Raw genomic sequence first — 70,103 nt, forward strand, 5'->3', positions numbered from 1 at the left:
AGCACCAAAGGCGTCATCACCGTAGCCGGCGATTACAAGAAGTCCTCTGAGTGCGCGGCAGCCAGCAGCCGGCTGGCCGAGTCCCTTGTGATTGCCGAAGAAAAGAAGATGTTGGACCGAGTCGTGGCCATAGCCGGCAAGCAGTCGGCCGTGTCCCCCGACCCCAAGGGGCATGATGCTCAAGGATCTTTCCAGCTGGCCAAGGAGACGAAGAAGATACCTCTTGACCCAGAGCACCCAGAGAGGTTTGCCGTCATCGGGGCGAACCTGAACAGCAAATAGGAAGGCGAGCTCGCCGATTTCCTCTGTGAGAATCGGGACATCTTCGCATGGTCCCCCAAGGACATGTCGGGTGTTCCGAGGAAATTCGCCGAGCACAAACTACACGTCCGAGAAGACGCAAAGCCAGTCAAACAACCCCTTCGCCGACTGTCGGAGGAGAAATGCAGGATTGTAGGTGAGGAGATAGCCCGGCTTCTGGCAGCCGGCTTCATTATGGAACTTTTCTTTCCAGAGTGGCTCGCCAACCCGGTCCTCGTGCTAAAGAAGAACAACAAGTGGCGCATGTGTATAGACTACACAAGCCTCAACAAGGCCTGCCCCAAAGATCCCTTTGCCCTGCCAAGGATTGACCAAGTGATAGACTCCACAGCCGGATGCGAGCTGTTGAGCTTCTTGGATGCTTACTCAGGATATCACCAGATAAAGCTGGATCCGGACGACCGCCTGAAGACCGCCTTCATCACGCCATTTGGAGCCTTCTGCTACGTGACTATGACATTCGGCTTGAGAAATGCCGGTGCCACTTTTCAGCATTGCATGCAGAAGTGCCTCCTCAAGCAACTTGGCAGAAACGCTCACGTCTACGTGGACGACATCGTGGTGAAGACGGAGAAGCGCGGTACCTTGCTGGGAGACCTCAAGGAAATGTTTGAGAACCTACGCTGGTTCCAAATCAAGCTCAACCCCGAGAAATGCGTGTTCGGAGTGCCAGCCGGCCATCTCCTAGGCTTCCTGGTCTCTGAACGCGGCATCGAATGCAACCCGGTGAAGATCAAGGCCATCGAGAGAATGGCAATCCCCACCAAGCTTCGAGACATCCAAAAGTTCACCGGATGCTTGGCCTCCTTGAACCGCTTCATCAGCCGGCTCGGAGAGAAAGCTCTCCCCCTCTACCGCCTCATGAAGAAGAGCACTCACTTCGAGTGGAACGACCAGGCCGACCAAGCTTTTCGCGAGCTGAAGAAGATGCTGGCCACGCCGCCCGTCTTGGCGGCGCCGACTGAGAAAGAGCCCATGCTCCTTTACATTGCCGCAACCAGCCGGGTGGTCAGCACCGTCATCGTAGTCCAACGCCCAGAAGAAGGCCGAGCCCAGCCGGTCCAGAGGTCGGTGTATTATTTGAGCGAGGTGCTGTCCGCCTCAAAGTAGAACTACCCGCACTACCAGAAGATGTGTTACGGTGTATACTTCACCGCCAAGAAGCTGAAGCCCTACTTTCAAGAGCATCCCATTACGGTCGTATGCACCGCCCCGCTGGCCGAGATCATAGGCAGCCGGGACGCATCCGGCCGGGTGGCGAAATGGGCCATCGAGTTGGCCCCTTACACGATCTTCTACCAGCCCCGCACCGCCATCAAGTCCCAAGCACTGGCCGGATTCCTCGTCGACTGGGCCGAGACCCAGTACCTGCCGCCGGCTCCCGACTCCACCCATTGGCGCATGCACTTCGACGGGTCCAAAATGCGCACCGGCTTGGGGGCCGGCGTCGTCCTTACCTCCCCCAAAGGCGACAAGCTCAGATACACGCTACAGATCCACTTTGCCGCCTCCAACAACGTGGCCGAGTACGAGGCGCTCATACACGGGCTCCGGCTTGCCAAAGAACTCGGCATTCGCCGGATCCTATGTTATGGCGACTCGGACCTGGTGGTCCAGCAATCATCCGGCGACTGGGACGCCAAGGACGCAAACATGGCGAGCTACCGCTTCCTGGTCCAACAACTTAGCGGATACTTTGAAGGATGCGAGTTCCTCCATGTACCGCGAGCCGACAACGAGCCAGCCGATGCCCTGGCTCGAATAGGCTCTACTCGGCAAGCAATACCAACCGGTGTCGCTCTACAACGCCTCCTCAAGCCATCTATCAAGCCGTCTCTAGAGTCCGACTCCATCTTCGTGCCGCCTGACCCCGATGCGGCCGGGTCCGGCTCGAAGAACCAAGCAGGCGACCCCGAGACTCCCGTAGCCAGCCCGGGGACTTCGGCAACCGGCTCGGGGACTGCCACACCCGGCTCGGGGACTACGGTAGCCGGCCTGGGGACTGCACCAGCACAACAGCCGGCGGCCGACTCCAGCATTTCACCACCCAGCCCGCCCACCCTGGTGGCAGTAACCACATTGGCAGTAGGAGAAGTCGCGGCTCCGTCATGGGCTCAGTCCATCCTCAGCTTCCTAGTAAACCAAAATCTGCCGGCTGACGAAACAGAGGCAAGACAAGTCCAACGTCGAGCCGGAGCATACACAATCGTCAACAGAGAACTTGTCAAACGCAGTGTCACTGGAGTCCTCCAACGGTGCGTCGAGCAAGAGAAGGGCATTGCAATCCTCAGAGATATTCACCAAGGAGAATGCGGCCACCATGCGGCTTCAAGATCACTCGTCGCCAAAGCTTTCCGCCATGGTTTCTTCTGGCCGACTGCTTTGGATGACGCCAAAGAATTAGTTAAATATTGCAAGGGGTGCCAACTCTTCAGCTCCAAGCAACACATGCCGGCTTCGGCACTCAAGACCATTCCCCTCACCTGGCCCTTCGCCGTTTGGGGACTGGACATGGTGGGCCCATTCAAGATGGCGCGCGGCGGCATGACGCATTTGCTCGTCGCCGTGGACAAATTTCACCAAGTGGATTGAGGCAAGGCCGATCAAAAAGCTGAATGGGCCGACTGCTGTGACATTCATCGCAGACATAACAACTCGGTACGGCGTGCCACACAGCATCATCACCAACAATGGCACGAATTTTGCCAAAGGAGCCTTGGCACATTTCTGCGCAGCCCAAGGTATTCGGCTGGACTTAGCGTCCGTCTCCCACCCGCAGTCAAACGGCCAGGTCGAGCGAGCCAACGGCCTCATCCTCTCCGGCATCAAGCCCCGACTGGTCGTACCACTGGAGCGTTCAGCCGGCTGTTGGCTCGACGAGCTGCCGGCTGTCCTCTGAAGTCTGCGCACTACACCAAACAAGTCAACCGGCTTCACCCCTTTCTTCCTTGTGTATGGTGCCGAGGCGGTCATTCCAACTGACATCGGGTTCGACTCGCCTCGAGTAACCATGTACACGGAAGCGGAGGCCAAGGAAGCACGAGAAGACGGCGTCGACCTGCTGGAAGAAAGCCGGCTGTTAGCCCTCAGCCGGTCTACCATCTACCAGCAGGGTTTGCGCCGTTACCATAGCCGAAAGGTCAGGCCAAGATCTTTCCAAGAGGGCGATCTTGTGCTCCGGTTGATCCAGCGAACAGCCGGCCAGCACAAGCTCTCGGCCCCTTGGGAAGGCCCCTTCATCATCAGTAGAGCTCTAGGAAACGACTCCTACTATCTGATCGACGCACAGAAGCCGAAGGCACGAAAGAGAGACGACTCCGGCAAGGAGTCGGAACGACCATGGAACGCCAACCTCCTTCGAAGATTTTACAGTTGAAATGCAGTATGTATCACGCTAACTTTTGTATTAAATACGAGACAATAGGCCCCCCGAGGAGGGCTCGGGGACTGCCATCTTTTATCTATGAGTGAAAATTATCATGCTTATGACCTTGTCATTTCATTTACTTGTTCCGTCCGGCACCGGGTTCGACTAGTCGGCTCGGGGACTGGCCGACTGGAGTTATATTAGAAGTCCTACCCGCAGTCAGACAAGTAGTGTGCCGGCTCCCAAGCCTTCTCTTGCCAAAAGTCGCAGTTCGAAGAACCGGTTGTCCGGCTGGCAAGAGTTAAAGGCAGGAACGGGCGCAAACACGAAAAACGGCTAAGGGACTAACGGACTAATATAACAAAAGCCGGTTTTTCTCCCACCGCCGACTGGCTACCAGAGTAGCCGGCCGGCCGGTTTCCATTCACTTCACTTCAATCCAAGAAAGCTCGAGTACTTGCCTCCCCAAAGAGGGAAGGCGGCAAAGGAAAAGGCCTAAGGATAAAAAGCATACGCGAATGGAAACCAAACATGCACATAACAATATTTACATAAAAGACCTCCGAGAGGCCAGCATTCAACATAGTTTGGATACACCCCTAGTGGGTGGAACTGCGAAAACTTAATGAAGATTGTTCAAAAGACAACAAGCAGGAAAAATAAGGACGGCAGGTCAAGCTGGCGGAGCGACCGACGAGCCGGGCTGGTTGGCGGAGACGGTTGTGCCGGCTGAAGGAGCGGCCGGCTGGCGAACCTCGGCTTGGTCACCGCCTCTCGCAGAGGGCGCGCTTCCACGCGCCTCGTTGCTGGAGGCACGGTCGGCTTGAGGTCGGCCGGTTGTTCCACCAGCCGGATCGACGTCTTCGCCGCCTTCCTCTTCGTCATCCTCGCCCTCGTCGCTGGAGGCGATCTCCTCTGCCGAGTCCTCGCCCACTGCCGAGTCCAGCCCGAACCACTCCTCCGGCTGGGCAACACCGTCATCATCGATTTCGGGTGCAAAAACGCTGATGTCGGTGCACTCGGCGATCGTCGAAGCCCGCTGGGCGATAGCCGGCCTCACCTCCTCCAGCTCCGCGTCGGCCTCCATCCGCCAAGTGCGCAGCTGGTCCAGGCTCAGCCCTGGGTACCAAGCCCGAACGAACTCCAACGTCCACCCGGCTCCGAGGCGGGCCGCCGACGCCTTCCAAGCCTCAAAGCGACCGACTGTGACCTCTAGCCAGTCGGCAGTCCGGCTTGGGGTGCGGGGGATCGTCTCGCCGGGCCAGAGGGCGGCCAACACTTGCGCCCCGGCGCGTTGGAGCCGGCGAAGCATCCGATGAGCCGGCTGCAACCGCGCCTGGACAGCCAAGAGCTGCTCCTCAAGCGTCCGGTTCGCATCCGGCGCGATGTTGGCCCCCGCCTGACGGCGCGCCTCGCGATGGGCCTCGATGCTTTGGGCGGCGAAGGCGGAGTAGCCGGGGAAGTAGTCTGCACAAAAAAAATGAGCAGCAGCACAAGTTAAGCCAAAAACCCAGGCGGCAAGGGGCAGGAGAGGAGCGAGGAAGGCGGCTTACCGTCGATCAAGTCCTCGATGCGGCCGAAGCCTTCATCCAGTGCTCGCCGGGTCTCAGCCCAGCTCGCCGCCTCGATCTCAAACTCTGCCTTCAGGGCGGCCTCGCTATCCTGCACTTTCTGCAGGGCCGCCTTGTGGCTCTTCTCTTGGTCAGCCAGCTGCTTGGCCAGGCGGTCACGCTCCTGGACCAAGGCAGCGTACTCGGCATCCTTGGTATGAAGAGCGGCCCGCGCTTCGCCGAGCTCCTTCCTCAAGTCGGCGTTGGCCCCTGAAAGCACGAAAAGAAAGAAAAACCAATAAGGAAAAAGTCGTCAAGAAAGATCTGACCCGACTGCTCAGCAGTCGGCCCGAATCTCGGGGACTAAACCCAGTGGGTGCGCTGATGCGCCCCCACAGGAGACAGACAAGATCAAGTACTTACTTCGGCTGTCGGCCAGGTCGTCGGTCCTCCGGCTCAACTCCCGAGCCTGGGAGTTGAAGGCGGCAGCACGGGAGTTGTGATATTCCTGGAAGTTCAGACAAGAAGCAAAAATAAGGTAGCCGTCAAGAAAGATCTGACCCGACTACGAAGCAGTCGGCCCGAATTTCGGGGACTACACCCAGTGGGTGCGCTGACGCGCCCCCACGGAAGAAATCAAGAGATCGAAGCGGCCAAGAATGAAGGACTCACCCGGATAACGGCTCGCGTTGACAGGAACTCTTGGGTGAGCTGTTGCAGTAGGGCGGCCTGAGCTTGAAGCCGGCTCCGGACCCCTTGAGCCACCACATTCAGCTCCCCAGTCCCCCTGCTGGGAGTCCACTCGGACGTGGCAGTGCTGGCCGCCTCTAGATCTTCCGCCGACTGGCCTGCGCCCGCGACTCGGCGCGACTCCGGCGGAGCGGCGCCTCCCCCTGCGCGCCGGCCCGTCACCGGCTGCACCTCGAGGCCGGCTCTGTCCTCTGGCTCACCCCCGACCGGCTCCTCTGGCGCCGCTGACGATTGGCCGCCTTGGCCCGCTCCGGTTGGCGCTGCTGGCGGCGCTCTCCTCGAGAATGCCACGGGGTCCTCCCCCCTCTCGATCAGCGGCGGGTCGTGGACGATCTCCTCCGCCAAGGGCAATGGGGTGACGGGGGCCACGGCTCGGAGGGGAATGGCGAGCAGCGGAGGCTGGTTGCGCGAACCCTCCACCTCCGTCTCCGCGGTCGTCGCCTCCGCCTGGGCCTTGGCTGCCGCATCGGCCTGCTCCCTCACCGCCTGGGCCGCCGCTTTCTCCGCCGCCTCGCGCTCCTCCCGCGCTTCACGGGCGTTCCGCTCTGTGGCCTCCCTGAGGTCGGCGCGGGGGTCCACGCGGTGGGAGCTTGAAGAACCTCCAGTCGGCCCAACTACGGAGCCGCCCGGACCATGCTCAAGGGAAAGCGGTGCCCTGTCCAGCAAGCGGAAGAAGTTAAGAAGAATGCTCGAACAAGAAGAGAATGATGAAGAGCATGCGACAAGGCAATTGACGACTTACGCTGAGACCGCCTGAGGCTGCTTCACCGCCTTGCGGAAGCGGGCCGCTTTCGCAGCCGCCTCGTCTCGCTTGGTCGCCGCGGTGGAGGCTTTGGACTTCTTCGGCCGACTGTCGAAGAGGCCTGAAGCGGCCCGGCGCTTCTGTGCACCACCACCGGCAGCCGACGCGATGGACGAGCCCGCGCCCTGATGGTCGGCCGCCGGCTGGCGACGCGGGGCGACTTCGGCTTCAGCATCATCCGGCCAGTCCTCGAAGCTCGCGGTGAGCCTTGAGCCCCCGGGCTCGGCGTCGTCCCCCACGACGGCGTCTTCCATGGCGGCCGCCCCCAAGTCCGGATCGTCGACGTCGTCCGCCGTGCGGTCGGGGGCATACTGGCGTTCTATCCCTGCTGTCCCGGTCGTCGGTGGGAGAAGGGGGTTCTGTTAAGAAGAACCGACTGATTAGAAGCCGGCCATCATAAAGCCGGCAACCAACGAAAAGAAGAAAGAAAGGAAAGCTTACCACGGGCGGAGGGTTGGCGCGAGAATACGGCGCCTTGCCGTATCGCCAGTCCTCGGCGAGCTTGCAGTTGGAGATATAGTTTACCATATACGATACCTCCGCATGAGGCATCTCCCTGGTGCTCAGCCGGCTTGGGTCAAAGCGGCCACTCATCTGGCACATCATATGGGGCCGGCTTTGGAGAGGAGATAGCCGGCGCTCCACGAAGGCGGCCACCAAGTCGGCCCCGCTCAGGTTTTCTGACTGGATCATCACCCGAAGCCGGGAGACGGCGGCGTTCCCGGCCTGAGATAGTGACCGGGACCGGAAACTCCATGAAGGCTGCCTCCCAGCCGGCGCACCGGCTACATAAGCCGGCAGGTTGACTTGGTCTCCTTGCTCGGCGACGTTCTTCACGTAGAAGTATGACTTCTGCCAGATCTTCACCGACTGGATCAGGGGGATGGGCGGGAACGGGTTGTTCTCGCCCGCCCTCCTCATGGCGATGAAGGCCCTGCAGGGGGCGGGCACGCCTGCGACGACGGTGCCGAGTTTGCTCTGGAAGAACTCCCCCCAGAGCTCCAGCGTGGGGAGCAGTCCCAAGAAACCTTCGCAGAGGGAGACGAAGGCCGACAGTAGCATCACCGCATTGGGCGTGAGGTGATGCGGCTGAAGGTTGTAGAACTTGAGGAAGGAGCATAGAAATCCGCTCGCTGGAAGGCCGAAGCCGCGCAGGAAGTGCGAGCGGAAGACGACCCGCTCGCCCTCCTCCGGCGCCGGCGAGACCTCCGTATCTGGCGCCAGGCGGACCCGCACGAGGTTGGCGCCGGGCAGGCGCCGAGTCTGCCGGAGGAACTCAACGTGGTCCTCGTGAACGTTGGAGCCGTCCCACGAGCTCGACAGCGCCATGGGAGCAAGACGATGTGGAGGTGCGGCGGCTCTGAGACGGGAGGCTGCGGCGGCAACGAGAGGAAGAAACGGGGACGAGAAGGGGCGGAGCGAGAGAGAGCGTGCGAACCTCTGCCGCTCCCCCTCCTCCCCCTACTTATAGGCTCGCGTGCCGGAGCCGAGGAGGCGCGGCGTGGGGAAACGTGGGGATCGACCGTGCCCACTCCCCCACGTCCCGCGCTTATTGTGCCTTAACGGCGAAATAAAACCGCTGCGGGAAGGCGAGCGGTCCATGTGGGCCACGGAAGATCCGCGCTCAGACCAAGCCCTGCGAGTGGCGGGCCCAGGCCTGCGGCGGTGTCCCATCGCGCGCTTGCGCTGGCAGGATCTCGCTGCCACATGGCCGCGGGAGGGCCCGCAGTCAGCACGCAGATCGACCCCTTTCCCGCCTGCAAGACGCGGAGCTCTCTGAAGTCGGCATACACCCGCAAAGCCGGCTCTTCAGGATGGGAAGCTGACCAATCTTCTCGTCCCTTTGTCCGCCTCGGAGCTCGATCAGCTTCGGGGACTACTGTCGGAGGAAATAGCCATGGGTAGCCTAGCCGGCTTCCCTTGGCCCTTCTGAAAAAATTACGAGCCCGTCCGGCTCTCAAGGATCCAAGACATGGGGCCACCTTCCCCTTGCTGGCTGTCATCCAGACCGGCTTTCAGAAGGCGGCCTGACTTTAGCCCTCATGAAGAAAGCCACGGGAGGACCGACTTCGGGAAGCCGGCCGTGAGAAGGCCGACTCCAAGAAGCCGGCTCCCATAAAGCGGTCGAGACCGTACCCTCAAAGTTTGCACCCACCTAACGGCGTGCGACGGGACGTGGCTACAGTGAAGCCTGCCACCCCCGAATCCCGGAGCACGCCTAGCACAGCGCGCCGTACGGAGTAGGCGTGACCCGTCCGGCGTGGCACTGTTGCCATGTTGACCTTGGTGTCACCCACGACGGGCCGCCAGCGTGGCCCACGGACGGTGGGGCCCTTCGGGCAGAGAGACACCCGAAGGCGGCCATGCCTCCCCCCAGTCGGCCCAAGACAGAGCCGGCTCCCCACAGTCGGCTTGCCGCCTCCCTCGAAGGAGACGCCCCATTAAGGAGACAAGACGCGGTGAGGCTACAGCGATCGCCCGACAGGCAGCGGCACTGTAGCCGCGCCTACCACGACGAAGCCCACGTCACCAAGACAGAGCAACAGTAACCAGCCGCCGACCAGGCCCTGGACAGTGGGGCCTGCCTGTCGACCAAGGGGCCGGCAGCCGGCGGGACCCACCAGTTGGCGGGCCCCAGCAGTCATCGCAGGAGCCGGCGAGCGCAGTCGCAGACGGCTGGGCCCCGTGCCCAGTCGGATTACCATTGTACCCCCGGGGGGTAGGCCTATATAAACCCCCCGGGGCACCCATGCAAAGGGTTCGACCCCCTGCTAATCCTAGACACCACACAAGGAGAAGAAGCGGGCTAGCCGTGCCTTTCTTCCTCCTCCCACCAAACAGCTCTAGGAGCATTGTGTAGCTACTTGTCCATCTAGTGATCATGCGGAGACCCCGCAGAGCAGCAGTAGGGGTGTTATCTCCACGGAGAGCGCCGAAGCTGGGTAAGATCCGCCGGCGTGCATGTCTTCGCCTCATCCCGTTTCCAGGCACCGGCGATGTCTTACTGGCTCCCACAATGATAAGCCACCCGTTGGCATATGTCGCACCTACCACCCGACACACTCGCATCACCGTTGGTAACGGTTCCTCTCTACCCATTACACATGTCAGTCATATGTCGTTTCCTTCTACTTCTACTCCCTTTAACATGTCTAATGTTCTCGTGTCTCTCAACTTAGTCACTAATCTAGTTTCTATTTGTCATCTTGCTCGTGAGAATCGTATAACTGTTGAATTTGACGATATCGGCTTTTCTGTGAAGTACGCATGTACATGGATGGCACTCCACCGATGTGACAGCCCGAACGAGCTTTACCCGGTGCATCCCTCCGGCGCCACCACCACCCGTCGTCCCGCCGCCTTCGCCGCTAGTGTTGATCTTTGGCACGCCCGCCTCGGTCACCCCAACTCCACCGTTATGCATCAGATTCTTCAGAGTTTTTCTTTCTCATGTAATAAGGTTGACGACCACACTTGTGAGGCTTGCCTTCTTGGCAAGCACGTTCGTCTTCCCTTTAACGAGTCTACAAACATTTTCACCTTTCCGTTTTCAGTTATTGCATAGTGATGTTTGGACGTCCCCGGTTGCAAGCAACACGGGCTATCTATACTATTTGGTGATATTGGATGATTTTACTCATTATGTGTGGACATTTCCTCTTCGTCGCAAGTCCGACGCTCTTGCCACTCTTACAACTTTTTATTCATATGTCACCACATAGTTCGGTCGTCCCATTCTCGCCTTGCAAACTGACAACGGCAAGGAGTTTGACAGCGTCGCCGTCCGCAATCTTCTTGCATCGCACGGCACCATTTTTCGCCTCACTTTTCCCTACACGTCACAACAGAATGGTCGCGCCGAGCGCGTCATTCCCACCCTTAATGACTGTGTCCGCATGTTGCTCTTCCACTCCTACATGCCTCCTTGGTTCTGGCCGGACGCGCTCGCGACCGCCAGCCTTCTCATTAACATTCGCCCGTGTCGTTCGCGCTGGAACTATACTCCTCACCAGCTTCTCTTCGGTGCGGTTCCATCTTATGATGGTCTTCGCATTTTTCGGTGTCTCTATTATCCTAGCACCACGTCCACTGCTCCTCACAAACTCGCTCCCTGGTCGCTTCCATGCATCTTCCTTGGTTATCCTCCCAACACCAAAGGTTACCGGTGCTATGATCCAGTGTCCCACCATGTTTTCACTTCGCGGCATGTGTACTTTGATGAGATGGTGTTCCCGTTTCAGCACGTACCGTCACCCTCGGCGTCTCCCGCAGCGCGGTTCGCCCCTGCCTCCTGCTCTGGCGAACCGACCAGACGCGCACTGGGATCGGCCCTGCCTGCCCTCCCCGCGCCGGCGGCCCCCGTCACCGCGGCCCCCTCGGTGGCCCCTGTCGCTGTGGCCCCCTCGGTGGCCCCCATCGACGCGGCCCCTACTGCGGCCCCCTCGGCGGGTCCCGTCGTCGTAGCCTCCTCGCCCGCCCCCGTCGCTGCGCCTCCCTCGGCGGCCCCCTTGGCCGCCCCCGTCGCGGCCCCCTCAGCCGCCCCCGTCATCGCGGCTGCACCCCTCACCGGTGTGGTCACTCGGATTCGGACTGGGACACTTCGTCCTAGCACGCGCTCCACGTCTGACGAGTACGCGTGTGCTGCATCTACCTCGGCACCGCCTCCACTCCCCACCTCCGCTCGTGCAGCCCTTCGGTATCCGAACTGGCTTGCTGCGATGTGTGAGGAGTTTGACGTCCTGCAGCGCGACCGTACGTGGCAGCTTGTCCCGCGGCCTCCCCGTGCCAATGTGATCACTGGCAAGTGGGTCTTCCACCACAAGACTCACCCCGACGGCTCTCTCGAGTGCTACAAGGCGCGTTGGGTGGTGCGCGGCTTTCGCCAGCGTGCCGGTGTGGACTTCACCGACACCTTCGCCCCGGTTGTCAAACCGGGCACAATTCGCGTTGTCCTCCAGCTTGCTGTTTCTCGCGCCTGGCCAGTTCACCAGCTCGATGTGTCTAATGCTTTTTTGCATGGTCATCTCGACGAGTAGGTGTTTTGTCAGCAACCTACTGGTTTTGTCAACACCGACTATTCGGACCACGTGTGCTTGCTCTCTCGTTCTCTCTATGGGTTGAAGCAGGCGCCTCGGGCCTGGTACCAGCGGATCGCGGCCTTCCTTCAGCAATAGGGGTTCCGGTCCACACGGTCCGATGCCTCCCTGTTTGTTTATCACCAGGGTTCCGCCACCACGTACCTCCTCCTGTACATTGACGACATCATCCTGACTGCCTCCTCGCCAGCGCTCCTTCAGCAGATCACAGCTCGCCTCGGCACTGAGTTCACCCTCAAAGATTTGGGGGCTCTCCACTACTTCCTAGGCATCGAGGTTGTGCGCCGGGCTACTGGCTTCTTCTTGCATCAGCAGAAGTACGCCTAGGAGCTTCTGGAGCGAGCGGGCATGCTTAACTGCAAGCCTGCTCCTACGCCTATCAACACGAAGGCTAAGGTGTCCGCCGTCGAGGGATCTCCGGTGTCCGACGCTCCCTTCTACCGCTCCATCGTCAATGCGCTTCAATACCTCACACTGACGCACCCGGACATTCAGTACGATGTCCAGCAGGTGTGCCTTCACATGCATGCTCCTCGTGATACTCATTGGGCTCTGGTGAAACGTATCCTTCGGTACATACGTGGCACCACAGCTATGGGTCTCACCCTGACGGCATCACCTGACACCAGCTTTGTCGCCTACTCCGACGCCGACTAGGCTGGGTGTCCCGACACTCGACGCTCCACTTTCGGCTACTATGTCTACCTTGGGCCCTCTCTGATTTCGTGATCATCTAAACAACAACCCATGGTCTCACGGTCGAGTGCCGAGGCCGAGAATAGGGCCGTGGCCAACGCCGTTGCGGAGTGCTCTTGGCTACGACAACTACTTCAGGAGTTGCTATGCGAGGTTACCAAGGCGACGCTTGTTTACTGCGACAACGTCTCCGCGGTGTATCTCGCTGCCAACCTTGTCCATCACCGACGGACGAAGCATATTGAGCTCGACATTCACTTCGTCAGGGAGCACGTCGCACTTGGTCGTGTTCGAGTTCTCCATGTGCCCACCGATCAGCAGTTCACCGATGTCATGACGAAGGGACTACCCACCTCGACGTTTGAGGGCTTTCGGTCCAGTCTCTGCGTCACCGGCGACGCTTCGACTGTGGGGAGGGGGGGGTGTTGAACATGTGTACATGTACGTAGGTGTGGGTTTTGTATGCCGTACATGTAGTGTCTCTCTCCCTCTGTATTTACTTATATCTTGGGAGAAGACACGGTCACACCCCTTGTACCTATATATATGTGCCTAGTGCACGATCAATCATTTACCAATGCACCAAATCATTCTCTACATATAGTACTTATATAGGCTCGAGCATCAGTTGGCGATTTTATTAGGGGAACACAAACAGCAACAGCCACATCGATCACAGCTTGTAGAGAACAGAAACTAATCAACATGTCTACTCTGGCACGCGCACACACAGCTTAACCTCGCTGACGAATCCAGCTACTCCATGAACCGACGCCGCCCGCTTTGCCAGCTGCATGCTACCACCAGTTTATTTCACTCAGGCGACCAGCGCCATCTAGCACTTCTTGCCCAGACGCGGGTTGTGGGCAAAGCTGCACCAAATCAACAATGGAGATGCATGCATGGTCAGCGCTTACAAGCAGTGGTGGAAGAAATACATGTACTCCTATATAGCAACAAACAACTTGATTATCGGAAGTATACTGAAAGCGGATGCGCTGCATGCTTACTATTCCCTCCGTTCCTAAATATTTGTCTTTCTAGAAATTTCAAATGACTACTACATACGGATGTATGTAGACATATTTTAGAGTGTAGATTCACTCATTTTGCTCCGTATGTAGTTACTTGTTGAAATGCCTAAAAAAACAAGTATTTTGAAACGGAGGGAGTACATACCTACGACGAGGTATGTGCTTAAACGGTCCAGCGGTTGGAATCGGGCCGCAGAAGTTGTTGTTTGAGAAATCCCTGCAAGTGAAACGACGGTGGATGAAGCGAAGTGCGCGGAGAACAATTGGAATGCCAAGAATGCATGATACTGAGCTCCACTCACGCATTTGTCAGCTTGGACAGCCCAACCAGTTCCTTTGGGATCGGGCCGGTGAAGTGGTTGTCATAAACAGCCCTGTTGATCGGATGCCAAGAGAGTTAACAGTGTCATTGGTAAATTGTCACAGGCAGAAATAAACTGGGTTGAAGAGGCTCACAAATATTCTAGGCGGTCCAGTTGGCCAAGCTCCGGCGCCAGCGGTCCGGACAGGTTCAGGCGGGCAATGACTCTGTTAAAACAAATTAATATCATTACTACTCCAGTAAAAATTAGATGCGTCCAGAAATACAAAAAGGACAGTGTTCCATCCCTCAGAAAAAAAAAGGACAGTGTTCCAAGCAGTCACTCAACATGAGGAGGCCTTGACTGGGCCAGATTCATCGTCTTCAGGTCCACGAGTTTTGGACTAGGCCTAGCAGATTCGCCCAAATTCATCTTTTTTTTGTGTAAAAAAAACTACACACTTAACTATGTTCAGAATCTTCTATCTAAAAATAAATAAATTCAAATGACCGAGCAGTACCAAAAACCCACGAGTTTTACTCCATGGATTTGCTCCTCTTCAAAAAATAAATAAAAGAGGAAAAGGGCATCTGCTCCACTCCGAAGACCAAAAACCTTCTAAAAAAATGAGTAGCAAAAATTGTGCATCAAACCAAAAGATTAATTAAATAAAATCGCATAAACCAAACACGGCACATTAGATCAGCAAGATCAACAATCGTAGTCGACTTGCTGATCCAGTTCCACACCGGCAATGCCAATAGTTCGAACAAGGGTGGTGATGGATATACAAAGCACTTTCCTCCATTCCAAAATAATTGGATTTTAGAATCTTTCTAAGTCAAACTTTACAAAGACTAAGCCTATAGAAAAATCCGCAAAAATCTACTATATCAAATATATATATGAAAATATATTTCTTCATGAATCTAATGCAACAAATTTTGTTTTATAGGTGTTGATATACTTCTATATAGACTTGGTCAAACTTAATGAAGTTTGACTTAGGACAATCTCGAACACCAATTGTTTTGAAATACGTGGGGTACCGGAGGCACGCACAGGGACGGAATAAAAATTTCGCGTATGGGAATGGAGGTATCCAAGTCTACTCACATGTGGGTGACGCGTTTGTTGTCGTTGCAAGTGATGTAGAACCAGGTGCAAGGGTCCACCAATTGCGGGTCCCAGCTCTTCAATGCACCGTTGGGGTCATGTAAGCCGCTCTTCAGGGCCAAGAGCGCGTCAATGTCCTTCGCCGCCACCGGCGCCAGTAGAAGGGTCGATGCGACCGTCGCAAGGACGATGACCGATAGGGACAGTAGTGATCTGGTCGCCATGGGCGCCATAGGTGCAAGGCAAGGCTAGTTGGGTCGTGATGTGAGGGAAGTGGGCGATCACGGTGGTAGATTGTATGTGGTTTTTATGGAACGGATTCGTGTGAGGGATTTTAAATAGGTGGCGCATGGGGCGAGGATGGTGGTGTGCACTGGAACGGGGGGATACGTGCCACCGGTTACTAATGCTAAAAAATACGACGACCTTAAGATATGATGCATGCATCGAAAGAGTTATATCTATACGCTCATCTCATGTGCGCTCATTTTAATGCCAAAGATATAATCTTATGATACAATGCATGCATTAATATATAATCTTATGATACGATACGCTCATTGTAATGCCAAAGATATAATCTTACGATGCGATGCATGCATTGATAGAGTTAGACCTATACACTCATATAATGCTAAAGATATCATCTTATGGACATAAGATATGATGCGTTGGGACTAATAAAAGAAATATCGTCAAATATTTTTTCATTCACTCACAATCAGTTTTTATATAATAAACGTATTGCCTTTATTGATATTTTTATGCAACTCTATCTATGTCAAACATTGCGGTTCCATGTTGGTAAATGTGGGTTGAAGCTACGAGAGGGCACGTCCTGCACGCATGGGCATATGAACCCACTTTTCAGAAAAATGCATTTTAAGCACGTTTCAAAATGTCAAAAAAAATTGAAAAAATCATGCATACATCCTCGCAATATGTGTGCACGGCACAAAGTTTCATGAGGAAATCTTTTTTTTGCCTCTGCAAAAAAATCCATTGCTTTTAAGTAGCGTTCCATGACACATTTTTTTTTCTTTTTTGCACAGGCCAGAAAAAGTTATTTTTCCACGAAACTTTCTGCGTGCACATAAAATGTGAAGATGTACACGTGGGACTTTTTTCAAAACTTTTTGGTATTTAGAAATAAGTTCTCTAAAGTGGATTAATTTGCCTACGGTTCATCCATGCACTTCTCTTAAAGCTATAGGCGATATTACCATACACAGTAGGTAACCTTATCTCTTTGATATTTTCGAGCCTGCAATTCCCACAATGCCATGTTTCCCCCAAGGCGTTCATATAACTCTTTACATAGAAGACTTGTCCGGGTTGCCTGTTAGAATTTGTGGGTTAAATAAATGACATGTCGTTAGCCATAGCTGGTCAAGTTGTCTCTGATGTTCTGGAACAGGTAGTTCCAATATTGCCGGGCCCTTTGTGAGGTGTTTGTATAAATTTATACAGTGTATCATATATTGGCCAGATTTTATGATGGAAATTGTGGGCTAAAGTTATATGGCATGTCACTATGCATAGCTGGTCACCTTTTCTATTGACGGTATGGACCTATGACTGGTCTCCCTGAGTTGTTCATGCAATGACTCTATACATGGTGTCGATCAGGGACGGCCCTGGGCCATGGGGACGAGTGCGACGGTCTAGGGCCCAGCCCAAACAAGGGTCCATAGCCTGTGAATAGCAGTATATATATATATATATATTACTAAAAAATCTAGTACACCAAGGAAGCAGGCCCAGCCCATGAAGAGAGAGGAAGCAAAGTCCGGCACAAACGCAATCCAAAATCCCCTTTCCTTAGTTCTCTCCGAGAAAACGCAGCCGGCTCGTTCGTCTCCCAGCCGCCATCGTCTTCTTCAGTCTTCAGCAATTGATTGCCCCAAATTCCTATGAGCCCAAGACCCCAATTCCTAAGCTAATTAATGAATTTTTCAAGGGCCCCAGAATTTCCTCGGCTTCTCGCTTCCTATAAATACCCCAAGGGCCCCAGGTTAGCGGAGACGAGCCGATGACATACTATTCTTCTTGGCGTCCTGGAAACGGGGGTATCGAGACTTGCATGCGTGCGGCCCATGACATGGCTCAATTAACGGCCTGGTACGGCCCAACTTCAACAACAACAACCCAAGACCCTCGCGAGGGGTCAAGCATCGCGAGGCGGACGATACCAAAACCTCCCTGAGGCAGCCTCGCTAGGCTGGCTCCCGAAGAACGGAGATATCAATGCAAGGTGCACCTCGCGAGATTCATATGACGTGAACCATGACGACCAAGGCCAGACGGGCGTCAGCGGGTCCAGTGTACCAGTTTCCTCTTTTGTGCTAAGGAGGCAAGCGCAGGCGCGGAGTCCCGAGGAATCAAGCAAAGGTTTCCATTTCGGTGTAACAAGACCAAGACCACCAGGACGACAGGACGGAGGTCATCGCGTAGCCCACCGTGGTGTCACGACCAGGAGCTTTTGCAGGCGAAGACTACATTTGTCAGGATAACTTGTACTAGTTGCCCCCCTTCGAATTTGACCATTGTGGGTTCCCTTCCCGCCTTACATTTGAGAAGAGGACCAAGGCCACTATGAATAGGACCTAACCATCACCATAGAAGAGGACGGATTATTCAGATCATCCTCACACCCATCAGCTCATCAAGCACAAGAACACCACTCCTCCTGAGGCTGTTCCACCTTTGTACTAGTCCATCCTCAGCCCCTCGAGGCCAATCCACCACAAAGCAGGAGTAGGGTTTTACACCGCAAGGTGGCCCGAACCTAGGTAAACTTCCATGTCTCTTGTCCATTTAGTTCGTCGAGCTAGGCCATGGAATCGATGCGTGGGCAGAATGGGGAGGACGAGTTCTTCGCACGCACCCCAGTGTTCGAACCTCTCAATGGTCTGTGGAACCCCGAATCCGACATTTAGTGCGCCGTGTAGGGGTGTGTTGGAGCTTCTCTTCTTCCAGTCGGTCCGCCATCGCCCCATAGCTCCGATGGCCGACGATCCGAGGGCTCATGCCAAGCACTGGGCTTCTTGGCCCATCCGGGCAGCGCCGTCCGCCCAAGAAGACCTTCACTCCGCGCTCCAGGCGTCCCGTGCGCCGCCCAACACTGCCGGACAGGGCGGTGCAAGTCGGCGCCATCCGCCCTCGCACCAGGGCATACGCGCGCCACCACATGATCTTCGGGCTACGCCGCGGCGACAGCACGACACACTCGTCGGGAGCAGGCGAACATGCGGGTTGCGCTCATCGTGGCGCGAGAGCTGCTGCGCTGCAGGTTGGCGAAGGGCGGTCGCGACGCCCTGCTGGAGCGGGTCGCCGAGCTGCTTGACGCCGTATGCAGGGGAGCGGCACCCTTCTGCACCCTGCCCACACTGCAGGTTGTGGCAGGGGCGCGCGCCGGACCCCGGCGTGCCCGTGCGCCCCCCGGAGCGCCTGGGGGACCCGACAGCATCAACATGGCCCGCGACGCCGCTCGTCCTACCACAACAGCACCGCCTCCAGGCGAGGCAAGCTCTGGCGGTCCCCTGCGGGGCCGCGGCGGGATGTCACCCCATGGACAACAGTGCCAGGCGCCGTGCTCGGTGGCCCATGGCGCGGGGCACCCAGGCGATGGCCCTAGCACAGCAACCCCAGACGCCTACGTGCCTCACATGATGGACCTGGAGTACACGTCAGGGGAAGGCCTCGGCTCGTTCCCCGAGCCAGGCTGGACAGAAGGGACGCAAGAGGCTGAGGCTTTCCACGAGGCGCCAGGAAGCTTCGCCGACCCCTTCAACGACAATAACCATTGGGTACAGCCAGTATCTCAGGAGCATGCTTATGCTAACCATGGACCGCAGGTGAACCAGGCCATAGCAGCGGCCAGAGACCCCCGGGTGACGGCTCCACTCCAGTCGGGAGAGGCGCACTGGGGGCTGCGCGGGAGGGGCCCGGAGCCAGGGCCTCCCCCACGCCGCATGGAGCAAGGCGCTGCACGGATGTAGGTCCTCTTCCTGGGAAGGCGCTGGCGAGCCCTTCCCCCCGGCAGAGGGCCCGTGGTCGCCGAGGGTACCGCCAGCGTCCCCCTTGCCCCTTGGTCTCGTCCTAGTTTCCTGACGCCCCAATGATGGTCAGGGGAGGCGCAGGGCGGGGCCCTCGTCTGACGATATGAAGCAAGGCTCGCGCCTGTGAAGGTCTCCGCTCGTGACACTCTCACGTAATAATGAATAGAGTTATACACGCCCCGGAGTCTCCTGAGTGCCGCCCTCGGACCTCACGGTGGCTCCCACCCACGTTCAAGTGGAAGCACCATGCTCCGCACTGGCCGTCGACACTGTCCCCCAATGACTATGCTCACACCCAGTGAAAGCATTTAGCTCTGCGCTGGTGAGAAGACAAGAAGACTAGCTAGGTGTCGGACGTGGTTGTTTGCTTTCGCCCCATTTTCTGTAACCTGATTCACCGCCTTTTGGATTGAGATTTGAAGTTCTCTTTGTGTTATCAAAACCGCGGGATTTTTTCTTGATTGTGTCGGTTTCTCGCCTTCTGGTTGCATGTTTTCTGAGGGGCTCGCACCTGATCCCCCGCGAGCGCCTCGCGAGCGGGGGCTGGGCGTGGTATGGCGCACGAAGCACGCTCAGGTTGGCCGACGGCAAGGCCCCCCAGGCCAAGGATGCAATCACCGTAGGATCACTGCGCATACCCAGCCGTAGTACGACATTCGTTCCTCGCGAGGCTCTCTTGGGCGAGCCAGCAAGACCCTCGGAAGACCTAAAAACCTCGCGAGCCCCGAAGAGCTTGCCTCAGAAGGACGTCTGCGACCTCAAGACCTCGGTGAAGAAGCGGAGGTAGCCGACATAATCTTTCTCGTGCAGGTGGGGGACGCTCTCCTCGCAGATGATGCTCAAGACTCGGTTGGCCCTCACCTTGAGAGCCCTGGAGCATAGAAGCATGCTCGCGCTGTAGCGTCCGTCGACAGCACGCCTCATCCGCATTCTTCTTCGCGAGGGACGCGGCACCATCGATCTGCCGCTGGAGTGAGAGCAAGTCGGCGCGTGTGGAGGCCAAGTCAGCCTGGGCCAAAGCCTTAGCTGCCTTGGCGGCACTCTCGTGCTGCTCCGCTTCATTCAGCTTTGCCTTAAGGGTGACGGTCCTGCCTTCAACCTTGGTTTCCAGGAGCTCCAGCTTCAGACGGTACTCATCGGCAAGATCCGTGCGAGTCTTCGCCACCCTCCGGAGAAAGAAAATATAAATAGGATGGAGGATCAGTTAGCGATTTTAATACGGGATGTAATCGATCTCACGGCAACGACCACATCTATCTCGGCTTGTACAAAGCAGAAACTAATCAACCTGTCTGGTCTGGCACACACACATACACACGCACACACAGCTACTATCAACATGAACCGCCGCCGCCACTTCGCCAGCTACAACTGCATGCCACCACCAGTTTATTTAACGCCGGCCACCGGCGCCATCTAGCACTTCCTGCCCAGACGCGGGTTGTTGGCAAAGCTGCACCATATCAACAATGGAGAATGGAGATGAATGCATGGTCAGCGCTCACGAGCAGTGGTGGAAGCAATACATGTACACTTGTACAGCATCAACTTGATTATCAGAACAGGTCGTTGCATACTGAAGGCGGATGTGCTAGTACCGTACGTACCTACTCCGAGGTATGCGCCGAAACGCTCCAGTGGTCGGAATCGGCCCGCAGAGGTTGTTGTTCGAGAAATCCCTGCAAGCGAAACGCAGGTTGGACATGACACGAAGTGCGCGGATGACAATTGGAATGCAGAGAAGAATACATGAAAGCTGAGCTCTCCACTTACGCGTGTTTCAGGCTGGACAGCCCAGCCAGCTCCCTTGGGATTGGCCCTGTCAAACGGTTGTGATCGATTTCCCTGTTGATCAGATGCCAGAAGAGTCGGTCAATACAACCCTTTCCGGAAGCGTGCGTTAACAGAATCACTAGTAAGTTGTCACAGGCAGAGATAAACTGGGTTAGAGGCTCACAAATATTGTAGCCGGTCAAGTTTGCCGAGCTCCGGCGCCAGAGGTCCGGACAGGTTCATTTTGTTAAGATCTCTGTTAAAACAAAGAAATGTTTACCCTAGTAATTACTTCCTCCGTTCCTAAATATAAGTCCTTGTAGAGATTTCACTGTAAACCACGTACAGATGTATACAGATGCATTTTAGAGTATAGATTCACTCATTTTGCTTCGTATGTAGTCTATTGTATAATCTCTACAAAAACTTATATTTAGAAACGGAGGGAGTAGATGAGTGCCGGAGGCACACACAGGGACTAAATCAGAGTCGCGCGTATGGGAATGGAGGTATCCAAGTGCACTTACATGCGGGTGACGCGGTTGTTATTGCGGTCGCAGGTGATGTGGGACCAGGTGCAGGCGTCCACCAGGTTCAGGTCCCAGTTCTTCAAGGGTCCACGTCCTGGTTCGCCGCCACTGGCGTCAGCAGAAGGGTCGACGCGAAGGTCGCAAGGATGATCACAACCAGGAGCAGACGTGATTCGGCCGCCGTGGGTGCCATAGGTGCAAGGCAGGGCAAGTGTTGATGTGATGTGAGGGGAGCGGGCTAGCACGATGGCGGATTGTCTGTGATGTTTTGCTTCGATGAACGGGAGTCGGTTTGTGTGAGGGGTTTTAAAGAGGAGGCGGAGTACGTGCCACCAGCCACAGTTGTTCTTGGAAATCAGTGGCACCGCCCTAAGACTACTACATTTAATATAGATTATATATAATAACTTTATCAATGCACTATATCTTAGTGTTACATGTACACTAGGCTTCATTTAATACAGATTATACTAGCATATTAACATTGTAGTGTATTTGAGATATAGTTCTTTTTAGCAATATTTGAGATATAGTTCATCGGTATAGTTGTATCTATAAGGTATGATGCATGCATTGATAGAGTTGTATCTACACACTCATCTAATGCAGAAGATATAATCTTGATATGATGCATGCATTGATAGAGTTATGCATGCATTGGTAGAGCTATATGAATACGCTCATTTAATGCTTAAGATATAATCTTAAGATATGATGCACGCATTGGTAGAGTTATACCTATACACTAATTTTTTGCTAAAGATATCATTTCAAGATATGATGCGTTGGGAGTGCAATAAAATAAACATCGCCAATATTTTTTCAGTCACTCACGACCAGTGCTTTCTTATGTTAAAAATATTGCCCTCGCTGATTTTTTTTACGGAAATGCTTCCGCTCAACCGAATGATTTTCTAGCGTCATCTGCCGCCTCAGTAACTGTTAGATCTGCCTTTTATCGGACGGCCCGTAGCAACTCACCATAGGATAGCTTTGCAACGTGGCCCTTGTGACAATCTCTTCGAGCGCAACAAGAGGTCACTTGCAGACCGACGAGGGGAGAGTAGGGCGGTTGCTGGCGTGCAGCGGCGCCATGGCCAGGCACGACAACAAGCCAAGATCGGGCGGTTTCCAAGATCTGCAGAGGAGAGAGGAGGGTGATAGACTAGGAGGGAGAGGAGAAGAAGAAGGAGGGGAGGAAGAAGGGCGTGGCAACATGCTGCTCTAGCAAGCTCGTCGGCCGACGCAACAGGCGGCAGAGGTTGGCGGAGGCGCGGAGCTCAGGGTGGACGAGCTTGTGGTTGGCAGCGACGCAGGTCCCTCGATGGCAGCCTCCCAGTTTCAGATCCACGAGCCTACAATTGATGTTTCATGCTCGTAGTTGTGGGTTAAAGCTATACGTGAAATCGCCACGCATAGTAGGTCATCATTTCTCTTTGATATTCTCGTGCCTACAATTCTGACAATTTCTTGTGCCTACGTGAAATGGCGATTATGTACACATATTCTCATGTAGATAACTATTTCAGCCTACAAGTCCTCTTAAAATCTCACATAGTACCTCGCTAACACTAAATGTCGTAGAATTATGTGCATGATTTGTTTCTATAAACACCCAGTGGGTTTTTACTTAGCAAAAATGTTCCATGCACAAGAAAAGCCGATGCATATTTTTTCCGTACTCATTGATGGTTGGCCACCCACTTTTGGACATTCTTTATGTTTTGTAACTGTTGGCCTAATATAGCATGGTTATCGATTGGGTGAGCTGTTTGTTATAGATATACATTCATGTCACATGCAGGTGGTTTTCTTCCTATGGGATCAAAAATTGGGGTCCATGGGATAAAATTGTACATGTAGTTAAGCATGATAATACGTATAGACCAAAGTTGTTTGATGTTTGAAGTAGAATACGATCAACCTTTTCCTTGCAAAAGATATGAGAACGAAAGAAAGTATTTGAGCATGTTTCAACAAATGAAAGTGTTCACTCGCAAAAAAAAAACAAATGAAAGTGTTGTGCACATATTTGTTTTACATAATAAAACTTTCAGCCATCCCCCTACTAAAATCTCACGTTAGTATTGGACCATGCTGTATGTAAGATGGGTTTGGACTTTGGAAATGGAACCGTGTGAGCATCTCCAACAGGCGCGCAAAACAGGCGTCGCGCCGCAAAATCCTCCGTTTTAGCGCGCGCAACCCGGCGGATGGCTCCAGCGGGCGCGCAATAACCGCGCGCGCGGTATAAGCAGTTGGGCGCGCGCTAGGAAGCGGTACGTCGCGCGGTGTATTTGCGGCGCCCGCTTCCGCACGCGGCACACACGACGCTCGCGCTGCGCTCTTCTTCTCCCCCTCCAAAGCCCCGTGCGCGCCGGCGCCAGCGACCCGCACCCATGGACGCACGCGCCGGCACCCCGCTCACCCCGTCCTATAGCCGCGACCCCCCCCCCCTCCCCCGCCGCCGCCGCTGCCGCCGCCACAAACCCTAGCCCGGGTGGCGTTGGCCTCGCCTCCGCCGGAGCTCCTCCGCCGAGCGGCCTCGCGCACGGCCTCTTCATGCCGCCGCGGATGACCTCGGCGGCGGGTGGCGTCATGCCGGCGCCGGCCCGAGCCACCGCCCCCTCCTCCTCAAAGCTCCCCAATGCGGCGCGGCCAAAGAAGGGCAAGACATCGGCAAAGAAAAACAAGGCGGCGGACGGCTCCGGCACCTCCAAGGAGAAGAGGAAGAAGCTTGTGGGGCGTGCAACAGGCGCGGCGGCTGCCGAAGCGCCGGCAAGCTCATTCGTTGAGCCGGCGGCCGGCGCGCACAACATGTTCGACGTAATGCCTCCAAGGTAAAAAAATTCTAACTTTTCATTTTTTTTGTTATTTTTTGAATGCATTCGTCACATATAGATAGCTTATTTGCATTGTGCAAAAAAAATTGTAGTCTCAATGATGATGCATACATGTCAACGATGGGTGTTGGCTCCAACAATTCGCATTGGTCTCAAACCAATGACATGCATTTTCAAGACCATGAGTTCGAGGTGGACAAGGAGGGTGAGGGCATTGTCGACGCACCGAAAGGAAGAGCGGGCAATTACACCAACACCGATGACATCTTACTATGCAATACTTGGTTGCAAGTGTCGAGGGATCCATCCGTTGGAGGTGATCAAAGTAGAGATGCTTATTGGAACCGGATGAAGGAACACTTTGATGCTCGCAACGTGAGTGGAATTGACCGCTCCAACCAATCACTTAGGTCCCGGTGGTCGACAATCAACTCGGATTGTCAAAGGTGGGCGGCTTGTCAGGCGGTTGACAAGTTGAACCCAAGTGGCACAAATGAGGACGATATAGTAAGTGCCATTTCATCTTACATGTTGGTGCTAAACTTGCTTTGTTTTGCTTGTTGTTGGTGCTAACTTGCTTTGTTTTCATGTAGTACAACTTTGCGCAAAACTTGTTCAAAGAAGAGGAGAGGAAAACCAAGAAGGGGAAGATCAAGAAAGGAAGAGTCTTTACTTTGCCTCATTGCTATGATGTGTTGAAGGATGATGAGAAATGGAAGAAGCGTGAAGATTTGGATGATTTGCATTTGAGCGACAAACGGAAGCGAACAATTAAGTTGGATGATGATGATGAGGAGGATGATGCATCAAGTGATGACGGCAAGAGAAGCACCACACCCAACTCGGTTTCATACTCGAAGCCAAAGCGGCCGGATGGGTGCAAGAAAGACAAAACCGAAAAGAAGAAGAGGAAAGGAGATAATGAGCTCAAAAATGCTATGGAAGCTATTGTGAAGGCAAGAAAAGAAGCCAACGAGGTGAGGAAAATGGCAAGGACCCAAGATGCCGTGGCCGAGGAGAGAAGGTTGGCGGCCGAGGAGAGGAGGGTGGCGGCCGAGGAGAGGAAGGTGGCTTTGGAGGAGAGGAAGGTGAGCAATCAGGAGCGAACTAGATTGTTGGAATGGGAGAAGCACTTGTTCTTCTTGGACACAACTAACCTCAATGCGGCGCAAAAGGAGTATGTCAATCTTGCCCAACAAGAAGTCTTGATCCAAAAAAAAGCCATGGTTCGTGCAATGGGTGGCGGTGGCATCGGTGCCATGGGTGGCGGTGGCATCGGCACCATGGGTGGCAATGGCCTCGGCGCCATGGGTGGCATGGGTGGCTTGGGTGGCGGTGGTTTCGGCGCCATGGGTGGCATGGGTGGCTTGGGTGGCTTTGGAGCACCCCCGATGCTATGGCCACGATGGGAAGCATGAGTTTTGCTTCTCTCATGGGAGGCATGGGTGCACCTCCGGCCGCCATGGGCGGAATGTCTTTCGATGAGCCTCCTCGCACACATTCCCATGAAGATGCCGTTGAAGATCTTGTCAACACCGTCGGAGCTTCACGTAATGCGGTGCGCGATGAGGAGAGGGAGGAAGATTCATCTTCGGAGGCGAAAGAATCGTCTTCCGAAGATGAGGACGAGGACGAAGACGAGGACGAGGACGAGGAATGATATGTCTTTCCTTTGTGTATTGAACTTGATTTGCATTTTGAACTTGGTTGGATGAACTTATGGGCATGATTTTAAACTTGTGGGCATGAACTTCATCAACTTGTTTGTGTGAAATTTTTATTGTGTTGAAAATGTGCATCATTTTGTGTTGAAATATGCCATATGCAATGCACCGGCGAGTCGCGCGCGCTGCATTTTGACACGCTGCTGGAGCGATGCGCGCGCGCTGCTGGAACGACGCGCGCGCGCTATATTTTAACGCGGCCGCGCCAAACCAGCCGATGCGCGCGCGGCATATGTGTTTTTTGCGCGCGGCACGACCGGCGTCTATTGAAGATGCTCTAATATTTTGAGGTTGGTAGGCGATGGGGCATGAATTTTTCACCATTCACCCATAACCTCAAACCCACCATAGAGATACGAATTTTCCGTAGACCACCATTGATTTTCTTTTCTCTACTTTTTTTTGCGAGGTTATACCGCCGTTCTTATCAAAGAAAACATGGCTTTGAGCTGCAATGATCATATCCCTCAATCCAAACATTGCCTTGACAATAAGTCCAAAATAGTTGCCTAGAAGAGAATGTGCTGGCAAATGCTTTGGTGCTAACAGTTTTTGTTCTTCCAGAAACGCACAGCTGTGGGTTATTATCTGGCACGAACGGCCAAATGCATGCATCAAAGCATCCACCTCCACAAAATGTAAAAAAAAAAAATAGCTCGAGTAAACAAATGGAGTAGCCCTTTAATTCATAGCTATCTGATCTTTTACTAGCTACTATATCATTTTTTTCTCAACCCAAGGTATGTGATTCTGAGCACCACTAGCATCGAAAGCCTGTGCTCTGCCGAACTTGTGAATCTTCTCAAAGTAACAAAATATGCTACTGTATGGACTATTACTCCTTGAAAGGAACATTGCCCAGTGCTCTATTCATAGCACAGGACTATCCCCCAATATGGCAACTGGTACAACCAACCTCGTAAATGCAAAGTTACCCAGTAGCCAAGTTGATTTGTCAATAAAAATGTTGCTGCCAACATCCCAGATCTATGGCACAGGGGTCAATATAAGGTAAGCAGATTCAATGACTGAACTGAACAGAAATGTACAACTACCAGATAGCTTTCATGTAGCTTTAGGGCCTTGGTATTGCGTGTAAGCGTGCTCTGTTTCTTGCTACATGTTTCAGTTGAGGATTATCCTTCAAAAGAAGGGGATTGCTAACTGGGGACTTTAGAAACACCCTCATAATTACAAAGATCTGTATGGCGAAATACGACAACGACAACAACACTTAGTCGTGACTGAAGGGGTTGGGGCAGATCTGAAGGTCCAAACAGCGCTCATTCTGTTGTTAAGACGATATATATTCACATGCGATCGGCCATCCGTGGAGGTTAATAGCTCAGAAGTGTTTCCTTTGTAAGGAAGGCTTTGCTTTATGACTTGCTCAAACCAGGGTTTGCCTTAAACTCATCCACTTGGAATGCAGGATCGCATATGTTGGTCTTCGGACAGAGTTCTTGATCCCATGGGCCAATAAGATGGGATTCAAACCCTGGCTGTGTAACACCCCGGACCGCATCTGTTGACAGATCATCCAACCGTGGTTTCTTCGGAGAAGGCTGTATGCTGTCAGGGTAGTCATCTAAGGTAGGTGGTGAATGTGAAAGCTTCCTCTCCTCAGAACCTTCAAGTGAGCCACCAAGCTTTTGCTGCTCCTCTATGATCATCTGCAAGTACTTCCCTTGTGCTTCGATTCTCAGCTGCAACTGCTTTTGAACCTGACATGGTAACATGTGATGATTTAGTCTAGTCTTGGAAGGCTTGGAACAAAAATTTAAGTTGGCTCCGAAGAATACATCTCAGAGATGGCAGATTCAAAAATAAATAGTGCAGGCAAAATAAAAGAACTGTTAGCAAGAGGCAATCGAGGACAAAGTCATTTACAAGGAACCCACCCAAGTATAACTTCGGTGAATAATGGTTTAGTAGAATGGGGCAAGAAATCTGATTGTTGGAGTAAATCCCCAGCTGACAGCCCGAAAAAAGTACAGCATGGATGTGGCAAAATCCATTGAATAGGAAAAAAGAAATAATATGATTCAAAGAAGTTCACATGTTTTCATCACAAACCTCGAGTTGTTCATGGAGCCGCTTCTGAACTTCCATTTGCATCTTCAATGCTTCATTGATTTGTGAACCCCTGCAAAGATAAATGAAGAATATCTCTGTAAATATGTGATGTATTTTTAGCATGATATTAACCAGCATAAAAAGCCTATGTTAGCAGAGGATACAATCATGTGCACAGACAATTGAGTAAAGATCACTTACGGTGCAGAATCTGCATTAGAGAATGAATCACTAGAATCCTTCTTTTCGTCCTTGGAACCTACACCAGCTGCCACTTTAGAAAACCAAAGCATTCTCGGTATGAAGGAAGGCAAGAAGGGGAGTGTGCTAGGAAGGCAATGAAGCATAGAAGGGCATTTACCTTCAGCAGGAGATTCTGGTATGTACTTTGCAAGGCGATACTTCTACACAAGCAACAAGAGAAATAGAGTATTAGTGACCAGGCAAATATTTATTAGCTGTCTCCTCAAAAGAGACACTCTTTACCTGCAAATGGCTCTTCACGTGATATATTGTAATCCCCGGTACACCCATTACAGTCAGTACTCCTTTAGGTGTTGCTCCTGAAGATATGATGATACCAATACATTAACAAATCTCCGATGCATTGTACCTTGTGTACTTCAAATAAATAAACAACTATTATAGAAGGTTGTTTAGGGTTATCGATACATCAACAGTTTCCAATGCGATTGGGTAAGGTAACATGGCAGACACAGTTCCAAAGGACCATATTAACAACTTCTAGCAGACTAGCATGAATCACTGAAACATGAGGAACTTGTGTTTTGAGGGGAAGAGAAACTTGTGTGTTCACAGTCCATGACCTGATATATGCAGCAATCTCATCATAAAAAATAATGCATAAATCTGTTTCATAAACATTTGGAATATCAAAATTAGTTTAAACTTGAGTTTGTTAATATGCATGATACACAATGGATTCGACATAAAACCACCAAATTACAGGTTCTAGATATGCATTGTCCCACACCATCTAAAAATGTTTTCACTCAGAAATTGTGCTGCTGACAAGGTTCATGAGAAACCAAGCAGAATGAACCAACAAAATAAACGAAATTTATAGATCATAGTAAGTAACAAGCAGAATGAACCAACAAAATAAACGAAATTTATAGGTCATATTAAGTAACAAGCAGAATGAACCAACAAAATAAACGAAACTTATACATCATATCAAGTAAAACCACAAAAATTAATACTTAAGAGAGAATACCCACTATCTGGTCCACCAAGTTGGGCGATTGCATCCACAAAACGACTATGGAGATCAGAGGTCCATCTTAGACGTTGTTTGCCACTCCCTACAGGATTAGCAGGGTTGCTTATGTTGGATCCACCGAAAGCTCCAATGTTACTTACATGCTCACTATTCTGAGCCCTCTGTGGTGCAAAGGGCACAGAAAACTTCTTAGCATGGTACATCATGAGAGTACTGCAACAATTGTAAGAAATTGTCATACACATGAGCAAGGCCAAGAAATGTTATAATTTAGGATGAAACAAGTCTACATTTCTAATGCCATCCTGTATATCTAAACAGAACATATCAAGTTGACGGTAAAATGTAAATACAGCATACTGAGCGTTTTCTGGTATGAGGAAATTTCATCGTTTCTTAGACAGTTCATGAAATCCCGATCAGCATATTTATCTCAAGAAGTTGGTAAGTCTCCTGGTTTATAGTTAAAGGAGTTCTGCTGCTAGTAAAAGAGCAAAGAGGGCGAAACTGAATATGACAGACAATATTGACACAGCAGAGCACCAAAAACAAATCTGTATACCTAGTGGTACTATCAAGTATCAAATATCCAAATAGCCAACACTTGTTAAAATTTTAAGGTTACAGACGACGTATGGAGGGACTTTAACCTCTCCAAATCACATGAAGAGGACAAAGTTCATCGCAGGCTGCTTATTGAACTCTACATGGTAGAAAGACAAAAAAAAAATTGCAAGTAACAGAGGAAGACCAGTTGAGCTAGCTTCCCCATAAGAGTCAGTAGAACTGAAGCCCTGGAGGTAATCTCAGCCGTCCCCAAATGCCATGCCAATCGAAGTCACTAGACGAGGCCATGGCAAATGATCCACAACAAATGAAACTGGAGGGGGGCAAAATTTCACGCTACAGGTCGAATCAATCGAGATCACAGGCCATGTGCAAATTACCAGGGCCAGCACAAGATTCCAACCGGGCCTTTCCGGCCTCAGAGTCGCACAAGTCAGCACAGCAACAACGCACAGCTCATAACCGGAACGGGTTTATGAGCCAGGAAATCGGCAAAACACTAGCTCACCAGACCAAGCTTCGCCCCCAAAACGTCAGAAGCGCCGCCGCCACCCAAACGTGATCACCACCGCTCTTCTCACATCCACCCACAGGCCGCAGCCAATGGAATCTCACTAGAAGCTCCAGAAAATCCACTCCGCGGTCAGTAAAATTCACACTAACTACGCCTACCACCAGCAAGAGAGGAGCGGCAGTCACTCACCGGCCTCTGACACACAATTCCACCGCAATACGCCTCACAGAGCCGCGATCTCGACCTCACGGACGACAAAACCTCTCGGCAAAACACCCGCCCATTCCTCCCACACCAACAGACACGCTCAGCCGCCAAAGGCGAGTCCAAGAAATTCAGTAAAGAGACCGGCAGGGTGGAGCCGGGCAGCCGGCGTTTACTTACCGGCACGGAAGAGCTCAGCAGCCGCCGCCCCCGCCGCGACCGGGACCCGGCCGCTCGTCGCAGGTGCGCCGCGCTCGTCGGGGGATAGAGGGAGGGAGACAGTGCGGGAGGGAATCAAATGCTGCGGGCGTGCGGGCGTGCTGGTGCCCGGGGCCAATCAGGCGGAGGCGGATGGATGGCCCAATCGGGGCGCTGGGGTCCGGGCGGGGCGAGGATGGGAGCGGTGGTGCGAGTGGGAATGGGAGGGGAAAGCGGCAGGTGGTGGTGTCCGGCGAAAGCGACGCCGCGAGAGCGGAGCGCTTGGGAATCGGGACAGATCTTTTACACCCCTCGTCGTCGGAGCGACGAGACGAGCGCACCGTGGGCCTCCCGGCCGGCTCTATCTACTACTCCTACCACCCCTGGCCCTGGCCCGGGGCAAGGAAAACCGCCGGGCCCCGCGTGCGCCCCGCGGCAGGCGGGCCCGCGGGCCCTTGGGCCCTGTCAGCGAGGTACCGCCACCAGCAGTAGCGGTGGTACTGTACCTGTCTCGAAAAAAAATGGCGGTGCTGTACCAGATCTTTGTCCGCTCGGTTCGCTTGTCCCGGCGTCCCCAGCGGCGAGCGCGGCTTTCCCTTCCCTTCCCTCGCCGGGGACACTGTTCAACGGCGGTGTTTTGCTGGTTGGTTAAGCCCACCCCCGAGAATCTTCGGGGCCGCGTCGCATTGATGGCAGATTCCCATCAGTCTCTCCGAGATGCTGCTCATAAGATAGGGTGTGTCACTGCACGTGTGTATGAGCGTTTGTGTCTGTACTTATGCTTAAAAAAAAGATTCCTCTCGGCCTCCGCTGCCATTCCGTCCCATCCCGTCCAATCCACCCGTGGCCCATCACGTGGCCCGCAGTGGCATGCCCTGCCCTTGCCGTGATCGGACCGGCTGCACGTGCATCCGTTTCCCCTTCGTGTTCTGCTAGGTGGTGTCCGTATTTACTACCGCGGACAAATGGCTGCAAAATGCCGGTTACTGGACACTGCCCGTAAGCAGGCCTGCCACGACGGATAAAAAAGAGGAGGGATAAAGCCGTGCCCGCGAAATACAGCTGCAAAGGGTGGGGGGCGGATCCTGGGAAGAAGTGTGGGCGACGCGAGCGATCCCGTTGCAATCATGGCCCGGGAGGGAAGGATTCAAGGGGAAGAAAGGAGGAGGAGGAGGAGCGCATTGACATGCCATGATGCCCCTATCTAACGGCAAAGGAGGAGAAAGGAGGGAGGCTAGGGGAGGGAGGGGAGGGGACGTCGGACGGGAGAATCATTGTGATCTGCTGCGATGCGAGCGCGCAGGCAGGCTCGACGGGAAAAAGTACCTCAAAAGCAACGACGGTTTGGACGAAACAAAACGCGCGGCAGAGGTGAGCCCACCTGCGGCTGCGGTGCGCCCGTAAACAAGTCACGGTGAAGCAGAAAGCTCCGGCGACAGGTCATCTCGTCTCGTGTCATCTCAACCTTCGTCGCTGCATGCGCGCGCGCGCGCGAATTGTTAAAGGAAGCCGTGGACTTCCGTTCTACGATTTCCTTCTTGTTCGGCTTCAACGCAGCGCTCTCGGGTCCGGTCGGTCGGTCGGTCGCCCGCCCTGCCCAGCCCGTTTCCTTCAGTACTCCTTGGACTGTGGTAGGGGCCGGCCAGGGAGGAGGGCCCCGGCAGCGGCAGCGGCAGCGGATCGATTCGACCGGACGGCGACGCCATCGGCTGCAAAAGCGTCGTCGAGAAAAGCGTCGGAAGGATTCGGGGTCAAGGCAGCGGATTCTCCTCGATGAGCGTTTCCACGCTGCCACCTCCCCCGCTTGCATTTTCTCTCCTTGCGCCCGCTGCCGGCAAATTTGACAGTTTTGACCTCTCGACGAAATCAATTCACAAAATAAACTGCCCGTCAAACAATTTCACGTCCTTGATCTTTTTGTGTAGCGCCCGCCACGCAAGCGTCACACACTACGGTGCAATGCCCAGCTCGGGGGCGTTGCACGCCAGTCCATGTGCAGCGCCTAGCGCTCGGGCGCTACACTGTGACTTATCCAGCGGCGGCAGCCCTCTCCTCCCCCCACCCCATTGCAAGATTCAAACAGAAGAAACCGTGGCGGCCCTCTCCTCTCCCCCTCTCAATCCCCTCCTAAATTCTTCAGATCTGACGATTTGGTCCGTGGATTCCTTCACCAATCCATCCTAGAAGGTACTCTCCTCCGATCCCCTTCTTTCTATCCATAGAATGTATGGTATTTTGAAGATTTGGGGAACCCTTGTTTGAATCTTGCATGTATTGGATTTGGGGAACCCTTGTTAGATTAGAATGTTGCATGATGTATCTAGATGTATTTTAGTTCTAGATACATCCATTTTTTCGACGAGTAATTCGGAACGGAGGGAGTATATTTTATTGAAAAGATATGGTTTGGATACATAGGTTGATATGTTATTTTATATGGAAAAGAGATTTGTATTAAATTTTGCATGAAGTAGGCCTAGTTTAGTTTATTTGTGTTGAAATTATATTTGTATTGACAAAAATGCTTTGGATACATATGCTTTGAATTTTGTATGTACTAGGCGTGCTTTAGTTTATTTGTATTCAAAAGATGATCGTGTTGACAAGAAAGTTTTTTTTCAAAATTGTTAGGATGGTTTGGCTTCTCGATGATCACTGGGACAAACAACACCGGTCATACGCTATGGCGGTGGAGCAGCGGGTAATAATGAAAGTGGCCGGTTTTATGAATTTCGTGTTTATTTCAAACACAAATGCCCCATATGTAATGTTATGATTTGTTTGTTTGTAGGAGCTTGCACCTCTGAAGCTTTGTTCTCACAGGGTCACCCTTGGGTGGATGCGCTATGATGAGCGATACACACTGTATGTAAGGGAGACGGGACTTCTCTCTTTCATTCAGATGGTCAGACGGTCGACGCCGCCCAACAATGCTCCAGCACTCACCGCGCTTATTGATCATTGGCGGCTGAAGACACACAGTTTCCATCTTCGGACCGGGGAGATGACCGTGACGCTCCAAGATATTGCTATGATCACCGGTCTTCCTATCGATGGGAATCCTCTATGTATGAGCACCGATTTTGATGGGTGGCGCGCGTAGATGAATGCCCTTATCGGTATGGTTCCTCCGGAGCCTCGGGAACCAGCAGCAGAAGACAAGAAGAAGGAAAGAGTCGCAGCCAGTGCTCCTTTCACGTGGATTACTGAGCACTTTGGTACTTGCCCACCGGAAGCTAATGAGGACACGGTCAAGACATATGCTCGTGTCTACATGTGGTACGTGATATCCAGGACTATGTTTGCTGATGGCACAGGCAAGAATGCTCCATGGATGTGGCTGAAGGCGTTGACCATCTTCGATAGCAATTGGAGTTGGGGTTCGGCGACACTGGCTTACTTGTATAGACAGGTATGAAGTTGTTTTTTTTCACTTCATTGCTACATTATGAATGCGATCTTGCTCTTAATTCAACCATGTTCTCTTTTATGTGCAGTTGGACGAAGCCTGTTGTAGGTCATCTGGAGGTATTGGTGGTTGTTTGCTCGCACTTTCCATATGGAGTTGGGAGCGTTTGGCGGTTGGACGCCCGAAGACCGTGAAGTACGATGATTGGGACGACAAAGGCGACCCACTACGGCGATCCACTTGGGCTTATAAGTGGGATGTGTTAAATGAGACGACAGATGATCCCTCGGTCATGTACAAGTTGTACCAGAGCGAGCTTGACGCGATCACGCCTGAGTAGGTGAATCGACATTGCATAAGTGATTATGATGCTTCTATTGTAAGTCGATATCAATTTTGCATTCTATCTCATTTTGCAGGTGGTATGGGAGTCGTATGGAACAGGAGACAATTTTGGTAACCCTATAGAGTTCAGGCTGAATCCGATGTGCACTAGGGATAGGGATCTCTGGCGTATGCGGTGCCCACTCATGTGCAACTGGGCGGTTGAGCTTCACCTCCCACATCGAGTGCGCCGTCAATTTGGTTTGTTCCAGGCACACTCGCTGGAGTGGGAGGACACGGACAAGTTGCTACACGCGTAAGATATAATTAACCTTGAGCACTTAGCAACTTCTCAGCGGTTTCGATGGTGCTAATATTATGTTTCTAACTTGCAGGTTGGGTAGGAAAAGGCAGCGGAAGATCAAGGATTGGGACAAGCATCACAGGAAGTATGTCGTACAGTTTGCGCTTAGTGTGGAGCAAGCTAGGGCTGGAAAAGGAGTCCAGCTTCGTGAGCACTGCCCGATCGCGTTCAACAACTATCTCACATGATTTCTTGCAAGTACCCGTGTGGAGGTATGCAAGCCGGCGTATGCTGAGGAGATTTTGAAAGAACCCACCGTTTTTGATGAGGTAGCCCAGCACCAGTACAACGCATTAGTCAGGAAAGGCAACTCAGTGATCCCTTCAGCTCCAATGATGAACTTTGTGGTATTTGCCCTCTTTGCTTTTCATTCACACTATTCACATCTTCGCTTGCCTAACACGTTAATAGCATTTCTGTTCATAGCGTGCCCAGATCAAGAAAGTAGCTGATGAGACCAAGACTATTCTTGAAACAACCCCGGCTAGCAAAAGCGATGGGGAAGGTGCACTTCGAGCATTCATCAAGGTTCACATCTCCTTCAAACTAGCACTTAACATGTGTTGCTACGTTCGATATCTCATTCACTTGTACATGTTGCAGCGCCAGGGAAAAGTTAAGGCGGCTATCAAACCTTTTCGGTTGTCGTGACCCCGAGTATGTATCACCAGAACGGTCTAGGTCGGCAACACCATCAGATCCCGCTTCGGGGCAGGGCCATGGTGATCATTTGGAGGATAAGGATGTGGGTGTGGTCACCCAAGAGGTATGACATGAGCATATATATCCAATTGTGGATGCATTGCTAACTATATCCTCACACACGGTCTTTCCATATCTTTTGTTGATGCATAGGTTGCTAATGATATGACCTTGGGGACGTACCAGGTTAGGTCCGCATACAGGTTAAATCCTAGGACGGGAATCAACAAGTACACACCTGAAGACTTCACCCAAAGAGGCAAAAGGACGGTCGGCACCTCGCGGATGGCGGCTTTGGATGACTATTTGGATGACGACGTGGATGACATGGAGGAACCGGAGCTGGAGCGGGAGCGGGTTCCTCTTCCTAGGAAGGTGAAGAAGTTAGCCAGCAAGAGGGGGGCAGCCAAAAAGTGCTCAAGGAACTAGTCATCGTCCTCTATTTTTAATGTTGAACTTGAAGTGGTGGTAGCTTGTAGTAATGTGGAACTTGTTATGTCGGAAAAAACTTAGAGTTGTGGTAGCTTTATGTTGAACTTGATCCTCTTGTATGTCTTAGTTATGTTGAACTTGGAGTGGTTGTCTTAGCAATGTTGAACTTGTTGTCTTAATAATGTTCAACTATGACTGAAATGTTGGACTTAAAGTTCCTGACTGCTTATTCTAGGAAATGTTAAACTGTGCCTGAAAATGACCAAGTTTACAAGTTACAACCGTGCAACGCCTAGCCTGGAGGCGCCACACTGAGCAGTGCAACGCCTAGCTCTAGGGCGTTGCACTGCTCAGTGTGGCGCCTCCAGGCTAGGCACTGCAGCGGCTGTAACTTGCAAACGTTTTGTTTGCTCCCTGCTTAGCTCATCCCAGGTGTGCAACGCCTCAGAGCTAGGCGCTGCACTGTACAGTGTGACACCTAGCTCGGAGGCGTTGCACACCTGGGATGAGCTAAACAGAGAGCTCGGAGGCTTTGTCTTACGTCTACCCCGTTTAACAACCTTCAACTCCGGATCCGGCCATAGTTGAACTCCATGGTACTCCGGCCATTGTGATTGATCAAAGTATGGGTGAAAGCGGGGAGCCCATGTTTTCTTGACCGTCATGATTGAGAACTCCAACTCCCTCACGGTGCGTGGGTGATTGATGTCCACATTTCTAACGCGACCGGCGGTATACAAGTGTGAGCATGGGAGATGAAGCAACAATGGCCTCCCGCAAGAGCAATCACATTGTGTTAACGACACCTTGAAAGCCCGACCTCCAAGTTGTCGGCCATCGTTTGTGGTTCCTCCTGTCTCTTTCACTTCGTACTTCCACTCTTCGTTGTCATATAATATAGGTTCTTCTGAGTCCGCCTTCCGTGATTGAAATTCTAACCATTCATCAACCTTGGGTGGGAACTTGTACTTGTACTTGCGCGGGTTCTCACCCGCTATCTCTGCATCAGTTTCCATTGAGTACTTTAGAAAGTACGCATTCATCTTGTCAAATGTGTATTGAAATATTGCCGTCACGGGTAATCCACATGAACCTTTGAGCACCCTATTGAAGCATTCGGCCATATTGCTTGTCATTTGACCGTATCTCCAGCCATCTTCATCAAAAGCACGTGCCCACTTGTTCCGGTGTTGAATGTGCCTATTGATAAAGTCTTGACCCCCGGGATCAAGTTTTTTGTGTGCGAGCAATTTGTTCAACAAAGTGGTGAACCGCTTCTCGGAGAAAGCGAGACAACAATCTTGAAGATCATCGACCAACTCCTTAAGGCCACATGCCCTATAGAAGTTCGAACAAAAGTGCCTCATGCACCATCGACGGTGCAACGGAGCATGCCCGGGAATGTCAATCTCCACCGTGTTAAGAATTCCTGGATGCCGATCCTATATTACACAAATTTCCCTTTGAGCGGGTAACACCTTCGTCCTCAAAATACGCAAAAACCACTCCCAGTTGTCATTGTTCTCTGCCTCAACCAAAGCAAATGCCAATGGCAACACCCGGTTATTGGCATCACTTGCTATCGCAACCAACAAGGTGCCCTTGTATTGTCCGGTCAAGAACATGCCATTAATGGCGATGACCGGACTACAGTGTACGAAAGCCCTCACGCATTGCTCGAACGCCCAAAATGCACGGCCAAATACTCGGACTTTCCTTCCTTCATGAACCATTGTTTGATGCCCATGAGGCTCGACCACATGAACCATGCCCAGGTTTGTGGCGGCCATGGCTAACAACAACCTAGGGATTCGGTTGTATGCTTCCTCCCAAGTACCATACAACATCTTAAATGCGGCTTGCTTCGCCTTCCATGCCTTGCCGTACTTCACCTTGTAATGAAAGATGGCTTTCACAAGGTCAATGACATGTTGGAGGCTCATTGTTGGAAGTGTGGATATTGAGTTCGAGAGCCTGTAAGCGATGAACTCGGACGTGAGTTGTCTGTGGTCTTGGGACACAATCTTGCCATCCACCCTTTTGCCTCGGCACATGTGAGTTGGCACACAACTCACTACGTGCCAAGTGGGACCTCCTTTCCATGGTCTTGCACGCACAATCCACAGACATATTTCATCTTCACATGCACATGCAACTGTGTAGCGCACATTGACGTTCGAGTGCACCACCTTGTGTGGACGATAATGCATAACCGAGTAATTGTCGAGCCACATCTTCAATTCAAAGAAGGTTCCAAACTTAGACCCTTTAGCAATCCGGTTCTTGTCGTCTCCCAAATCACGGTGAGAGCTTGGCATAACCCCAAGAGATATAGATTTGCCACCATCCACAACGGCTTCATCCGTGAGACTAACATCCTTGAACAATGGTGTCTTGTGATCCCGACCTAATACCTTCTCGAAAGCTTCGGCCTCCTTCACTGTGAACCCCTCCTCATCAACTTGTTCATCGGGACCTTCGTCATCCGAATCCGATGCATATGCACGGGAAAAAGGGATGGAATGGTCCATTGTCTCTTGCAAATGATATTTGTCGAGATCACCCACATTGTTGTCATGGAGATCAACTTCATTTTCATCGTCCGCATACTCATCATTGTTCTCTTGCAAAGCTTCATCTTGGTTGTTTGTAAACGGGCTCGATGTTGGCCTCACTTCTTGGGTAAAAAGAGGTTCAACAATTTCATCTCACTTCAAGGGTGGGGGGCTACTAGCAACCAAAGGGGAGGGTTTCCGGTTCAAGTCCAAATGCAAACTTGAATCAACCTTCTTCGTTGCAAATAACTCAAGAGCCTTGTCAAGTGAACCAGCCACCGTTTTCTTGTATGCAACCCAACGTTGCTCCGAGTTGACACGCATTGTCTTCCAACGAATGTGCATTCCAAAACCTACATTATGCCTTCCCTCCAACTCAACAATATCACTAGGGTCCATCCAATTCAAATCTTTCCTCACTTGCTGCAAGAGCTCCGCATAGCTAGGACTACTATCAAACAACATATCAAGCTCATCTGGGTCCGGTTCAATATTGCCTTTCAAGAAGGCGTCTTTGTCCCCATGATGAACAAACACACATGTTCTTCCCATCCCTATAAGCATTAAAACAACACAACGTAACATTGCTTCCATGAGTACTAATTTAAGGATTAACACGGAATACAAACCCTAAAATATATATCAAACAACAACCCTAACCCTAACCATAACCCTAACCCTAATTGTCGGTGTCAAAACCGGCGGATCTCGGGTAGGGGGTCCCGAACTGTGCGTCTAAGGCGGATGGTAACAGGAGGCAGGGGACACGATGTTTTACCCAGGTTCGGGCCCTCTTGATGGAGGTAAAACCCTACGTCCTGCTTGATTATTTGATAATATGAGTAGTACAAGAGTTGATCTACCACGAGATCGGAGAGGCTAAACCCTAGAAGCTAGCCTATGGTATGATTGTATGTTGTCCTACGGACTAAAACCCCTCCGGTTTATATGGACACCGGAAGGGGCTAGGGTTACACAAGGTCGGTTACAAAGGAGGAGATATACATATCTGTATTGCCTAGCTTGCCTTCCACGCCAAATAGAGTCCCATCCGGACACGGGACGAAGTCTTCAATCTTGTATCTTCATAGTCCAACAGTTCGGCCAAAGGATATAGTCCGGTTGTCCAAAGACCCCCTAATCCAGGACTCCCTCAGTAGCCCCTGAACCAGGCTTCAATGACGATGAGTCCGGCGCGCAGTGTTGTCTTCGGCATTGCAAGGCGGGTTCCTCCTCCGAATACACCATAGAAGAGTTTGAATACAAGGATAGTGTCCGACCCTGCAAAATAAGTTCCACATACCATTGTAGAGAGAATAATATTTCCACAAATCCAATCTGCTGACACGTTATGACATCATGCCATGGCTCGGTAATTATTCAAACCGTTTTTCCTTAACCAGCCCCGCACATAACGTGAGGCAGTTTCTTGACACGTCTTGTCAAAGTAGAGATCGTGTTCCCCTTATTACGGGATTCTCATCAATACGGACGTGGGTAACCCAACCGCACCATCAATTACGGCGCTTGGGGGATAAGCGAGTTTTACCAGGCTAGTGGCGGCGCATAGTTTAGTCCGCCCTTATAAAGGGATAATGTCGGTGTCAAAACCGGCGGATCTTGGGTAGGGGGTCCCGAACTATGCGTCTAAGGCGGATGGTAACAGGAGACAGGGGACACGATGTTTTACCCAGGTTCGGGCCCTCTTGATGGAGGTAAAACCCTACGTCCTGCTTGATTTATTCTTGATGATATGAGTATTACAAGAGTTGATCTACCACGAGATCGGAGAGGCTAAACCCTAGAAGCTAGCCTATGGTATGATTGTATGTTGTCCTATGGACTAAAATCCTCCGGTTTATATAGACACCGGAGGGGGCTAGGGTTACACAAGGTCGGTTACAAAGGAGGAGATATACATATCCGTATTGCCTAGCTTGCCTTCCACGCCAAGTAGAGTCCTATCCGGACACGAGACGAAGTCTTCAATCTTGTATCTTCATAGTCCAACAGTCCGGCCAAAGAATATAGTCCGGCTGTCCGGAGACCCCCTAATCCAGGACTCCCTCAGTAGCCCCTGAACCAGGCTTCAATGACGATGAGGCCGGCGCGCAGTGTTGTCTTCGGCATTGCAAGGCGGGTTCCTCCTCCGAATACACCACAGAAGAATCTGAATACAAGGATAGTGTCCGACCCTGCAAAATAAGTTCCACATACCACCATAGATAGAATAATATTTCCACAAATCTAATCTGCTGACACGTTTTGGCAACATGACATCACGCCATGGCTTGGTGATTATTCAAACCGTTTTTCTTTAACTAGCCCCGCACATAACGCGAGGCAGTTTCTTGACAAATCTTGTCAAAGCAGAGATCGTGTCCCCCTTATTACGGGATTCTCATCAATACGGTTGTGGGTAACCCAACCACACCTAGGACTTCTAGATTTTAGGCAAGTCCCAAACGGCCACGAGGAGGACGCTTGATATTCACCCTCTTTATAAAGGGTTAAGGCTTTTACTTTTTTCCTCCCGTGCTCAATCGAATCCTTCCCCCGCCTCAAGTTCTAACACTCAAAGCCTAGGTCAGGTGCTTCGGATCTTCAATCACGTCCGGATCCAGCCTCCAGGGCCGGTGGATGCCCTCCTCTGTCACGGAAAGGATATCAAGAAGTTGAGGGAGGCAAGATACCTGACCGCCGAAGTCTCACATCGGATGCCCGCCCGAGGGCAGGTCGTCCCTACTCCTGAACCCAATGAAGATGTCGTGTTCATCCCCCACTTCCTCCGAGGACTAGGCCTCACTCTGGATCCCTTCGTAAGGGGTTTGATGTTCTATTACGGGCTTGATTTCCACGATCTAGCCCCGGATTCCTTTCTCCACATCTTGGCATTTATTGTCGTATGTGAGGCCTTCCTCCGCATTACCCATCACTTCGGCCTGTGGCTCAAGACCTTTGATGTGAAGCCGAAGACGGTCGAGGGGCAGTATGCAGCGTGCAGGGGTGCATGAATAAGCAAGATTGCCGGAGCTCCGTGGCCAAAAGGTTCCTTTCCAGAGGTGTCCGGATTATGGCAATGGGAGTGGTTCTACATCACCGCTCCCAGAAGTGCCAAGTGGGTTGCTTCCCCCGCCTTTCGCTCGGGCCCTCTACCACAACTGATGTCATGGATCAGCAGGGGGCTGAGCTGGGGTCCAGCCAAGGATGTGCCCATACTGCAGAGCCGCATCCGGGATCTCTTCGAGGGAGATTTTAGTTTGGTCATGGTAGTGCAAGTCATGCTGGTTCGTCAATTCCAGCCTTGCAAACGCCGGCCCCTCCGCTTGTGGGAATTCAACCCAGAAGGACCGCGTGCTATTTAGAATTTCCTCAGCCTGACGCACGAGGAGATGTACAAGTCGTTCTTTGGACCCCAAATAGAGTGTCTGGACACCTCCGAGGACGTGGGCCTGAGCAGCAACCGCACCGCGGCCCAAGTAAGTAATCCTCTAGCCGAACACACTGTCTTTCATTTATCATGACGTCATTCTGAAGAATCGCTTTTTGACCAGGACTGGATAACAAAGGCGAAGATGATCCGGTGTTCGGCCCCCCTTCCCGAAGGCTTGGACAATCCGGTGCTAGAAAAGATGCTCGAGCCAGCACCTTGCCTGGTGCCCTCAAAGGAAGATGAAGGGGGAATAAAGAGGGCGAAAGCGGGCCCCCACCGCTACCTATTCCAACAGAGGGAACGAGCGCCTCCGTGAGGGAGGATAACCAAGGGAAGGAATCTGACATTCCCTCGCCCCGGGGGAGGAAGAGGACTACCTCTGATGACCCGGAAACCAAGGTTTCCAAACGGGAGAAGAAAACTCCACCAGAGGGTCCCGCCTCGGAGGGTGCTCTTGCCACACAAAGTACGTGCGGGGATCAGCCCTCTAACGAGCTGTAAGTAATCAAAAAGTACTTAATAGTAAAGATATACTACCTTACTTCTGAGGAAGATAACCGAAGCATCTATCTTGCAGTTCGGATCTGAGCCCTTCTCAGCAGAGCTCGTCTTCGGGGGATCTTCTTCCGGAGATGATGGAGAGCGAAACGCCTCCCTCGGACTCGCTGGCTCAAGAAGCGGGCGACCTTGAAGTGTCGTCACGGAGAGTTTCTCCGGATCTGGCAAGGGCAGAAGGTAACCCCATGGTCAACCGAAGCCCTCAGTATCCGGCTCTTGAAGAGAGCAATCAAAAGAGTCTGGCACCACTTGGTATGCGGTCGGACGTACTGAAGGGTCTGCTAGAGCGAGCGACTATCTCAGAAGAGCACCGTACATTAATGTGTACGGTGATTGAAAGGATTTCGTCCGTCGAAAACGGGTTGCATGAAGCCTTTATGAGTCTACTGACGGGCTTTGAGGTACGTGGAATGATATGCATTTGTGGTAGTACCGCACATTTTTAGGTGCGCCCTGTGTAGATAGTAGCCCCTGAGACTCTGGTTGTCGTCGAGAACAGTGGCGAACAGAGGATCGTAGTCCCAGGTAATAACCAGACTGTCGTTATGTGCAGGTGTCTGAAGCTCCGGTGTCTAGCCGGACTGATGGGGTTGCCGAACTAAAACGGTGACTGGATGCGGCGGATGCCGATATCGAGCTTGTTAACAAGCGGCTTGACGAGGCACAGGGTAGGTGATGTTTATAGTGAATGTCACATAGTAAGAGTAGTGTGATGCCAGTATCTTTAATATGTTGTGACTGCAGATGGAGCTGCCACCGTGGAGGCCCTGCGGGCGGAGCTTGCCCGAGCCAAGGAGCAAGCAAGAAGTAGTAATGCGGCCACGTTGAAGTCGGCCGAAGAGTTGAGGGCCGAGAAGGCCGTGCATAGCGAGAGCAAAGAGAAAATGGCCAAAATGGCTGTGAAGTTAAAAGACACTGCCAACCGCTGCCAGTTTCTTGAAGAAGAAAACCGGGCGAAGGCTACGGACCTCGAAAAGGCCACAATGGCGACCAAAGACACTCGCTCTACAATGAGAGAAAAGAAGGAGGAACTGCGTGAAGCTGGAGATATTGTGGCTGGGAAGCCCTTTATGCTGTGAAGGAAGTTCGGCGATCCGCAGTATGCCCCTCTGGATCGGCTATGGAGTTCGGCCGACGCATATCTGGACTTGGCGGTGAGCGCTGTCGATGCGGCCGAATACTTCCAAGATCAAACAGATCGTGAAGTGGACAAGTTGTTCTGGTCGCAATTTAACATTCCAGAGCGTCCGCTTCCATTGACTGATCAGCTTGCCGAATGGGCCGAACTCAACAGATTGTCCGGACTTGCCATGAGGTCTGTCGTGGATAATCTGTGGCTGGAAAGGCCAAAGCCGAACAGCTATTTTAGCTTGGTGCAGCAGTTTCTTGGTGTGGTGCCACGCATTAATGCGATGAAGAGGTCGGCGTGCATAGAAGGCTCGCGGATGGCCCTTGCCCGTGTCAAAACATACTAGGCGGAGATGGATGCCACCACTGTCGCGGCGCAGGGTTCGTCCATAGGCCGAGTGGCTGCCGAGCACTATTTTGAAGAAGTTCTTGAGGGCGCTCGTACGATAGAGGCCTAGTGCTCGAAGAATGTTATGTTTGAGTGACATGTATTCCCATTGTAAAAACAATGTTTTATTGAATTTATCAAGGCTGTATTTATAATTTTGCCCGAAAGTATTGTGATGCCTCCTGTGCGGCCGTTTATGTATACATGTATATAACTTGAAAGAGTGCAGTCGTCGGCTTCAGCCCCCATGCATATAATGCAGGGGTGTTCGCAGAAGACGCATATTCACACTTAATCCAACGTCTTGGTCCTAATAAGGAGGTGATAGCGCTGCGAACTAGGCAACCGGACTATAATGCTTTAACACTCTCACTTAGCCGTAGGAGTTTGACAGTGGGGCTACTATATAGCCTCTGGTGGCTCCGCACTCGTCCGGATTCGGGGTGCGTACATGCCTGGCCGGGAAACAGCCCTTCATTAATGCGGAGGAATCCCGAAGATTCCAATAGGTCATCGAGTGGTTGACCAGTCTCACGCTATATCATGACAGTCAGTTTTCGGCTTTCTCTACTGAGGTGCTCGTCCGGATGAACCAGGGCACAATCGCAGTAGTTCTCCTGGTGCCGCCTTAGCCGATAGAGCGGAACATAAGGCAGCAAAACACAGGAGCCGGGCAAACCCAACATTTGACCAAAGACATGATTCGGAGCTGATGCATATAAGGCCAAACTCGCGACGCTGAACACTCCCTAAGGTATTCGGTCTTTATAGTGTAAACCGGGTCTAAACAGTACCCTTTGTAATAAGCCCCTGGTGTCCAGGTATGTGCATTATTCTGGCGTGGCCACATGCCAAGATGTCAGCATCCTTCTTGGTTGTACTGAGAATCCGAGGGATGTAAATCAACAAGAGACGGTAAAAAAAGGTTTACGCAGGGTCTTAATCTACAAATAATCTTTGGAACGGGTCCCTGCTGCACGTCTGCGCCTGTGTCTCCGTTGTGCCGTATCCTAAATAAACAATATATAGTTGAAAATGAGTAAAGGTGAGCCTTATCGCCACTTTTGCGCGCGTGTTGAGCCCCTTGTATTGTAATAGGGGTATAGCCACCAAACCTGTATTAATTACATATAGTTGAGCCGGACTCGTCTAGCCGTGTCTGTGGTCTTAACGACATGTCAAATGCTTGAGTTGGTGAGGCCGTTTAGTGTGCGGCGGCCAAGGCGGCCACACCGTCTTCGGCGTGCAAGGAGCGCTCAATATTTTCATTTACTGTAATGATGCCGCGTGGACCGGGCATCTTGAGCTTGAGGGAAGCATAATGCGGTATTGCGTTAAAGCGAGCGAAAGCTTCGCATCCGAGTAGTGCTTGATAGCCACTTTGGAATGGAGCGACGTGGAAAGTTAAATTTTCGCTACGGAAGTTATCGGGGAAGCCGAATATAACCTCTAGTAGCAGGAGCCCCTGCAGTGAGCCTCCGGGCCTGGCGTTACTCGTTTAAAGGTAGCATTGCCGCGGCAAATTTTTGTTGGGTCTATCCCCATTTTGCGGACTGTGTCCTGATATATCAGATTTAAACTGCTGCCGCCGTCCATCAGGACTCGGGTGAAGTGGTATCCATCAACTATTGGATCTAATACCAAGGCAGCCCATCCTGCACATCGGGTACTTGCCGAGTAATCCCGATGGTCGAAGGTGATCGGTTGGGACGACTAGTGGCGGAGCTCCGCGGTGATAGGCCCTGGGGCATGTTCCTCTAAAGGTGCCGCTTTGTTTCTCCCTTTTATCACGTGTAACATGTTGACTGTTTTGACTTCTGGTGGGAATTTCTTTTGTTTCCCTGTGCTTTGCTTGCGAGGCTCGTCCTCGTCTTCACTTGGTGTATCCTTCCCCTTGTGTTCAGCGTTGAGCTTGCCGGACTGTTTGAAGACCCAACATTCTCTGTGGGTATGACTTGCAGGTTTATCAGGGGTGCTATGGATCTAACATATTTGGTCCAGAATTTTGTTTAGGCTGGACAATTCGTCTATGTTGCCTTTGGAGGGCAGCTTCTGCTGCCCTGGCCGAGAGCTTCTAAATCCGGCGTTTACCGCCGAGCTCTTTAGGCTGTCTTCTTTATTCCGGCGCTTATTCTTGCTGCGTCGTGATTTCCCATTTCCATCCCTGACTTCGGATGTATTTGGGTCGCTGGTGCTGCATCGGGCTAACCAGCTGTCCTCGCCCGCGCAAAAACGGGTCATGAGGCTTGCTAATGCTACCATTGTTCTCAGCTTTTCTTGACCGAGGTGTCTGGCAAGCCATTCGTCTCGAACGCTATGCTTGAAGGCTGTTAAGGCTTCGGCGTCCGGACAGTCAACTATTTGGTTCTTTTTAGTGAGGAACCTGTTCCAAAGTTTTCGGGCTGACTCACCGGGCTGTTGAGTTATATGACTTAAATCGTCTGCATCCGGTGGTCGGACATATGTCCCTTGAAAATTTGCCCGAAAGGCGTCTTCGAGCTCTTCCCATCTTCCGATGGAGTTTTCGGGGAGGCTTTTAAGCCAGTGCCGAGCTGGCCCTTTGAGCTTGAGGGGTAAGTACTTGATGGCGTGGAGATCATCTCCTCGAGCCATATGGATATGGAGGATGTAGTCCTCAATCCAGACCCCAGGGTCTGTTGTTCCGTCATACGCCTCTATGTTTACGGGTTTGAATCCCTCTGGAAATTCATGATCCAGCACCTCATCGGTGAAACATAGAGGGTGTGCGGCACCCCTGTATTTGGGTGTACTGTGGTGTTCGGATGTTGGTTGTGTTGCATTTTATGTTGGAGCGCGCCTGCATGGTCCATAGATGGATCTGGTTGCGCCGTCCTTTTGATGTGAGCCCTTACATGGATCGCGTACTGGTTTATGTGCGGCGTCGATTGCCGCTTTATGCTGGCTATGAGGTCGTCTATCCGACTGGATGGCTGTTTTATTTTTTAATTGTGGAGGATCTAAGGCCTCCTCATCAAATTCAGGTAGCAACTTTCGCTTCGGATAGCTCTTGGTGTGGCGACTACTGCCGTACTTCGATGGAGTGTTGAGTACTTCACTCCATTTGATTTTGAGTGTGTCTTGTGCAGCCTTGAGCCTTTGCTTCTATTTTTTCGGACTCCTCGCCGTGGCAACAAGCCTTTGGTGGGAATTATGTTGCTCCTGGCGCTTGTCCGGTGTGATGTCATCCGGACTGTTATCTTCGACGGAGTCGGGTTGTTCGGTTTGATTTCCCGTGTTGCCCTGGTCTGGCGATGGTGCACCCTGCTCTATAGCTGGGTCTATATGATTGTTATTTCTACCGAGGCGGGATTCGGAGCGGCATTTACGCCGCCGCTTTGACTGCTTCTCAAGGGAACAACCCTTCGCTGCGTCCTTCCGTTCCTCGTCGTTGTTTTCTTTGGGTGTGTCTACCATGTATACGTCATGTGACGAAGTGGGCGTCCAGTGCCCTGTGGGCAGTGGTTCCTCTTCGCCTCCCGCATCGTCGTCCATACCTTCGATGCCTTCGGAGTCGAAGTCGAGCATGTCGGTTAAGTCATCGACAGTGGCCACTAAGTGGGTGGTGGGTGGGTGGCAAATTTCTTCGTCATCCGCATCCCAATCCCGCCGGACGTAGTTCGGCCAGGACTCTCCTGACAAGGTGAGAGACCTTAATGAGTTCAGTATGTCGCCAAAGGGCGAGTGCTGAAAAATATCCGCGGAGGTAAACTCCATGATCGGCGCCCAATCGGATTCGACAGGAACGGGCGCAAGCGGTTCGGAGCCCGTGGCCGGAGAAGGATCCGGTAGTTTGGCAACACGGCTCTCGTGAAGGGTAAGATCGATATTCGGCTCGATCGCCGCTGAGGATACAACCTCTGTGACGGGGTCTATCCACCCATCCATGGATGGCGCAACTGGCTCCGAATTGAGGCTCGGAGCGGCTGCCGGTGCGATCTCCTGAATACGGTCCGATGGTAGAGCTAAATCGTACTCATCGTGACCGTGTGGCGCACAAGACAGGGGCTCGAATCCGTCGAAGATCAAGTCTCTGCGGATATCGGCCATGTAGTTTAAGCTTCCAAATCTGACCTGGTGGCCAGGGGTGTAACTTTCGATCTGCTCCAGATGGCCAAGCGAGTTGGCCCGCAGTGCGAAGCCGCCGAACACAAAGATCTGTCCGGGGAGAAAAGTCTCACCCTGGACTACATCGCTATCGATGATAGTAGGAGCCATCAAGCCTAACGGCAACGTCATAGAGGAACTCTCAATGAAAGCACCAATGTCGGTGTCAAAACTGGCGGATCTCGGGTAGGGGGTCCCGAACTGTGCGTCTAAGGCGGATGGTAACAGGAGGCAGGGGACACGATGTTTTACCCAGGTTCGGGCCCTCTTGATGGTGGTAAAACCCTACGTCCTGCTTGACTTATTCTTGATGATATGTGCATTACAAGAGTTGATCTACCACGAGATCGGAGAGGTTAAACCCTAGAAGCTAGCCTATGGTATGATTCTATGTTGTCCTACGGACTAAAATCCTCCAGTTTATATAGACACCGGAGGGGGATAGGGTTACACAAGGTCGGTTACAAAGTAGGAGATATACATATCCGTATTGCCTAGCTTGCCTTCCACGCCAAGTAGAGTCCTATCTGGACACGAGACGAAGTCTTCAATCTTGTATCTTCATAGTCCAACAGTCCGGCCAAAGAATATAGTCCGGCTATCCGGAGACCCCCTAATCCAGGACTCCCTCAGATAAGATCTCACCTTTTTCTACCCACGCCTTCTTCCTCCTTGCTCATCCATTCTCGCATACTCGAGCTCCAGCACCCAAGTTCGCATCCTCCTTAACTCTCTCCAAAAATGTCCGGAGCGGGAGGCAAGTGGATGGCCTCCTCCGTCACGGAGGGGCACATCAAAAAGTTGTGCGGAGCCGGATACTTAGCCGCGGACATCATGCATCGGCTGCCAGCCGCGAGGCAGGTCATCCTTACCCCAGAACCTCATGAGAGGGTGGTCTTCCTCCCCCACTTCGTCCGCGGACTGGAGGTTTCCCCTTCATCCATTTGTCTGCGGCCGCATGTTCTATTATGGGCTGGACTTTCACGATCTGGCCCCGAACTTCATCCTCAACATATCGGCGTTCATCATCGTGTGCGAAGCTTTCCTCCGCATCCGGCCCCAGTTCGGCCTATGGCTGAAGACCTTCAGTATCAAGCCGAAGGTTGTAGGCGGCCAACAAGCGGAATGCGGCGGAGCCATGGTGGGCAAAATGCCCAATGTTGCATGGCTCGAGGGCTCCTTCGTGGAGACCGTAAAGGGGTGGCAGTCGGGGTGGTTCTACATCACCGAGCCGCGCGACACCAACTGGGTGGCGGCCCCCGAGTTTCGATCCGGAATCCCCACGCGGCTCACTTCCTGGAGGGAGAAGGGCCTGTCCTGGGGTTCATCGGTGGAGCTGGATGGACTCCAGAAATGTATCAGGAACATGACAAGCAAGAAACTTAAGCTTGTCAACATAGTCCAAGTCATGCTCTTCCGCCGGATCCTCCCGTGTCAGCAACGAGATTTCAACTTATGGGAGTTCGACCCGGCCCGGCACCAGACTCTAAGCGAGCTCTTCGACATGACGCACAAAGACGTCTGGAGGGTGCTGTTCAAGGGCGTCGAGGTCCCTCCCTCTCTCACTGAGGACCGCGGGCTAAGCGCGAAGCGCCCTGCGAATCCGGTAAGTTCTATACATTTGGCAGGACATTTATTTCCCATAGCTTAACCATGTGCGGGGTCTGAGTTCTCATGCCTTTAACAGGACTGGGTGGAGGCATCAGAGCAGATCGACTGTCCGCCCCCCCTGCCCGAAGACACCGCGGACGCTCTCCTGACGGAGATGCTGACTCCGGCTCCTTATAAGGTGCCGGAGAAGACCAAGAAGAAGGCCAAGGGAACCCGAAAGAGTTCCCAGCGCCAGGTGATATCGGACTCGTCGTCCGATAACTCCGCGACGCCCTCCTCCCATGAAGACGAGGAGGAAGATGAAGATGCTCCCCTCCAGCCGGGGGAGACAAGAAAAGGAAGGCCACCCCAACCGGGGAGGCCCAAGGGTCCAAGAAAGGAAGGACTCTCCTTGTGGACTGCTCCACCACCACTGCCGAAGGCGAAGACGAGTGGCTGCTCAGGGCCAAGCCCCTGGCAAAGTTGTAAGTATTCGGATACCAGTGTAACTCATAGCATACCTTTGTCGCACTACTTCTCCTAATGCCGAATATGATTATGCAGACTTCCCCAAGCCCGTATCGACATATCCTCGTTGGACGACTCCTTGGATTCGTCGGATATGGATAGCGATCCACTTCCGACCGCCTCCTCCCCTTGCCCTACGGACAATGCCGAGGTATTGTCTCAAGGGGCACCAAGCCGGGGGGAGATAGTCCCGGAGGCGCCTCAAGGCGACCTTCCGGACTCCAGGAGCAAAGGGAGCAAGGCTCCCGGGGGCTCCAAGTTCGGCTCTCAGCCAAACATCGCGCCGGGACCTCCAGTGGTTCCGGACTCGGGCAGGCGGCCCCCTTCCAAAAGGGGTAAGACGCCCGTGCCGGTGACCTCTGCCCATCCAGAGGCATCGGACGACCTGCTGGGAGCGCTTCGTGGCGCTTCCATCGACGAAGAGCACCACACTGTTATGAGTGCGGTGATCGAGAAGGTTCAGTCCGCCAAGAGCGGACTGACTGAAGCCTATGCCAGCCTTTAACAGGCTTCAAGATAAGTATTTAAAATATAGGAAAAATATTACCGCATAGACAGTAGCCCCTGATGCTCTGTTTGGTGTTCACAAAGAAAAGCCGAATAAAGGATCAAATAATATCCGCAGGAGTCTAATATAATTATGTCTATATGCGTATGCAGGCTTCGCTGCTGACCTCTGCTGCACTGACTGCAGAGGTTGCCGCACTGAAGCAGGACCTTGAGGGGTCCGAGAAGGAGCTCGGCCTTGCCAAGAGGCAGCTCGAGGAGAACAGAGGTAAGCAATACCTTGTCTATATATATATATATATGGACAATTGCATTTTTGCCCCTAGTTGGAACCTACCCGCGGGTTTTGCCCTTACTTTTCGACTCTGCTCAGTTTTGCCCTTAGATTTGCCCCCGAGGTCACCTGAATGCCCTTTGACCGTTTGACCAATACTTTGAAAATTCATATGAACTCGGAAAAATGCAAATAAGATATCAAAATGTTCAGATAAACATTACCTTTATGTGCATATCATTTGCATTAAGGACAAAAGTATCGTTAAACTATCAGAGGTTATTAATGTTATTAGCATTATTAAAAATAAAAGGGTATAAAAATACTTTTTTCAAGAATAAAAATTACATGCAAATGTAGGTGATGTTTTCTGAACATCTAGATATCTTGTTTGCATTCTTCTGAGTTCATATCAACTTTTTATGAATGTTCAAACAACTTTGACCATTATTTTGAAACTTCATAACAAGTTGATATAAACTCAGAAAAATGCAAATAAGATATTATGATGTTTAGAAAACGTCACCTACATTTGCATGTAATTTTTATTCCTGAAAAAAGTGTTACTTATACCTTTTTATTTTTAATAAAGTTAAAAACATTAACAAACTTAGGTAGTTTAAACGGTACTTTTTTCCTGGATGCAAATGATATACACATGAAGGTAATGTTTATGTGAACATTTTGATATCTTATTTGCATTTTTCTGAGTTCATATCAATTTGTTATGAATTTTCAAAGTATTGGTCAAATGGTCAAAGGGCATTCGTGCGACTTCGGAGGAAAATCTAAGGGCAAAACTGAGCAGAGTCGAAAAGTATGGGCAAAACCCGTGGGTAGGTTCCAACTAGGGGCAAAAAATGCATTTGTCCCATATATATATATAGTGTTACTATTCATCACCCAGGGTGCAAAATAAGTTCTTCTTCACCCGAGGTAATCTTACAATCATTTCATAATTAAATTACGTTTGAAATTCAAATAGTCACATTTCTATTGATTCACTACGTAAATTTTGACATAAGAAAATAAAAAATATAGGTCATAAGACAAGAGAATTTGCAGTTTATGTGTATTTTAAACTGTGTTTTTACGTTTGTAATTTTACATAACATAAAATATTTTTACGGCGATTATATATTTTCTTATGGTCTCTTTTTGCGTCGGAAATAAGACAAAACTTACGGAACGTAAAATTACGGTGCATTGATGGTAAAATAGAGAGGGGTGAAGAATAACTATTCCTCACGCAGGGTGACGAATAGCACGACCCTATATATATATAAGATGCGATTGCAGAATGATAGGATCATCATGAATTTGCCACGGGCCACGACCGAAGTGGCGACCCTAAAGCAAGCGTTGTCCGAGGCCGAAGACAAAGCGGCCAAGGAGCGCACCGAGTGGGAGAAGCAAGAGACGCGGGTGGGCGAGGTGCAGCAAGAGCTCCAAGCTCTCGTGACGAAGCACGAGGCGTTGGAGCTTGACTCGAAGACGCGAGAGTCTGAGCTTGCCGCGGCCCTTGAGAGCGCAAATAATGCCAAGGCAGAAGCCCACAAGGCCCTCCAGGAGATTGAGGCGATGAGGAAGATATCGGCGGGTAAGGCATTCAATATGCAAAGCAAGCATGTGAAAGTAAATTACTTGTTACTTACCCGAATCCGGAGCTCTCCAGGAGCATTCGTAGATTTGCCCCGCAGCGTGTCGGATGCCGCAAAGTTTTACCAGGCCGAGGAGGGAAGCTCGACGGAGAAGCTGTTCTGGTCTTAGTATACTGGGACCGAACACCCGATGCTTGTGAGCGATCAGCTGAAGCAACTGGTCGAGCTGCACAAGGCGGCCGAACAGGCCATGAAGGGCTTTATAGTCCGGATGTGGCCTGGCGAAGCCCTTCCCAACAGCTACTTTGGCCTGGTGAGGCGGCTTGTAGATGCCTGCCCTCGGCTGGAAGTCATCAACTGGTCCGTCTGCATCGAAGGTGCACGCCGGGCTTTTGCCCGTGGAAAGGTGCACTGGGCCAACATGGACGCCGAGAAGCTGGTGAAGAAGGGGCCGCCGCAGGGCAAGGAGCATCGCCACCCCAACATGTACTATGAGGGTGTCCTGAAGGGTGCCTGTCTTTTAGCGGACGAGTGTGCGAAAGATGTAATATTTGAATGAACTTGCTCGTGTGATCATGTGGTATGAAAACTTGTTCATATGCACTATGCAACGCTTGTTTGAATTTAAATATTACCTTCTGGTTGGTTGTTTATCAAATCTGAGAGATGGCTAGTCATCGGCTTCTGCCCCCATGCCACGAGTGCTGGGGTGTTCGGGATAAACCCGAGCACTCTTATTCCCATTTTTGGGTCCTTCGAGGGAGGTGCTTAGCGCAACGAACGAGGCAATCGGAATATAATGCTTTATCACTCTCACTTAGCCATAGAATTCTATAATTTTAAATTTTGGCGAAGTCCCTAGTATTCGGAAGGCCGAATTTGGGGCACTATACACGCCTTAAGCCGGACAAAGCCGACTCCTCGCCCTAAGCGGCATAAGTCTTTAAGGACTCGAAACCTCTCGAACAGCGACCAGTCTCTCGCCTTATCATGACAGTCAGTTTTAGCTTTCTCTACTGAGATGCTTAGCCCAGCTGAACCGGGCCAGAATCGCAGTAGTTCTCCCAGTGGTACCTTAGCCGATATAGCGGAACGTAAGGTACCAAAACATGAGAGCCGGGAAAACCCAACTATTGACCCAAGACATGATTCGGAGCTGATGCATATAATGCTATAAGTTTGGGGTGCCGCACTGTCTAAAGTGTTCGGACTTCTCACGCTGTATTATGGGGTATGCTTAAGCCCCTAGCGTATTGGCCGTACCAGAGTGTACGGGTGCTGATGTCATGAATGAACATATGTATGTATGTATGTGTGTGTGTATATATAAAGAAGAATAGAGAATGCAATAATAGTCTAGTGCTATGCATTGTTTATTCAAAAAGGTGCGCTAAAGCACAATGATACAAGTAGTGCGATAAGCAAAAAGTAGGACTATTTGACATGTCCCCTCCAAGGGCAAGCTGAGGAATGGTATTAAAGCAAGTATTTCACTCGTTATCGTAATCGACCTGGGAGTTCCGTGGTGTGACGTAGCTTTCTGCCTCCTTTGTTGCTGCATCATGTGTCCGGCAGTCATACTGCCGGACAGGGTTTCCAGAGATTAATTTCCTGAAAGAGAAAAATAACAAAGCGGGAAGCCCCTAGTGCGGTTGAGCCGCGTCTTGGGGCGTGTCGTAGTCGTTCCCCCTCCCCACCTGTGCCCATGGTATTTTTAATGCGTAATTATGTATGCATGGCATGGATTTTGCCGTTTGGCTGGGGCTGGGGTGGGGGCCGCATTGCTATGCGAGCTCGGAACGTGCCAGGCGGTCTTGTTGCCGATTACTCCGGGCGCGCTTGAAGGTGTCCGGGTCTTGAATCGTTGAACTGGTGGAGTGCCTTAAGAGGCTACTTTGCGCTTCTGATGTGAGGGCCGCAGTGTGCTCCCTCGTACGGAGAGAGCGCTCTATGTTTCCATTAACTGTGATGACCCCCCGAGGTCCTAGCATCTTGAGCTTAAGGTATGCGTAATGCGGTACCGCATTGAATCTCGTAAATGCGGTTCGCCCAAGCAGTGCATGATAGCCACTGCGGAACGGGACTATATCGAAGATTAACTCCTCGCTTCGGAAGTTATCCGGGGATCCAAAGACCACTTCCAGTGTGACTGAGCCTGTGCAATGGGCCTCTAAACCTGGTATGACGCCTTTAAAGGTCGTTTTTGTGGGTTTGATCCTTGAGGGGTCTATACCCATTTTGCACGCCGTGTCTTGATAAAGCAGGTTCAGCCTGCTGCCGCCATCCATAAGGACTCGAGTGAGGTGAAAGCCGTCAATGATTGGGTCTAGGACCAGTGCGGCAAATCTGCCATGGCGGATACTAGTGGGGTGGTCCCGGCGATAGAAGGTGATCGGGCAGGAGGACCATGGGTTGAACTTTGGGGCGACTGGCTCCAACGCATATACGTCCCTTAGCGCACGCTTCCGCTCCCTCTTGGGGATGTGGGTTGCGTATATCATGTTCACCGTCCGCACTTGTGGGGGGAACCTCTTCTGTCCTCCGGTGTTCGGCTGCCGGGGCTCCTCCTAGTCATCGCTATGTGACCCCTTATCTTTGTTTTTGGCATTTAACTTGCCGGCCTGCTTGAACACCAACAATCCCTGTTGGTGTGATTGGTTGGCTTGTTGGGGGTGCCGTGTATTTGACACGAGCGGTCAAGTATACGGTCCAAACTGGACGGGCCCGGAGTGCTTCTTTTAAATGGCTTTTCCATAACCGGGTTTAGAGCCTTTGAATCCGGCATTGACTGTCGTGTCCTCGGTATTGTCGCTGTTAATGCGGCGCTTGTGTTTGTTGTGATGTGACCTGCCATTGCCATCCTTGGTATCCGAAGTACCATGGTTCTTTGATATGTTATTGCTGCGAGCCAGCCAGCTGTCTTCTCCCGCGCAAAAGCGGGTCATGAGTGTCGTGAGGGCTGCCATAGATTTCGGCTTTTCCTGGCCAAGGTGCCGGGCAAGCCACTCGTCACGGATGTTGTGCTTAAAAGCTGCTAGGGCCTCTGCATCCGGACAGTCGACGATTTGATTCTTATTTGTTAGGAACTGTGTCCAGAATTGCCTGGCTGATTCCTCTGGCTGCTGAATTATGTGGCTCAAGTCATCGGCGTCTGGTGGTCGCACGTAAGTGCCCTGGAAGTTGTCGAGGAATGCGGCTTCCAGATCTTCCCAACAGCCAATGGACCCTGCTGGCAAGCTGTTGAGCCAATGCCGAGCTGGTCGTTTGAGCTTGAGTGGGAGGTATTTGATGGCGTGTAGATCATCACCACGAGCCATGTGGATGTGCAGGAGGAAATCCTCGATCCATACTGCAGGATCTGTTGTGCCGTCGTATGATTCTATATTTACAGGTTTGAAACCCTCTGGGATTTGATGATCCATTACTTCGTCTGTGAAGCATAGGGGGTGTGCGACGCCTCTGTACTGGGCTATATCGCGACGCAACTCAAATGAGTCTTGTCCGCTGTGTTCGGCCCGGCCGGATTTACTTTTACTGTATCCGGCGTGACGGTTATCGTCTCGCATAGTGGCGCGCCCTCGTGATCCGTAGATCGATCTTGCATGTTTTGCTTTATCCTCCAATACGTCTCGCAGGTCTAGCATGTTTCCCCGTGCCTTATCATTTTTATTTGAGTGGCGTCAGAGTGCGGGCTGAGCTTTTGGCTGAAATGCCTCTCTATCGCGGCCACGAGGTGGCCGGTCAGCCGCATCATATGCTGGAGATGTAGGTTTGAGTGCCTCCTCCTCCAGTCGGGGTAGCAACCTACACTTTGGGTAACTCTTGGAGGGGCGTTCGAGTTTATATTCCTCGGCCGCAAGGACTTCAGTCCATCTGTCAGCTAGCAAATCTTGATCAGCTTGAAACTGCTGTTGCTTTTTCTTAAGGCTATTTGACGTGGCTATAAGCCAGCGCTTGAAGCGCTCTTGTTCGACGGGATCCTCAGGCATGATGAATTCGTCATCGTCGAGGCTTGCCTCGTCTTCGGAGGGAGGCATGTAATTATCATCCTCCGCCTCTCCATCTACCGCTCTCTCTGGAGGGCTGGCTTCTCCATCCTCCTGCCCTAAATCTTGCTGGAGGGGATTGCTGTCGTCTTCGGCACTGTCCGGAGTGCTATTATCTCCTGTGTCGGGGTCACCGCTTTTTACTTTGGCGAGACTTAGAGCGGCGCCGCTGACGCCGGCGCTTGGGTTGCTTCTTGGAGGGGTCATCCTCCGCTGTCTCGTTGCCATTGCCTTCTTTGGGTGTGTCCACCATGTATATATCATATGATGAGGTGGTTGTCCAGTGCCCTGTGGGCAGTGGTTCTTCTTCGTCTCCCGCATCGTCGTCCATACCGTCGATGTCTTCGGAGTCGAAGTCGAGCATGTCGGTTAAGTCGTCGACAGTGGCTACTAAGTGGGTGGTGGGTGGGCGGCGAATTTCTTCATCATCCACATCCCAATCCCGCCGAACATAGTTCGGCCACGATTCTCCTGACATGGAGAGAGACCTTAACGAGTTCAGTATGTCGCCGAAGGGCGAGTGCTGAAAAATATCTGCGGAGGTAAACTCCATGATCGGTGCCCAATCGGATTCGATAGGCACGGGCGCAGGCGGTTCGGAGTCCGTGGCCGGGGAGGAATCTGGTAATTCGGCATCACGACTCTTGTGAAGGGTAAGGTCGATACTTGGATCGATCGCCGATGAGAGTGCGGCCTCCGTGGCAGGGTCTATCCACCCGCCTATGGAAGGCACCGCTGGCTTCGAATTGAGGGTCGGAGCGGTTGCCGGCGTGATCTCCTGGACACTGTCCGATGGCAGAGCTAAATCATGCTCATCGTGGCCGTGTGGCGCACTAGGTAGGGGCTCGAATCCGTCGGAGATCAAGTCTCCTCGGATATCGGCCGTATAGTTTAAGCTTCCAAACCTGACCTGATGGCCAGGGGCGTAACTCTCGATCTGCTCCAGATGGCCAAGCGAGTTGGCCCGCAGTGCGAAGCCGCCGAATACAAAGATTTGTCTGGGGAGAAAAGTCTCCCCCTAGACAGCATCGCCATCGATGATCGAAGGAGCCATCAAGCCTAACGGCGACGACACAGAGGAACTCTCAATGAAAGCACCAATGTCGGTGTCAAAACTGGCGGATCTCAGGTAGGGGGTCCCGAACTGTGCGTCTAAGGCGGATGGTAACAGGAGGTAGGGGACACGATGTTTTACCCAGGTTCGGTCCCTCTTGATGGAGGTAAAACCCTACGTCCTGCTTGATTGTTCTTGATAATATGAGTAGTACAAGAGTTGATCTACCACGAGATCAGAGAGGCTAAACCCTAGAAGCTAGCCTATGGTATGATTGTATGTTGTCCTACGGATTAAAACCCCTCCGGTTTATATGGACACCGGAAGGGGCTAGGGTTACACAAGGTCGGTTACAAAGGAGGAGATATACATATCCGTATTGCCTAGCTTGCCTTCCACGCCAAATAGAGTCCCATCCGGACACGGGACGAACTCTTCAATCTTGTATCTTCATAGTCCAACAGTCCGGCCAAAGGATATAGTCCGGCTGTCCGGAGACCCCCTAATCCAGGACTCCCTCACTAACCATAACCCTAACAATAAGCCTAACCCTAACCATAACCCTACCACCAACATAAGAACACCCATAAGAATAACCCTAACATACTAACAAAGCCTAATCATAGGAAATTGGCAAACAAAGATCTCACATCTCCATGCAAATCTCTCGATCCAAACAAAACTAGGGTTTCCCCAAACTAGCAACAAAGGAGCAATTAGATAACATTACTTGGATCAAAACAAGGGGATCGGAGAAGATTACCTTGAGGGAGGGGTTTGACTTCGAAATCCACGGACAAATTCTTCAAATTTTCAAGATTTGGGAGAGGATTTAAGAGGGGGAGAGAGTGGGAGAGGGGGCAAAGCTCGGGTTGGGGTGTGTGGGGTGGGGGGAGCGGGGGAGGGGGGCCCAGCCCCTATCTAAGTCACAGTGCAGCGCCCGACGGCTAGGTGCTGCACATTACATGTGTGGCGCCTAGCTCGGAGGCGCTGCATTGCTGGGTGCGGGCCCAGGGGCTGCCACAGTGGACTAGCGTGCAACGCCCCCGAGCTGGGCGTTGCATCATAGGGCGTGGCGCCTGCATGGCGGGCGCTACACAAAAAGGTCAAGGGAGTGAAATAGTTTCACGGGCAGTTCATTCTGTGAATTGATTTCGTCCAGAGGTCAAAACTGTCAAATTTGCCTCCGCTGCCACTTGAGAGACAACTAAACTTAGGTTTGTGTAGCAGATCGAATTCTTTTTTTTCTGCGGGAATGTAGCGGATTGAATTTGTTTCTACTACGTAGTTCATATTGCATCTTTTCATTGACAGAAAAAGTTGAAGTGAGAACAAAGGGGTGCATCACATGGCACAACTACAATTTGGAACAAACACGATGTTCGGAACAGAAAGACCTGGGAAGCTCAATCCAAACAGAACGCCAAACTACCCTGACCAAGAGAAACAACTCAAACCAAAACGATGTCCCAAAACTAGGAGTCTAGAAACAAACAAACCACGAGCAAGCAAGACGACGCCTTCATGAGGGGGAGCGATGTCGTGATGTCGCCGCAATTTGACACAAAGAACCCGACTTTGGATTTCTCCCGGTGCTCAAGGAGGGGCATGTAGAGAGATCGCGGTAGCGCCTCCAGAAAAGGGACGACACCCACAAACGTCGCCGCTGTCACCATCAACAAGTCGAGCAGGGCTTTCGCAGTGAAGGAAATATGCCCTAGAGGCAATAATAAAGTTTTTTTTTGCGAGATGAGGCAATAATAAAGTTGTTATTTATATTTATTTATATCATGATAAATGTTTATTATTCATGCTAGAATTGTATTAACCGGAAACTTGATACATGTGTGGATACATAGACAAAACACCATGTCCCTAGTATGACTCTACTTGACTAGCTCGTTAATCAAAGATGGTTAAATTTCCTAACCATAGACATGTGTTGTCATTTGATGAACGGGATCAAATCATTAGAGAATGATGTGATGGACAAGACCCATCCGTTAGCTTAGCATAATGATCGTTAAGTTCTATTGCTATTGCTTTCTTCATAACTTACACATATTTCACTGACTATGCGATGATGCAACTCCCGAATACCGGAGGAACACCTTGTGTGCTATCAAACGTCACAACGTAACTGGGTGATTATAAAGATGCTCTACAGGTGTCTCCGAAGGTGTTTGTTGGGTTGGCATAGATCAAGATTAGGATTTGTCACTCCGAGTATCGGAGAGGTATCTCTGGGCCCTCTCGGTAATACACATCACTATAAGCCTTGGAAGCAATGTGACTAATGAGTTAGTTGTGGGATGATGTATTACAGCACGAGTAAAGAGACTTGCCGGTAACGAGATTGAACTAGTTATGATGATACCGACGATCGAATCTCGGGCAAGTAACATACCGATGACAAAGGGAATAACGTATGTTGTTATGCGGTTTGACCGATAAAGATCTTCGTAGAACATGTAGCAACCAATATGAGCATCCAGGTTCCGCTATTGGTTATTGTCCGGAGATGTATCTCGGTCATGTCTACATAGTTCTCGAACCCGTAGGGTCCGCACGCCTAACGTTCGATGACGATTTGTATTATGAGTTATGTGTTTTGGTGACCGTAGTTTGTTCGGAGTCCCGGATGAGATCACGGACATGACGATGAGTCTCGAAATGGTCGAGAGGTAAAGATTCATATATTGGAAGGTAGTATTCACACATCGGAATGGTTTCGAGTGGTTCGGGTATTTTACCGGAGTACCGAGGGGTTACCGGAACCCCCCGGGAGAAATATTGGGCCTTAGTGGAGAGAGAGGAGGGCCGCATGCAAGGGGTGGCCGCCCCCCCATGGTAGTCCGAATTGGACTAGGGGGCGAGGGGCGGTGCCCCCCTTTCCCTCTCCTTCCTTTTCCCTCCGATGGAGAAAGGAAAGGGGGGGCGAATCCTACTAGGACTAGGAGTCCTAGTAGGACTCCCCACTTGGCGCGCCCCTCTTGGCCACCGGCCTCCTCCTCCCCTCCTTTATATACGGGGGCGGGGGGCACCCCAAAGGCACACCAGTTGTTATCTTAGCCGTGTGCGGTGCCCCCCTCCATAGTTTACTCCTCCAGTCATAGCGTCGTAGTGCTTAGGCGAAGCCCTGCGCGGATCACATCACCATCACCGTCACCATGCCATCGTGCTGACGGAACTCTCCCTCGACCCTCTGCTGGATCAAGAGTTCGAGGGATGTCATCGAGCTGAACGTGTGCTGAACACGGAGGTGCCGTACGTTTGGTACTTGAATCGGTTGGATCGTGAAGACGTTCGACTACATCAACCGCATTAACCTAACGCTTACGCTTTCGGTCTATGAAGGTACGTGGACGCACTCTCCCCCTCTCATTGCTATGCATCTCCTAGATAGATTTTGTGTGATCGTAGGAAATTTTTTGAAATTACATGCTACGTTCCCAACACGCAGAGACCAGATCCGAGGACGGGAAACCAGGTCGTAAGGCGGGGCCATCATTGTTGAAAGAGGAGCTACGCCCACCATCGAGGGTGGCAATAGGTCGCAGGAGGCGTGAAGCATTGGATCTGGCTGAGGAGTGGCGAGGGGTGGCGGTAAGGGATGAAGAGGTGAAGGCAGAGTGTAGAGAGCCAGCACATGGGATGCGGTGAAAACTAGCAAGTTGGCGAGCCAGGCTCTCCAGAAACGGAGATCTGGACCAACGACGTCGGAGCCGCCCAAGCATCAGCAAGCCCGAGAAGCCGGAAAGAGCGCATCTTTAAGAGTGTCGGGGCCTGAGCCTCTATCTGAGTGAACGTCGACGAGCCATAGACACTAGAAACACAGGTCAAGGCCCATCGAAACCGAAGCCGCGGCGGCAATATCCACCATGAGTAGACCATCGAAGACGAGGAGATTCACGTCACTACCAAGCAATACGGGTTGCAGGGTCGTGCGGGCCCCAAAATGGGCCCACCCGCAGCACCAGCGTGCGGAGCAGCCACCAGCACAACATGCCCAGCCGCCGCCAGTGCACAACACATGTGTCGCGAGACGTGTTGGTGCACACCGGAGCCCCCCGTCGCGGCCCACATGGCCAGATCCGTCACTCGAATTCTTGTGCACAATCACAAAGGGAGGAGCTACCAGTGTAGAGGGATAAGTTATGGGTTGTGCAATCACGATGTATTGATCGGTGCACCATGCACGTATATATAAGTATAGAGGAGGGGCCACAACCTCAACTATACAGAGGAAACATGAGGTGGGCCCTATACACAATATAGGGAACGGGATAGGAGGTGTGGAGGTTACCGGGATAGGCAGCCATATGCGCGGTAGCTCCAGTGTCCATATACCAGCAGCCGCCGCCGGTGTAGGTGGACGGTGAGGGGGCGGTGTGAAGAGCCGCCAGAAGAGCCTGGTCCCACGACACCGGCGGGAGAGGCTGCTGTGGGGCCGTCAGAGGCAGCAGCGGCAGCCCGCCTGGCTGCGGCTGCTGGCCGTAAGAGAAAGGCCCATAGGGCACCGCATAGGGCTGCGGCGCGGCGTAAAACGCCTGGTGCGACGGTGGCCGAGAGCCGAGAATACCCGGGGCAGGGGCACAGGGAACCGGCATGGAGTAGGCGTGCACAACGCTGGTCCATGGGATCTAGCCGGCGTACCACGGGGCCGGCTGGTAGGCCTGCTGCGGTGGGCGGGTTGCTCCTCCCTGAGCGCCCGCACCCCCCTGCTTGCGGCCGCCGCGATAACCCCTCCCCCATTGGCCGCCTGTGGGGGCGGCAGGAAGGGAGCAGCCGGGGCCGGCGGGAAGCCGGGCGCCGCCGGTTGGGGCGGCATCGGGCGCGGAGGTGGCGGGGCTTGACCCCCGCGGGTGCCGGCGACGAGGGCGGTGTGGGTCGCCCGAGTCCGTGCCATCCTCATCCGGCGCTCCTCCAGCTTGAGGTACGCCACCACCTTAGCGAAAGTAGGCTTCGGGATGAGGGTGAGGTTGGAGGTGGCGTTCCCAAAATCCTCATTGAGACCGGCGGTGAGGGTGCTGATGAGGAGCTCGTCGCCAACCGTCCCCCCGAGATCGCGGAGCTCATCGGCAAGCTTTTCCAGGCGCATGCAAAAATCGTCGATGGACGAATCAAGCTGCCGGCACCCGTAAAACTCGCCGTGGAGAAGGACCTTGCGCTGCAGCTTGTTGTCGGTGAAGAGGCCATTGAGCTTGGTCCAAACGGCGTAGGCATCGTCGTCGTTATCCACCACGGTGTGGAAGAGTTCGGTGGAGATGGTGAGGTAGAACCAGTGGATGATGGTGGCGTCGAGGATCATCCACTCCTCGTCAAGGATCATGAGGGCCGGGTCCACGGTGCCATCGACGTGGCCATGAAGGAGGTACTCGCGGGATACCAGCGAAAAATACCGCTTCCAAGCGGAGTAGGAGGCGGTGGATTGATCAAGTTTCACCGGGACGCGCTCGTGGATGTTGAGGTCGCGGACGAGAGTGACATCAGGACCGGCGACCGGGTTGGAGACGGTGGAGGAAGAGGAACTCGTGACTAGGGTTAGAGTGGAGGTGATGCGGCGCGGGAGCAGCGCGGGGTAGGGTGGCAAAGGATGGCGGCGCTGGCAGAAAAGCGATGCGGCGCTGGCGACTGGGCAGAGAACGATGCGGCACAGCACTGGCTGGAGCAGAAAACGACAGTGCGGTGCTGGAACGATGCAGTGCTGGAGGCTGGAGCGATGCGGCGCTGGAGATAGCGATGGGCGTTGGAGGCTAGCGATGTGGTGCTGGGAAATAGCTAGCGACGCGGGAGATAGAGACGAGATGGAGCGATGCGGTGCAGGCCGTGCAGCGCAGGCGGGATGGAGCGGAAGCGAGGCGGCGGCGGCGCGTAGAGGTGCGACAGCGGCGGCGGCTTAGGGTTTAGGATCATGCTGCGATAGATAACATGTAGAAGGATAAGTTATGGGTTGTGCAATCGCGATGTATTAATCGGTGCACCAGGCACATATATATAAGTACAGAGGAGGGGCCACAACCTTGCTACCTCTTGAGCACTGCGTTGCTTTTCCCCGAAGAGGAAGGGATGATGTAGCAAAGTAGCGTAAGTATTTTCCTCAGTTTTTGAGAACCAAGGTATCAATCTAGTAGGAGGCTACGCGCGAGTCCCTCGCACCTGCAGAAAACAAATAAATCCTCGCAACCAACGCGATAAGGGGTTGTCAATCCCTACACGGTCACTTACGAGAGCGAGATCTGATAGATATGATAAGATAATTTTTTGGTATTTTTGTGATAAAGATGCAAAGTAAAAAAGCAAATGAAATAACTAGTAGTAGGAGATTAATATGATGAAGATAGACCCGGGGGCCATAGGTTTCACTAGTGGCTTCTCTCGAGAGCATAAGTATTCTACGGTGGGTGAACAAATTACTGTTGAGCAATTGACAGAATTAAGCATAATTATGAGAATATCTAGGCATCATCATGTATATAGGCATCACGTCCGGGACAAGTAGATCGACTCCTGCCTGCATCTACTACTATTACTCCACTCATCGACCGCTATCTAGCATGCATCTAGAGTATTAAGTTAATGAAAATAGAGTAACGCCTTAAGCAAGATGACATGATGTAGAGGGATAAACTCATGCAATATGATGAAAACCCCATCTTGTTATCCTCGATGGCAACAATACAATATGTGCCTTGCTGCCCCTACTGTTACTGGGAAAGGACACCGCAAGATTGAACCCAAAGCTAAGCACTTCTCCCATTGCAAGAAAGATCAATCTAGTAGGCCAAACCAAACTGATAATTCGAAGGGACTTGCAAAGATAACCAATCATACATAAAAGAATTCAGAGAAGATTCAAATATTGTTCATAGATAGACTTGATCATAAACCCACAATTCATCGGCCTCAACAAACACATCGCAAAAAGAAGATTACATCGAATAGATCTCCATGCTACCTCTTTTAGCACTGCGTTGGTGTCGTGGTATTTCTCACGGGGGGCTTGCAAGTCGACAGATGCGAGAAGGGCTTAGTGTGTGGGTAAGACTGCTGTTGATAGGCCCGGGAGCGGGTATGCGAGTAGCACGCGGTGGTTTACCCAGCTTCGGAGCTCTCCGTAGAGATAATACTCCTACTGCTGCATGTCTGAGTGTATCTATCTGGGGTGTACATCGGGCAGTACAAAGTGCTCCTGGAGCTGTATCTGGGATCAGTGCCCAGTGCATCTGATCTGGTATATGCCTATTCGAGGCATGCTAGTGGCCGGCCATGTATGGCCATGGCTTGTGGCCGTGAGTGTGTGTGAGTGAGTGTCCATCATCCTGGATGGATGGATGAGGCCTCCTTTTATAGTGTGAGATAGCTTAGTATGTAAGCTATGTAGGTATGGTAGCTAGCTAACTAGTGGCATGGGCAAAGGCATGGTGGGTGTCATCCTTGTCCCCTGGGTCACTTCATAAATAGTGCCAGGGGACAAGTGACACTATACATGATGACATGAGGTACAGCCGTCTCGTCCGTGGTATGGCCTCCATGTCGGGGTCTTGTCGGTGTCGGGTCGTGCTACAGCCGGCAGCCGGCTGGTTGACGCAGTCGGCAGCCGGCTGGTTGGCGCAGTCGGCAGCCGGCAGTCGGTCGGGCAGAGCAGTCGGACGGGAAGCCGGCAGGAGCGGCCGGACAGTCGGACTGAGGGGCTTTGCTAGCCCCGATGTCTTGAAATATCGTCTTGCCGTCCTCGGGGTACCCGTGGTCGATTACTCCGACAGTAGCCCCCAAGCCTCCGGGCAACTTGGCAAAGTTGGGCGGAGGTTTTTTGGCGAGTGTTCATGGAAATGATCATGAAAAAAGACAAAGTTAGTCCATGTAGATATATCAAATGTTTGCTTTTAGCATTGCAAGTTTTATGCGGAGGGTGCCGACTCGGTTTCGTCCGAGCCCCCTTAATCTTTTTCGTGTTCCCTCCGCTTTTTGGCTTGTGCTCTTGCTTGCCGGACAGCCGCTCTGCGGTTTGTGGCTAAGAGTGGGCCGCGAAGTGGAGTGTACAGTACTCAGAGTCTAGGAGCAGATTCAACTGAGTAGATACTTGTAAAGGGAAACGGCCGGGTCGCCCGTACCGTTTTTCTTCCCGGACGTTTTTTGCGTGGGTGGCCTCCAGCATTCACCCTTGCTAGCCGGACAGCCGCTCTGCGGTCTATGACTAAGAGTGAGCCTTTGGTACTGCGCACGCTACTAAGCCGTCTGCGGGAACTAACGTCTCAGGCCAAGCGGCCAGCCCCCGGGCCAACTCTGGCTGGCGCCGGGGCGAACAGTGATGCAACTGTAATAAAAAATGCGGAGATAGCACCCGAGCATCGCTCGGGGTTATCCGTGCTTGCGTGATGCAAAAATATGCGGGCGAGGAGCTCACATTGATTTTTGTGTAGTCGCGGTTGTCGAAAACAGCCGGCGCGACTCGGCGCTCGCGGAGCGCGTCGGCGCACCCGCTGGGTGTAGCCTTCGAGCCCCCGGGTGCTTGAAGGGGGGTTCTGGCCGGTCAGGCTCGACCGGCCAGGCGGCGAGGCGTCTTGCAACGTCCTTTTTTTTTCTTTTTTGCCGGCTGGGGGAGCCGGACAGAACTCTTCTCTTGTCTGCAATCTTCGCGGGGGCGCGCCAGCGCACCCGCTGGGTGTAGCCCCCGAGATTCGGGCCGACTGCTGAGCAGTCGGGCCGGATCTCCCGGCAACTACTTTGTCTTCTTCCTCGCGGGGGCGCGTCACCGCACCCGCTGGGTGTAGCCCCCGAGATTCGGGCCGACTGCTGAGCAGTCGGGCCGGATCTCCCGGCAACTACTTTGTCTTCTTCCTCGCGGGGGCGCGTCAGTGCACCCGCTGGGTGTAGCCCCCGAGATTCAGGCCGACTGTTGAGCAGTCGGGCCGGATCTCCCGACAACTACTTTGTCTTCTTCCTCGCGGGGGCGCGTCAGCGCACCCGCTGGGTGTAGCCCCCGAGATTCGGGCCGACTGCTGAGTAGTCGGGCCGGATCTCCCGGCAACTACTTTGTCTTCTTTTCTTCTTCTTCAGCCGGCTGGGCAGGCGGACTCCGACACAGCAGTCAGGATTTTTGCAGCCGGCCAGGCAACTAGCGGCCGAACGTACGTCAGACGCACATTTCTCTCATATTTTCTTTTATTCCAGCCGACTTCTTTTCTCTCTCTCTCTTTTTTTTTCAGTCAGCCAGCCGTGGGCACCCGGCCTTTCTTCACCCGGCTCTGGGCAGTCGGTTGCACACACTCTTTTACTTTTCTTCCAGCCAGCCATCGGGCAGATGGCCCTTTTTCTCTTCTTGGACAGCCGGCTTTTCCTTTCTCAGCCGGCTTGGGCAGCCGGCCCTTGACTTTTCTCACACCCGACCCTTTTATTTTTCTCTCAGCATGGAGCAGCCGGCTGTTGACTTTTCCTCCAGCCGACTGGGCAACCGGCAGTGTTTCTCTCTTTTTTCTGTCTGAGCAGCCGGATGCAGGGAGAGGCGACCAGATGGCATGGGGCAGAGCCAGCTCGACGCGCGAGTGCCGCGCGGAACTAGCCAGTCGGCGCGGGGCGAAGCCGGCCAGGCGAGAGGGGCAACGCGGACGGCCCGCCACGGAGGGAGTGGCGCAGCCTGGAGCGGGGGAGGCCGACCACGGGGCCGGCGCGATGCGCGCAGTCGGCGGGTGGGGGTGCCGCAAGTGGCACGCGCGGGAGGCTCGACTGGAGCGCGCGAAGCGCTGGGGCGGCTCAGAGGCGAGCCGGACGCGGCGAAGCCGGCCTGGGCCAGCGGAAGGCGACCAGGCGGCGAGGCGGGTGAGGAGGCGGACGCAGGGGAGACCCGGCGGCCGGTTGCGGATACGGCGCAGGCGGCGCGGAGCCAACGCAGGGAGGCGGCCCGGCGGAGCAGGCGGGGCCAGTCCGGGGAGGCGGCGCGAGGGCAACGCGGGGAGGCGGCCCGACGGAGCAGACGGAGCCGGTCTGGGGAGGCGGCGCGAGGCCATCGCGGGCCCGGCATGGGACAGCAGCGGGAGGCGGAGCCGGCCCACCCGTCGAGCGTGCGGGGCCAGCAGGCGGCCGAGCCGAAGGTGCGGCGGTGGAGCCGGCAGGCGCTGGAAGGAGCACGCCGCGACGCGGCTGAGCGCAGGGTCAGCGGCGCGATGCGGGCGGGAGGACGCGGCCCCGGGGAGCAGGCGGAGGTGCGTGCAGGAGGCGCTCGGGGGAGCGCTCGGGGTTGAGGCGAAGCAGCGCGAGGTCGCAGAAGAGGCTGAGCTCTGATGGGAGGCTGCCCGCGATGTTGCCGTGGTTGAAGTCGAGCCATAGTATGGGTAGCATTCAGCCAGCAAGTTATCTGAATGAGTACGAGCAGTGTACTAGGCATATCTTGCTTGCGCCTGGGAAGTGTACAACCTATATACGAATGGTGTATGGGTAGTGTATGACCACGGTTGACTTGCATCTAGCCGGCTTGCAAGCAGATGGTATATGGAGGAGCGATGCGTGTTTCGGCCGGAGCACAGCGCAGCGCGGAGAGGAGTAGACGCAAGCCGCGCGTGGATGGACACGGCCGACCGAAACGAGGCACCACGCGGGGCGTGCGTGTGGACGGATGGCTGGCACTGCGTTGGTGATGACGAAGATGGCGAAGCCGACGGCGAGGGCACGCCGTCCCGCACGGCCGCTCCGGGGGCGGGTCGAAGTCGAGCCCCCGAGCGCTACCGGAGAGACGGTGCGACGCCACGGCGGAGGCGATGAAAAAAAGGGTCCCGCCCAGACAGCGAAACCAGCAGCAGCGTGGTAGCGTAGTAGTAGTACCGCCCCAAGGTGGGCGCCAACTGTCGTGGTATTTATGCGAGTCGAAAGATGCCACAAGGGCTTAGTGTGTGGGTAAGACTGCTGCTGATAGGCCCGGGAGCGGGTATGCGAGTAGCACGCGGTGGTTTACCCAGCTTCGGAGCTCTCCATAGAGATAATACTCCTACTGCTGCATGTCTGAGTGTATCTATCTGGGGTGTACATCGGGCAGTACAAAGTGCTCCTAGAGCTGTATCTGGGATCAGTGCCCAGTGCATCTGATCTGGTATATGCCTATTTGAGGCATGCTAGTGGTCGGCCATGTATGGCCATGGCTTGTGGCCGTGAGTGTGTGTGAGTGAGTGTCCATCATCCTGGATGGATGGATGAGGCCTCCTTTTATAGTGTGAGATAGCTTAGTATGTAAGCTATGTAGGTATGGTAGCTAGCTAACTAGTGGCATGGGCAAAGGCATGGTGGGTGTCATCCTTGTCCCCTGGGTCACTTCATAAATAGTGCCAGGGGACAAGTGACACTATACATGATCTTGTCGGTGTCGGGTCGTGCTGCAGTCGGCAGCCGGCTGGTTGACACAGTCGGCAGTCGGCTGGTTGGCACAGTTGGCAGCCGGCAGTCGGTCGGGCGGAGCAGTCGGACGGGAAGCCGGCAGGAGCGGCGGGACAGTCGGACTGAGGGGCTTTGCTAGCCCCGATGTCTTGAAATATCGTCTTGTCGTCCTCGGGGTACCCGTGGTCGATTACTCCGACAGTTGGTTTTTCCCGAAGAGGAAGGGATGATGCAGCAAAGTAGCGTAAGTATTTCCCTCAGTTTTTGAGAACCAAGGTATCAATCCAGTAGGAGGCCACACGCAAGTCCCTCGTACCTGCACAAAACAAATAAATCCTCGCAACCAACACAAATAGGGGTTGTTAATCCCTAGCAAAGTAAATAACTAAGTAGTAGGAGATTGATATGATAAAGATAGACTCGGGGGGCATAGGTTTCACTAGTGGCTTCTCTCGAGAGTATAAGTATTATACGGTGGGTGAACAAATTACTGTTGAGCAATTGACAGAATTGAGCATAGTTATGAGAATATCTAGGTATAATCATGTATATAGGCATCACGTGCGAGACAAGTAGACCGACTCCTGCCTGCATCTACTACTATTACTCCACTCATTGACCGCCATCCAGCATGCATCTAGAGTATTAAGTTAAAACAGGGTAACGTCTTAAGCAAGATGACATGATGTAGAGGGATAGACTCATGCAATATGAAGAAAACCCCATCTTGTTATCCTCGATGGCAACAATACAATACGTGCCTTGCAGCCCTTACTGTCACCGGGAAAGGACACCGCAAGATTGAACCCAAAGCTAAGCACTTCTCCCATTGCAAGAAAGATCAATCTAGCAGGCTAAACCAAACTGATAATTCGAAGAGACTTGCAAAGATAACCAATCATACATAAAAGAATTCAGAGAATATTCAAATATTATTCATAGATAGACGTGATC

At 52.5% G+C, this 70,103-nt stretch overlaps 3 protein-coding genes and 1 pseudogene across 7 annotated transcripts; 1 reads left to right on the top strand and 3 right to left on the bottom strand.

Moving 5' to 3' along the window:
• Positions 1–13,172: 13,172 nt before the first annotated feature.
• Positions 13,173–15,409, bottom strand: LOC125536637 (uncharacterized). The gene is made up of 5 exons (XM_048699893.2): positions 15,035–15,409; positions 14,073–14,144; positions 13,919–13,990; positions 13,762–13,833; positions 13,173–13,454 (listed from the first exon to the last, which is right to left on the bottom strand). Exons 1-5 carry the CDS (start codon positions 15,265–15,267, stop codon positions 13,418–13,420), a joined length of 486 nt encoding a protein of 161 aa, XP_048555850.2. The 5' UTR covers positions 15,268–15,409; the 3' UTR covers positions 13,173–13,417.
• A 4,890-nt stretch (positions 15,410–20,299) lies between these two features.
• On the bottom strand, positions 20,300–21,740 carry LOC125536550 (uncharacterized; annotated as a pseudogene). Its single transcript, XR_015614881.1, has 5 exons — positions 21,396–21,740; positions 21,053–21,124; positions 20,869–20,940; positions 20,703–20,774; positions 20,300–20,548 (listed from the first exon to the last, which is right to left on the bottom strand). The product of XR_015614881.1 is annotated as an uncharacterized LOC125536550 (transcript).
• Positions 21,741–26,953: 5,213 nt separating this feature from the next.
• LOC125522383 (myb family transcription factor PHL7-like) lies at positions 26,954–31,102 on the bottom strand. Of its 4 annotated transcripts, none has more exons than XM_087526710.1 (7): positions 30,750–31,102; positions 29,279–29,497; positions 28,528–28,604; positions 28,403–28,445; positions 28,243–28,315; positions 28,042–28,111; positions 26,954–27,689 (listed from the first exon to the last, which is right to left on the bottom strand). In XM_087526710.1, exons 2-7 carry the CDS (start codon positions 29,310–29,312, stop codon positions 27,345–27,347), a joined length of 642 nt encoding a protein of 213 aa, XP_087382836.1. In that variant the 5' UTR covers positions 29,313–29,497; positions 30,750–31,102; the 3' UTR covers positions 26,954–27,344. The 4 variants fall into 4 exon arrangements, with proteins under 4 accessions (XP_087382836.1, XP_048543407.1, XP_048543401.1 ...); XM_048687450.2 differs by having other exon boundaries at positions 29,283–29,497; positions 30,750–31,099; XM_048687444.2 differs by having other exon boundaries at positions 28,243–28,300; positions 29,283–29,497; positions 30,750–31,096.
• Positions 31,103–33,888: 2,786 nt separating this feature from the next.
• On the top strand, positions 33,889–35,995 carry LOC147991955 (uncharacterized). Its single transcript, XM_087538886.1, has 7 exons — positions 33,889–34,046; positions 34,265–34,295; positions 34,596–34,816; positions 34,896–34,949; positions 35,064–35,211; positions 35,291–35,392; positions 35,720–35,995. The coding sequence occupies exons 1-7, from the start codon at positions 33,889–33,891 to the stop codon at positions 35,993–35,995; spliced, it is 990 nt and encodes a 329-aa protein (XP_087395012.1).
• Positions 35,996–70,103: the final 34,108 nt, after the last annotated feature.

Source organism: Triticum urartu, chromosome 1A (genome assembly GCF_056163025.1).
Source record: "Triticum urartu cultivar PI428250 chromosome 1A, HENAU_Tu73, whole genome shotgun sequence".
Lineage (NCBI taxonomy): Eukaryota > Viridiplantae > Streptophyta > Magnoliopsida > Poales > Poaceae > Triticum > Triticum urartu.

Coding starts and splice junctions, on each gene's coding strand:
- LOC125536637 (XM_048699893.2), bottom strand. CDS start 15,267: ATGGCGCCCATGGCGACCAGATCACTACTGTCCCTATCGGTCATCGTC. Junction 14,145..15,034: donor AACAAACGCGTCACCCACAT/GTGAGTAGACTT, acceptor TTGTTTTAACAG/AGTCATTGCCCGCCTGAACC. Junction 13,991..14,072: donor CTGGACCGCCTAGAATATTT/GTGAGCCTCTTC, acceptor TCCGATCAACAG/GGCTGTTTATGACAACCACT.
- LOC125522383 (XM_087526702.1), bottom strand. CDS start 29,490: ATGATGTACCATGCTAAGAAGTTTTCTGTGCCCTTTGCACCACAGAGG. Junction 28,605..29,282: donor CCAACTTGGTGGACCAGATA/GTGGGTATTCTC, acceptor TCATATCTTCAG/GAGCAACACCTAAAGGAGTA. Junction 27,690..28,041: donor GGCTCCATGAACAACTCGAG/GTTTGTGATGAA, acceptor TTACCATGTCAG/GTTCAAAAGCAGTTGCAGCT.
- LOC147991955 (XM_087538886.1), top strand. CDS start 33,889: ATGGTTCCTCCGGAGCCTCGGGAACCAGCAGCAGAAGACAAGAAGAAG. Junction 34,047..34,264: donor TATGCTCGTGTCTACATGTG/GTACGTGATATC, acceptor TTTTATGTGCAG/TTGGACGAAGCCTGTTGTAG. Junction 34,950..35,063: donor TGGGACAAGCATCACAGGAA/GTATGTCGTACA, acceptor ATTTCTTGCAAG/TACCCGTGTGGAGGTATGCA.